This window comes from Sorex araneus, chromosome 7 (genome assembly GCF_027595985.1).
Source record: "Sorex araneus isolate mSorAra2 chromosome 7, mSorAra2.pri, whole genome shotgun sequence".
Taxonomy (NCBI): domain Eukaryota; kingdom Metazoa; phylum Chordata; class Mammalia; order Eulipotyphla; family Soricidae; genus Sorex; species Sorex araneus.
The window spans coordinates 38,495,312-38,566,431 of record NC_073308.1 but is presented as its reverse complement, the minus strand read 5'-3'; the positions used below and the strand labels follow the sequence as shown (position 1 = coordinate 38,566,431).

The 71,120-nt window shown below is 46.9% G+C and overlaps 1 protein-coding gene across 1 annotated transcript; it reads left to right on the top strand.

The window, feature by feature from the left end:
- Positions 1 to 11,887: 11,887 nt before the first annotated feature.
- On the top strand, positions 11,888 to 68,427 carry MAPKAPK2 (MAPK activated protein kinase 2). Its single transcript, XM_055144513.1, has 10 exons — positions 11,888 to 12,532; positions 62,743 to 62,882; positions 63,048 to 63,112; positions 63,374 to 63,453; positions 64,127 to 64,253; positions 64,877 to 64,952; positions 65,341 to 65,465; positions 65,814 to 65,899; positions 65,994 to 66,074; positions 66,743 to 68,427. The coding sequence occupies exons 1-10, from the start codon at positions 12,227 to 12,229 to the stop codon at positions 66,884 to 66,886; spliced, it is 1,230 nt and encodes a 409-aa protein (XP_055000488.1). The 5' UTR covers positions 11,888 to 12,226; the 3' UTR covers positions 66,887 to 68,427.
- Positions 68,428 to 71,120: the final 2,693 nt, after the last annotated feature.

The window sequence follows — 71,120 nt, the reverse complement described above, 5'->3', positions numbered from 1 at the left end:
GGATCTCATTCCCCTGACCCTGAAAGAGCCCCTAGTGGAACATCGTTGGGAGGGCCAAGTCGAGACAGACTTCTAAGATCTCAGGGAAAGGACGAAATGAGATGTTACTGAGCCCACTCGAGAAATCGATGATTAACGGGATTTTGTGATTCGTGATGTTAACATGGTGAGCGCTTAGGATAATATCAAGAGCACAGAAAGCCAGCAATAAAAGGAAATGATTACCATGGCTTTTGTCGTTCTCTCTATGCCTTCCACCAGCCTGCGTTAGAGCCATCTAATAAGTCATTAGACATGGATGCAAAGTTGGAAAAGTACAAATGTCCTCAGAGGCTTTACTCTCTCCCCAGCTTTCTCTGTGTAGGCAAAGTCGAGTGGTGTCACACGGACTGTCGTGGTTTCTCAACCCTATTTCCTCCTACTTCTACGTACATGTTCTTTCTTTCCCCAACATTGTAGGAAGACAGGCACCTGTTGTCTCTGCCCAGGGAGGTCTGAGTCTGCCAGGCCCTTCGCAGGGAAGTACAGAGCACCCGGAAGTCTGCTGGTCCGATCACAGTTCTCCCTGCCAGGCCTGGGCTCCTCTACACAGGGGAAGCTGGAAAAAGGCCACTAGGCTCTGTAAGAGCTTCGTTTCTTCATGATAAACAAGAGCCAAATTCCTAGGGAGTGACGCAGTTGGAGCTCTGTGGCCTAGGCAGATGGCATTACACCACAACTTGAAGCAATGTCTCTGCAGGGCCCTGACTGGTCTGGGGAGGACTCTGTTGGCGATTCTTCCAGTCGATCTCTTGTCTGTGTGACTGGAACTCTGGCTCTGCAGACACCGTGGCAATCCTGGAAGGGGCATCCTGCCTCACACTCACAAGTGGGGACACCCACTGTCGTCTCTTCTATTTCAGGTTTGCCTTCCCTCTTTTCAAGAATTTAATTAATTAACTAATTATTATTATCTTGGCTTTGGGGGGATCACATCACACCCAGCAATGGTCAGGGGTTACTTCTGGCTCTGCACTCAGGAATTACTCCTGGCAGTGCTCAGGGGACCGTATGGGAGGCCGGGGATCAAACCTGGGTTGTCCGCGTGCAAGGCAAATGCACGCTGTACTGCCTGCTGGACTATAGCTCCATCCGTCTTTGCCCTCCTCTTCCCTACTCAGGGACCCAGCTCTCATCTGAGCTATCACCGACTCCCTAGGCCTCCATGAGCACTTAGGCACTCCGTCTTCTATGCCAGGAGAAGCTTCAAACTCCTTAGGGGATACCCTCATCCTCTGACTCTCTTTGGGTGGTGTCATCTGGCTTTCCTCATTGTGACTCCTGAGTTTAGGATTGGATGTTCCAGGATTCGGACCAAACATCGTCGCTAGCCTCAGTGGCAGGGTAGACTGGCCCAAATTCCCCAACAAGGGAAGTTGGGGTAGGGAACAGAGTGCCTGCGGGTTAGGGTGTGAGGGGACATTGAACTAGAATTTATTCTGAGCTTTTTTATTTTTAGAAATTATTTTGTCTTTTTAATATAAATTGCTCTTGTTTTTTTTCTGGGTGAGGATGGAGGTGCTGAGGGTTTGGGTCACACCCAGAGGTGCTTAGGGCTTACTCCTAGCTCTATGCTGGGGTCATTCCTGGTGAAGCTTGGGGGACCGTATGGGGTATTGGGGACCAAATCCAGGTCAGCTATAAGCAAAGCAAGTGCCTTACCCACTGTACTATTTCTCTGCCCTGTATCTGTTTCCGGTGCACACCTGGTGGTACTTAAGGGGTACTACTGGCTCAGTATTGAGAAAAGGAAAATATTTCCTATTGAAGGGTATAAAGAAGGGCTGAGTGTAATGGTCCTATGGGAGTAGGCTGGGCTGCTGCCCTTCTGCAGAGATGCCAGGCCTGGACCACAATCTCCCTTCAGAAATGGGAGGATCATATCCCTTCCTTGGAAACACCGATGGGGCAGGTTATTTGTGCAGCTGGTTGGCTGTATCGGGGAGTCAAATGAGAGGGTGTCTTGGAGACTTATACAAAGAAACTAAGGATACCTCATGCAAAGTATGCACTTCAGCATTTTGAGTCATCTCCTAGTCATATATATATGTACATATACATATACACACACACATATATATATATACATATATATGCGGCCGACCCAGAACGATTCCTCCGTCCCTCTCAGAGAGCCCGGCAAGCTACCGAGAGTATCCCACCCACACAGCAGAGCCTGGCAAGCTACCTGTGGCATATTCAATATGTCAAAAACAGTAACAACAAGTCTCACAATGGAGACGTTACTTGTGCCTGCTCGAGCAAATCGATGAACAACGGGATGACAGTGCTACAGTGCTATATGTATGAAAAAATATGGCCGTGCCAGAGATTTTGCCCAGGGCCTCATATATATGCAAGAAAAACCTCTGCTGTTGAGTTATGTCCCCACCCCAATACATTTGTTTCTGAAAAATCAATATTATTTTTGGGTCAAGGGAAGTGGCTCAGGGGCAGAGCACCTGTCTTTTTGTTTTGTTTTGTTTTGTTTCGGGGACACACCCAGCCCTGCTCAGGGGTTACTCCTAGGTCTGCACTCAGGAATTTCTCCTGGTGGTGCTCAGGGGATCACATGGAATGCTGGGAGTTGCAAGGCAAGCACCGTATCCGCTGTACTCTCAGTCTGCAGCCAGAGGCCCTGCCTTTCTAGAGATGAGGTGACAGCCTCATTCCCCGGCACCACTCTGCACCTTTGGGAGCAGTCCTGGTGGCACATGCAATTGTGATCCCTGGCAACAAAACAAGAGTGCGATCTCTGCACTGAAACTAACTGTGTGACAGCACCGAAAGCCCCACTCCCCACCCCCCTGCACGAGCAGAGTCACCAAATGTGTGGCCCTGGCAGCCAAGTGTGCGAGTCCTCTACATAACTACAATGACAACGGGATGGATAGTGGCAAACAAAACTCATGTCTCTTCCTTGAAGATTGTACTAGAGGTGACACAGGGACAGTTAGTCGTGGGTTGTGGGCAGTGTGGGGTTGGGGGAATGCAGTAACTTTGTACATCAGCGCCCTAAATGTCAACACTGCTGTAACTAGGTTCCTAAACCACAATAAAGACCAAAACCAAAGGTCTCTTTTTGTTTTAAATTCTCAGAATATAGAACTTGGAGAATATGTGGGAGTTAGCACACCATTTTCGTGTATATTTCCAGTGAATCCCTATTGCCCCAAATCCAAAATCTGTGTGGAATTTCTACTCCTTAAATCTGTCTCTTGTCTAACATCTCCAGCCCTTCTCACGCCCCTTATGTCCCTATGCTCATGCTTGACCACCTGCTCTTTCTTAATAGCTTTTGCCCTCTCTTCCCGTAGCTCAGCATTCTGTGGCTTTTCTTCTCTGCCTGTAGAATTCCTCCTATCTTTAAGTACCTGGATCAAATGTCATCCCTTCTGTGAAGACTTACTGGATGAATCTCTTCCATTTATGAACCCTGAAACACAGATCCAAACCCTTTCAATGCCATCATGCCTGTGAGCATTGCTGTTGCCAAAAACAAAACAGAAATTTAGAAAATTGCAAGTTTAACTAATATGTGGAAAATTTGGAATTTTATACTTTTGGGTGATGATGTAAAAAAGATGCAGCTGCAACAGAAAACACTGTCAATTTTTAAACACACTAAATTATAATACACACATATGTATACATACAAACAAATTAAATTATCTATATCTATATATACAGATATCCAAATCGACTGAAATCAGGGACCAAAACAGGTATTTGTATAGGATGGAAACAACCCAAGTGTTCACTGGGGATAAACCAAATGCAATGAGAAAGGTAAAAAGATAGAATGAGAGAGGAAGAAAGGAAGGAAGGATTCAAACCCCAGGGCCCTTAAAAAGGAAGGAAATTCTGGCGTACATTGTAACATAGTTCAAAGTTGAAGACATGATGCCAAGTAAAGGAGCCTGTTAGCAGAGGACAAGTGCTATGTGGCTCTTCTTAGTCGAAGCAACATGAGTATGTGGGATACTGACCTCTTTTTCTTCAGTTTCCCATACTGAGCTGAAGTTTCTACTTTAGCATCCTGTATTTCTAATTAGTGCCATTTATTTTCCCTTTGGACCCCTGTCAGGTCTGTTGCTGTGCAGGGGCTGTTTCAGTTCCTTTTAGGTACTTCCTACTTTCTCTTTTTGTTCCTATTCCTCTCCTTTGCTCCATTTCCTCCCGGTTGTGCTGTTAAACTGTCGAAGGATGCAGTGCCCAGAAGGGCATTGGGGGGTGGAGGAGCAGAGCTTTTCTTCCCTCTGGGGTAGTCATGTCCTCAGGTCATCTTGGTCAACAAAATTCTGGCTCGGTTTTGTTTGTGGGATTGACAGTTAATATATACCCCATTTTATCTGTATATAGCGCATATTCCAGTGTCTTTAGAGGATTCTAACTCATCTAGAGTGTATTATCGAAAATTTCCTAAGAAACCCTCTTGTTTACTGCCCTCTGCCACTGGCGTACTCGACATGCCCAAAACAGTAACAACAATAGTCCTCATTCCCCTGACCCTGAAAAAGCCCCTAATATGCCATCGGGCTACACTAGCATGCGACAGGGAGATGTCATTTGCGCCCACTCGAGCAAATCGATGAATCAATGAACATCGGGGTGACAGTGACAGTGACAGTGACAGGACTTTTTACTCTATTTTTTTTTTTCCTTTTGGGTCACACCTGGCCATGCACAGGAGTTACTCCTGGCTCTGCATTCAGGAATTACTCCTAGTGGTGCTCAGGGGACCATTTGGGATGCTGGGGATCAAACCCGGGTCGGCTGTGTGCAGGGTAAACACCCTACCCCCTGTACTACCATTCCAGCCCTGTATTTTTTACTCTTTTTATGAAGACAGTGTGCAGAAAATTTAGAGAGTTGCCCTGGATTCATGGTTTATCCTATAATATAGTTTTATTATACAAGCTAACATAGATTTATACTTTATAACAAATTAGTCCAAGATTGAGGGAAATTAAGGTGGGAGATTTAAAAGTTGCCTAAAATGGAAATTATAACCCGTACCTTTGTCAGCCCATTCCTTCCCAGAAATAGAGATTATATTTCTAAAAGTAAGAAACATATATGAATATATCTGCTCAGGATTTAGATTAAGGCCATAAGGGGCTGCAGGGATAGCACATTAGGAAGCATAGCTTCTGCCCAAGAGGGTTAGGGTTCAATCCCCAGCATCTCAAGTGGTCCCCAGAGCGCCACCAGGAATGACTCCTGAAGGCAGAACCAGGAGTAAGTCCTGATCACCGCTGGGTGTGGCTCCAAACCGAACCAAAATAAAACAAGGCATATACCCCACCAGGGTTGTGTAATAGTTGGGATGAACTCAGTTGTGAGTGGCAAAAATTTAGAACATCAGTTACTGTAATATGAAACATACCTATTTCTCCTTTTTAAGCAGTGAAGAGAAAAGGAAAAAGAGAAAGGAAAGGGGTTTAGGGCTGATGTACAGGAACTGCCTCCTTCTATGCTTTTGTCCTGCACCCTCCACTTCATGATCCAAGATGACTTCTCAAGGGGCAGCCATGAGATTTTCATTCTGGTCAAGAGAAAGGAGGAAAAAGGAACGGAACTGACTTTTGCCCTCCAACTACTTCCATTTCCAAGTCATCGGCTACAACTTAATCTCATGAGCACAAACATATAATAGAGGCTGGGGGGGTGTAATTTTTATTCTAAAAGTCACAAATTTAGCTAAATGTTGGAGGTTCTTTCCAACACAAAAAGGGGAAAGTGACTACTGGACCCTCCTCCCTCCACCCCGCCCCATGTACATGCTCCAAACTAGTAATATCTATCATAGATCTTTATGAATTTTAAATAAGATGACCAGGTAGAGGGTCGATCATTGGTCATCATCATCACTTAGGGGATACTGTAAGTGATGTGGGGGATGCTTTGAAACAATGACATGAGATTTCCTTATTTTAAGATGATCTGGGGCTGGCTCCATAGCACAGCCGGTAGGGTGTTTTCCTTGCACTTGGCAGACCCAGGTTTGATTCCTCCATCCCTCTTGGAGAGCCTGGCAAGCTACCGAGAATATCCCGCCCGCATGGCAGAGCCTGGCAAGCTACACGTGGCGTATTCGATATGCCAAAAGCAGAAACAAGAAGTCTCACAGTGGAGACATTACTGGTGCCTGCTTGAGCAAATTGACGAGCAATGGGATGACCGTGATACAGTGATACAGAGAAGATGATCTGGCTGATAAATTCTCTCCCTTTCTTTCTTTTGCTTTTGTCATGCAAGGCAGGTGAGGCAAGTGTTCTGCCCATTCAGCTACAGCTCTGCCTTCTACCTCTCTTACCAGACATTATGAGCTTCATCTTTTATGATTACAAGAAAAGGGAACACTACATTTTACTTTTCTTTTTTTTTGAGTCGCACCTGGCGATGCACAGGGATTACTCCTGGCTGTGCACTCAGGAACCACCCCTGGCGGTGCTCAGGGGACCATAGGGATGCTGGGATTCAAACCCGGGTAGGCCGAGTGCAAGGCAAACGCCATACCCGCTGTGCTATCACTCCAGCCCCTACATTTTACTTTTTTTTTTTTAATTTTTTTTGCTTTTTTGGGTCACACCCAGCAATGCTCAGGGGTTACTCCTGGCTCTGCACTCAGGAATTACTCCTGGCGGTGCTTGGGGGACCATATGGGATGCTGGGAATCAAACCTGGGTCGGCCTCGTGCAAGGAAAACACCCTGCCCGCTGTATTATCGCTCCAGCCCCAAAGGAACACTACATTTCAATATATCCTTAGGAAATAAAACTATATAGAAAGAAAACAAAGAAATAATGAAATAGCATTCAAGGTAATAGTATCTTGGGCAGGGGAAAGCAGATGCATTGGGAGTGAGTAGAGGAAGCAGTGAGATGTATTTATCAAAATAACATAAATAACAAAATAACATAAGTAACAACATCACCGTCACTGTCATCCCGTTGCTCATCGATTTGCTCGAGTGGGCACCAGTAACGTCTCCATTGTAAGACTTACTGTTACTGTTTTTGGCATATTGAATACGCCATGGGTAGCTTGATACTCTCGGTAGCTTGCCAGGCTCTCTGAGAGTCTCGGAGGAATCAAACCCAGGTCAGCCTCGTGCAAGGCGAACGCTCTACCTGCTGTGCTATCACTCCAGCCACAAGTAACAAAATAATATAAATAAAATGTCCTGGTTTTTATTTTGGGTAGTGGACTGACAAGCACTTAACACATTATTTAAAAGAACTAATAACTAAGTACAAGTAGAAATAAACCAATGAATGAACTGATGAAGAAAGTTGTCATAAACCAAGGATTATGATTAATCAAATTCTGGTATTCAAGGTCTTTAAATGATCTTATTTTTGTACAATATTGTAATTGTTTGATATGTTTGCTTCCAGGTCAAGAGTCAACAACAATAGTATTTTCTATTTGCATATACTACAAATTTTGACATGTTTTTATACATCTATAAAAACTGTGTAGTTCTTTAAAAATGATCAAGAGCTTGTTATACAAAAAGAACATTGGTTTAGTGTTGCATGGGGAAAGATTTTGTTTTATCCTTGCAGTAATTCTAGAAGATAGGCAGAACAGATATTATCAGTACTATTTTATTCTAGATGAGAAAGAAGGAACTGAGGAAAAAGGGCTTTCTCGGTTAGAATTCGAGTAAGGATAGGATTCAGCTGTGGGTGACAAAAAACGAGGCCATTAGTTGCTGTATCAAGAAGAATGTATTTCCTCTTCAACTGCGTAGCCTTTCTTCGTATTGAGAAGGTGACAAAAATAGTATAATAAAGTCTACTTTCAAGGCTGATTGAACACTGAGATAATGTACATGAAAACTCTTCATAAATGTTGCTATTATGAAATAGTAAATATTAAAATTATAAAAATACTAGCATTATTGAAGTATTAGCAACTGTCTCAGAAATGATGCCAAGCCAATAAAACCCCCGGTTACATGGGTCTACAGGCTGAAAATTCTGGGGCATTCTTGGGAGGGGGGGTGGGCCAAGCCCCTCTCCTGCCCCTGCCCCGGAAGCCACCGCTACACCCACAGCCTCCAGCATATAAAGGGCCCAGCTTCACAGCTTCAGGACTGATCTCGAGAGGTGCCACGCCAAAGAGTCCTCCTGGTTCTACAGCTCCCAGAGGCACAGCATATACATCATCACTGTCATCACTGTCATCCCATTGCTCGTCAATTTGTTCGGGCGGGCACCAGCAACATCTCTCATTGTGAGACTTATTGTTATTGTTTTTCGAATATCGAATATGCCACAGGGTAGCTTGCCAGGCTCTGCCGTGCGGACGCAATACTCTCGGTAGCTTGCCACCTTCAAATTCCACAAAGTGGCAGCTCAGTAGTAGCACAGCAAATTAGATGGGGAAGCAGCTCAGTTAGCTCAGTAAGCACAAGCCGTAATACAGAAGTCTCATTAAGCAATTGGGAAGTAAAGCCTTAGACAATGATTTTACTAGCACCGTTGTGAGAGATAACTGTAACACTGTCATCCCACTGTTCATTGATTTGCTTGAGTGGGCACCAGTAGCGTCTCCATTGTGAGACTTGTTGTTACTGGTTTTGGCATATCGAATATGCCACGGGGTAGCTAGCCAGGCTCTGCTGTGCGGGCGGGATACTCTCGGTAGCTTGCCGGGCTCTCTGAGAGGGACGGAGGAACTGAACCAGGTCGGCCTCGTGCAAGGCAAACGCCCTACCCGCTGTGCTATACAAATTTTCTTTTCCTGAACTATTTATGGATAATTCCATTTGCCATTTTGTTGTAACATGCAATATAAAATAAATTCTTTTGTGCCTGCTAAGCTAGAGGCACGCTTAGGTGATGAGTGGGAAACTGGGAGCAATGGTGGAGGGAAGGTCATACTGATGTTGAAGGTGGGACTGGTGTTGGAACACTGAACACCATAAACAACTGTATTATAAACCACAGTGTTTACATATGGTTAGAAAAAAAATTAGCATTATTGAGGATCGCTGGCTTGTTCCTCTGCTCTGTGCTCCCTGTCTGGGGATCTGTCCCTGATACCAGAGCTGCCTTTCTAGCTAGTAGGGGCTCTTGGAAGAAACCCAATTACCTAAGAATGACAACACAACTGAAACCCGGGTTGGGATTCTTCCTGGAGTTTTGTGGGCTGATTAAACCGGAGGGGCACACAAAACTCAAGGGCATAGACACAATTCATAGAAACTATGTCTATAAATCATATAAACAGCATTATCCTGCACACTCACAAATATATGAACACAAACACATGAAAGTAAAAGACATGAAATAAATGCTTACTAGATGAATAGTATCACTGTATCACTGTCACCCTGTTGATCATTGATTTGCTCAAGTGGGCCCAGTAACGTCTTCATTCATCCTAGCCCTGAGATTTTAGCAGCCTCTCTTTACTCGTCTTTCCCAATGGTCCCGCATTAGAGGCTCTTCAGGGTCAGGGGAATGAGACCCATCATTGTTACTGTATTTGGCATATGAATATGCCATGGGGAGCTTGCCAGGCTCTCCCCCGTGTGGGCAGGAAAAGTCTTGGTAGCTTGTCAGGTTCTCTCGAGTATAGGAAGGCTATCAGATGTCTGGGAGCTTGGTTTTATAGACTTTGGATGTTGGCTGTTGATGGGATTACATGCACGGGGGCGGGGGGGGGGTGGTGGGCAGTTTCTGGGTGTGACCGCCTAGCTACTGGAAAATGGGGAATCTGGGTGGAAGAAATCCAGTCCCAATCCGAGCAGCCTTGGAGATCTCGGGACCGGGTCCCGCACATCTGGGTTCCTCTGCCAGTTCCTCCATGCATGAGGCTCATCCGAACGTGTGGGGAGGGGCCTTAAGCATGGCAGTGGCTGGGTTCCCGAGGTCTTCAACTGCCGAATAGTATGATGAATAGTAACAGGCATGAGATAAATGCATAATAGATGAGAAGCTACCAATAGATGGGCTAACTGATGGAGCAGCAGGCAAGAGAGTCAATGTGGAAATCAAAGCTCAGGGTGAAGCTGCAGCTGGCAGGCCTCGTGGAGGAAAACAGACCAACCTAGAGCTCTGAGCCACAGTGTCAGAGTTCCCTTTAGCTGAGGAAGAGTAAGTGACCGGAGCTTTCTGTGTTTGTGTTCTTGTTCATCTCTTAGTCCAGTGGGCAATAAGCGTTTGTTTGGGGAGGTGAGAGCAATACCATAGAATGGGTAAGGTGAAGGGGTTTTACCAACACAAGACCCTAAGGCAGGCTTTTTTTTTTGTCTTTAAAGACTCAGGGGACTCAGGGAGCACTGTCTACCCCATTTTAGTGCAGGAGGAAGCTCTGGCTACTGCTCAGAGAGGGGGATCCCTGGTTTTCAGCCATCAGACCCATCTATGTCCGAAATAAACTTTGTTCAGAAAAGGGGGAATATTTTGCATTAGAGGAATCATTTCTCTCCTTCACCTGTAGAGTGACCCTGACTGGCCCAAGAAGAGACTGTCCAGGAGTGGCTCCTACCCTTCCCTCTATCCTCAGGATGTTCCCTTCTTGCTTTCTGAGCTAAGTCTCTTAACAGGTAGGCTCGGGAGTTATCAGGGTGTGGCCATAGGTGAAGCCCTCATGCTAATTAGGCTTTATTAGTAATTAGATTTTTGTCTGCCCTCTCCAGTTTTCGGTTCTGTTTTGTTTTTGGGCCACACCTGTCAATGCACAGGGGTTACCTCTGGCTCTGCACTCGTGAAACACTCCTGGCAGTGCTCAGGGGACCCTATGGGATGCTAGAGATTGAACTTGGGTGGGCGACGTGGAAGACAAACACCCTAGCCCTTGTACTTGTACCCCTTGACTGGCAGCTTCCTGTTTGTCTAATTTCTCCTCTAGGCAGAGAAAGAGGAGGCAAGCAAGAATGGAGTGGGTAATTCCCAAACCAAATCAGGATATGCATATAACCCCCCTGGAAGTTTAAATTTAGAACTTACTGAACCCCTCTTACTTGATTTGGGTTAAGTTAGATCCTTGCTATTTTCCTTCCTTAGAGACATGGGGTTAACCTGTATCAGAGTTCGACTTCAGAACTACTTACTTTTCCATGTGGCTTGGGTTCAGAGACTCAGTTTTCCACGTCAGAAATCAGCCTATTCTTCAGACCACCTCCTTTATTGCATAGTCTCATCTAATTCTCTTGACAACCCTGTGAAAAGATAATGCTATCCTTCCACTTGAGAGGTGCAATCCATCTTCTTCAAATCCTGCGGCCATTTCAAACCAATTTACACAACAAATTGTTCAAAGGTATAGTTACTATTTGTTCACAGTTACGTAAGAAGTTATACATCATTTCTAGAAAACAGCACATTCATGAGAAAAATGCAAAATTCCGAGGAGGATGTTCAAGAAAATGTCTCACACTGCCGCACACCTGTTTCGTGGATCAAAGAAGCCTGAATCGCCAGCCCACACCCGAGCTCTCCGTAGTACTAAAAATACTTTTTAACCATCCCTCTCAGTGTTCCAAAATAGACGACCCCCACCGCAGCCCCCTCGTATTCGCTGCTGCAGTTTGAAAAAAAAGAGCCAAACAACTGGATAAAAGTGGACTTTCCAGTGAACCACATCGCGTGACCCTAGACTTCTCCGTCCCCAGTCGCCTGCCCGGGCCGCCCACTCCCGGCCCCGACTCCCAGCCCCCAACCCCCAGGTCCCGTCGAGACCGCCCTCTGTCCACGCTCCAGGTGCCGAACGTCCTCCCCTTTAAGGCAAGCCCCGCCCCCCGCCCCCACGCCCCGCCCCCTCCGCCAAGCCCGGCCTCCTCCGACCCTCCCCTTTAAGGACCGGCCCCGGACGCAGACGAGGCTGTGACGCGGCCGCCGGCCCGGGGCTGGGTACTTTGTCGCGAGGCCGCTTCCCCCCGGCCGGGCCCCCGCCGTCCCGCGTTCCACCGAGTGGCCGGCCCCCGGGGGGGGGCGGGGAGTCGGAGAGAGAGGGAGGGAGCGGGGCCGGTGGGCGCGTGCGGCGCGCGGCGGGACCCACGGAGCCCTGCGACCCGGGGAGCCTGGAGCCGGGCGGGGGCGGGGGAGCCGGCTCCAGCCCGGAGCAAACTTCGCCGCCGGGCGGGGGGCGGCAGGGACCCCGTCCGGAGCCGGAGGAGGGGGCGGCCGCGGGCCCTCCCGCCTCTGCCCCCACGCCTCCCGGCACCATGCTGTCCAACTCCCAAGGCCAGACCCCGCCGGTGCTGTTTCCCAGCCCGGCGCCGCCGCCGCCGCCGCCGCCGCCGCAGCAGCCCCCCGCCCCGGCGCAGCCCCCCGCCCCGGCGCAGCCGCCGCCGCCGCAGCCGCCGCCGCCGCCGCAGTTCCCCCAGTTCCACGTCAAGTCGAGCCTGCAGATCAAGAAGAACGCCATCATCGACGACTACAAGGTCACCACTCAGGTCCTCGGGCTGGGCATCAACGGCAAAGTTTTGCAGATCTTCAACAAGAGGACCCAGGAGAAATTCGCCCTAAAAGTAGGTTGGCGGGGGGCTCCCTGGGAAGGGGGTGGCCCGGCCGGGGCGGTCTCGGGGGCGGGGGGGGCGGAGGGGGACTTTCCAGCGGCGGCGGCGGGGCGCCGGGGCTCTCGGCGGGGCCGCGCGGAGGAGTGGCCGCGGCGGCACGGCCGGGCCTGGCGCGCGCTGCCAAGTGCGCGGCGGGGAGGTCAGGTCCGCGCCGCCCGCGCCCGCCGGCCGGGTTTCCGGTCACCTCCAGGGGGACGCCGCGGGGGACGCGTGGGGCTCGGCCGTGTCGGGGCTCCGCGCGGGACCCTGCGGAGTCGCGGGACCCTTCTGCCCCATCGTGCGCCCCAGGAAGTGATTTTCCGGGCTCTCGGCCCCTCCATCCTCCCCCCTCCTCCCCGCTTTCCGCGGGCACAAAAGGGCCCATTACTCATTGAGCTGGTTGGTCGGCGGGGTTTGGAGAAGTCGGGTCTCGGAGGTTTATTTAGCCGCAGCCCTTATTTGGGAGCCGGAATGTGTGATTTCATTTCCCTGGGCCGCGCCGACCCGGCAGGCGCGCGGCCGGGGATGCCGCCCCGGGGACGCCGCCCCCCGCCCCGGCGCGCGGGAGGTGCTCGCACTCCCGGCCCCCGGGCCAGGTCCCCCCGCCTGCCTCCGGGGCCCGCGGGGCTCCAGATGGGCGAGCAGCAGGCCGTGGCACGGTGTCTGCCCGCAGTTCCCATAGCTCCATTGATCGTGTGGACCCGGCTTGGCTCCTGGCTGGTGTCGCACATCGGAGGAGGACCCCAGGCAGGAGGAGGAGGAGGAGCGTGGTCCCCCGGACAGGGGAAATCCAGCCTCCTCCTCCTCTATCTTTTTCTTTCTTTCTTTCTTTTTTTTTAAAGGGGACTTGCAAGGGGGAGAACAAAGACATTTAAGTGAGAGCACCTACTTCAGAAGTTAGACAGAAAGGACTGGGAGGTCCGGTTAAATGGGTGGGCCGTCCCAGTGCTGTCGTGAGATAGCCCATCGGGGTCGCCGTCTGAATCGAGAGGGGTTCAGATCAGACTGCATCTCTAAAGGTAACTAACCCATCTCAAAGCCAGCATGAATCTCTCTTGGTCATCTTAATGACTGGAGGAGGAAAATACTTTCTGTGTTACCTTTTTTCCCTTGACTATTAATAAAAAAGATTAATATGTGCTCTACGATGGAACTGCTAGAATACATAATTAGACATTAAGAATTATTTCCAGGTGTTTGGGGGTTGGTGTCAGACATGCATGATTTTCATTTATTAAAGGGTCTCAAAAATCATTTCATTGCTGCTTTTAGACTCCCCTTTGGAGAGTCTTCAGCAAGCTCCAGACATGGTCAGCTTTCTTCAGATTTCTACCAGCAGCTGTTGTGGAGGGCTTTTGGTGGTGGTCGTGGTGTAGCGATGGGTGGCTGAAGGAGGAATTTCTTGTTATGCTGAAGACTTTACTGTTTGTGCCTTCTTAGATCATTCTCTGCGTCCTCGTACCTGGAGGCGGGCATGGGGAGTAGGTGACCATGACTGACCGTGGGGAGTGAAAAGTAGAGTGCTTGATCAGTTCCCATCTAGTGTTGAGGGAACGACAGGAGTTTTCTGTGTCTTCTGAGACACCATCTGCCTTAACTCATCCAACTATTTAGGGACACTGGCAGCTCATTCTTTCACATAGTTGGAGTATTGTCTAAGAACTTCAGAACAAAAGTACCTAACTTGTGCTCCTAGTTCTTTGTAGTCTGTACATAAATCTGCTCCTGGGTGGCAATTCAGGATTCTCTTGTAATTAATAGTATAATTTTCTCAATTGGATGCTTTCAAGAGGAAGAAAAAAATCCAGTAATATTTTAAAATCTCACTCAAAGTCTAATCCTTCTGCGAAAGGTAAAAGTAGGTGAAGAATAAAATCAGTGTTTGTTTTGACAGGCAGCCTGCTCCCAGATCTTTGGTTGACTCACTGTTAAATTGTAGATTTCCCACACATCTTTGTGTAAAAACTTAATAACAGAGGAAGAGAAAAGGAGTGAGGCATTCAGAGACTGACAGCAGTGTCAACAGCACTTCCATAGCCCAGTACTGGTTAAGATATAATTATATCGTACAGGTTCAAAGAATCCTGCTCCAGAGATACACACCAAAGAGATTTCTAGATCTCGAATCTTGAATAACTCAACTGTAGTTGCCAAGCAGTGAAGTGCTTTTTCAAAACCAGGAGTGTTTTGATTATAAAGCAAATAGGAGGATGTTGGACAGGAAGGATCGCCCCCCCGGGAAGGCCCCAGAACAGGGGGGAGACCTGTATTTCGCCTTGTGTCAGGCGGTCTGGGGATGGGGCCAGAGAATTGCAGGAGTGAGTGCGGCGGGACCTCCATCTGCTGCTTTGCTCTGGGAGTTGATGGGAGGGGGTGTCAAGAGGCCTCGCCCCCTGTCTGTGGTTTGGTGACTGAGCTCGATTCAAGAAGATCAGTGTTTTAAAACATAGTCCCCCTCATGCTGCTCCTCTTCTGCCACAGCCTCAGAGCGCTTGTTTATTGCTTGGTTGGTGCCGTGTCCTTGCTTCCTCATCTCTCCTGGTTGCTTTAGTGAAGTTCTGAATCATATTTGTGCTACAGCCAGAGTGGAAAGGGGCATTGGAGGTCATCTCATCAAACCCCCTCACTTTGCAGTTGAAAAGAATTCAAGGTCCAGAGCAAGGGAGTAGAAAAGGGAGCCTGACCCCTGGTTAAGCCTTTTCTGCTCTGAAGCTTCAGTGATGTTGGTTGTCTGGGACCTGCTGGAGCTCGTGGCTGGAGGAGCCTCTCTCTCCCGCAGGCCCTCCTGGGTGTCAGGGAGGGTGGGGGTGAGTATTGCCCCCCGCAAGCAGTAGGCCCTGACACTGGAGGACTGTTCATAAACCAAGTTAGCATCTCCATGAGTATTGAATCTGTGGTACCAAGCCTTTCCGTCCTCCCATCCCCTTCTTTGGTTTTCCTCCTGGGCCCACACCCAGTGACAATGAGGGGTCACTGCTGTTTGTGCTGGGGTGACCTGAACACCTCTGCGGCCTCTCTAGCTCCTCCTCCCCTTTTTAGCGAGTGCTTGATAGAATTTTATTTATTGTTCTTTTACAGAACATAGAATTCTATGAACTATCTCTTTGGTAAGGATGCCTTGACCCAGCACATTTGTGTAGGAATTGATCGTTTTCTACATGGGGTTCCTGAGTTGCTTCCTGCTTCACTGTCATAGTGACTCTTAGGCACATATTAACAAACGTAATTAAAGCCAGCACTAGTCTCCCTTCTGCTGTGTGCCGATTAGTTGATGTGTATTATTGATTTACAAAATACAGAATGTTGTCCTGATTTGTCCTAGCTCTCATTACTTTTCTGTTACCTGCATTAGGAAAAACAAGGTTTTGTGGCTTCTCTTCCTTTCCGTTTTCCAGCAGTCTGTGTCATTGTCACTGTGATGTGGCTTCCTGTGGTGCTCCTTCTCGTTTGCTTTTGGACCACACCTAGTAGTGCTTAGGGGCTGCCCATCGCTTTTGCTCAGGGGTTATTTCCCACAGTGATGACACACTAGGTGTTACCAGGGATCAAACTTGGATGTCCCTCATGTAGCGCTTATGTTCCAGCCCTTGGAGCACTCCCTAGTCCCACCTTTGGTATTTTTGTCAGGGAGACAGTGGGGGCCTCTCATGGTTAGTCTAGACACAGGGAGATGCTGGAATTCCACATCCCACAGTACCGGCATCCTCCAGCACAGTTCATGCTGTGTACCTGTTGGAGAGCAGATAGGAGGTGTGCCTGGGAGAGGAAGAATGTCCTCGGCTGGGATTTGCTGGGTAGAATAACAAGGAAAGATTGCCAAACAAGTGTTTGCCCAGGGTAGTTGCAGGGAGCTAGTGGTTTACTAAATATCTGAACATCTGCTTAGTTGTATGGAGGGAATACGGAAATAAAATGGCCTTAAAATTTGGTGGGTTACGATACCAATTTGGAGAAGGCAGAGTTAACAAAACAGGGCTGCAGTTGTCCAATATGGTAGCCAGTACTTATACATGTTATTGAAGTTTTTTAAATTAAGCTAAGTTATGACCTTGAAGGCATTGTTCTAAGTGGAATAAGTTGAACAGATAACACAGAGTGAATCTCATGTATGCTTGGCATTTAAAGCAGTAGCAGCACAGGGCCAGAGAGATCATACAGGGGGGAAGTGGCTAACCTTGCCTGTGGCCGCTGAGATTAAACTTGTTGGTATTGCAGGACCCTCCAGCACTGCTGGGAGTAACACCTGAGCCCAGAGGTGGGAGTGGCCTCCAAGCATTGGGTGTGACCTAATGGCCTCTCCCCCCACCCCCAAATAAAGCAGTAATGACAGTAATAAAACCAAACTCATAAAAAAGGTATCACAGTTTGTAGTTGTCAGAGGTAGAGGTGGCGGGGGTGGATTGGGAGGAAAGTGGTTTAAATAATTTTGTTTATAAAATAATTAAGACGTAGCAATGTAATGTGCAGCCCGATGAATGCAGTTAGCACTGCTGTGTGATGTAGAGTAAATCACCGATGAAAGTAAATCCTGAATGTTCTCGTCACAGGGAGAGAGTTTCTCCTTTTTTCCCTTTTGCTCTGTGTGTGCGACAGGGAGTGTTGATGGAACTATTAAAGTAAGCATCTAACAATATATGTAAATCAAACCATCATGCCCTACTACTCCAATGTGCTCAGCTCATGTGTTAGAAAACAGGCTTAAAAACCATTTGCTAGTCACATTTCAGGTGATCAAGAACCACATGTGTCTGATGGCGACTGACTAGAACAGTGCAGAAGAGCTCTGCCGTCACCGTGGAAAGTTTTACTGGACTTTCCGGGTAGGAGTTAAGCTGTGTGACTGGGAATAGAGGTGCTTTGAAGGAGAGAAGACAGGGCCGGTATTGCTGAGGACGCTGGGCCTCTGAGGAGTGAGCATCTCTGCAGGAGGCAAAGTGAGGTTCAGTCTGCCCCCCCCCCCCCCCAGCTGAACAAGCTGGGAGCAGGGCTTGGTCCGGAGCGAGTGGGCTGGTCGCTCAGAATCCGTCCTCATCCAGCTTCCTTGTCAGAGCAGGTCTTAAGGCCTCTGAGGGGTGTGAAGAAAAAGCTCATGCTAGAAAGCTCAAATAAGAAACATTGGGCCTTGGTGTTGAGAGGGAGGAAGGGCAGGTTTCCTTTTCCGGAGACCCCGTTCCTCAATATGTGCCGCAGTAGGGGTCTTGGCACCTCCTGAAGGTTCGCATCCACCGAGGCAGGAGCAAAGCTGGATGGGCTCATGGTCCTTTTTCACTTGTGAATTCTGGGCTTGAAAATAATTTGTGGCTAAGATCTGATACCCGTGGATGCTAGAAGCAAGGGGGTGGGCTAAGGAAGCCGACCCAGGGCCTTGGGACGCATATTGGTGGGTGGTTAGGAAATGAAGGGGCCCCTTTTGTGAGGCTGAAACTATGCCTAAGCTAAGGATGTTTTGATTGCTTGGGATCTGAGGAGTTGGACCACCATCAGTTTGTCAGTTTGAATTTGGCCCCCTGGGGCTGGACATGGAACCTGAATCTCACCTCTGCGAGGTCTGTACTCTACCACTGAATCATATCCCTGGCCTTATCAATTGATGGTTTTATTGAAGAAGCAGGCTCCAGGGATTCAGGAAAGGGCCTTGATGAGGCAAACATATCCCTGGCTAACTGCTGGGGTTGGGGGAGGGGCCAGAGCTCCTTCACTGGCATAGCCTGCAAGTATGGAATCTTCACCAGGACAGCAGTGGCAGGGATTATCAATGTGTGGGTCTTCCCATAGTTCCTAGGGTGGCCCTTCTGTCTTCAGCCCCGGGACTCTCCTGACTCCTTCTCTGCGTCAGGTCCTTCCAAGGGTCATGTGGAGTCTTTTCCCGCTGCTTCTCCTACTGAGTCTTTCCAGTACTTACGTGTTCTGGAGAGGGCAGGGTGGGCAGGCAGAGTCGTATGTGAAGGGGCCATAGTTTCTCTTGGTAATGATTTAATCCCCTTGCTAGAGGGACTCACACCTCACAGCACCTTAAAGCTGATGTCATTCCTGCTTATCTTTCTTTTCTCCCCATACCTGGCAAGGCTGAGGCTGATCAGTCCGGGAGTCTCAGCAACATGCCCAAGGTTGTAACTGGTGTTGTCATCAGAGTCATTTCTTGGGACCTTTTTCCCTGGGGGGGTTCCTTCTTGTCTGGATTTTTTAAATTATTAGGCATAATTGTATTGACTATACAAAACTAGCTCCATGAACTGGTCACTGGGGTCTTTCTATGTAGGCTGCCTTGTAGACAGCCTACACAGAAATAGTCTACATACTTTACCACTTTAGCCAGTGGTAAAGAGCAGGGACCACATGATGGGAGTGTTATGTACCAGGCATGTGATCAAATTCTTTTTTTGCTTCTGGTTTTTTTTTTTTTTTTTGCTTTTGTATTTGTGCCACTCCTGGCTCTCTGGCTCAGGGATCACTTCTGAGGGTCTCAGGGGACCATAGAGGGTGTTGGGGTTCAAACCCAGGTCGACCATGTACAAGGCAAACACCCTACCTGTCGTACTATTCCGGTCCCTCTGATTTTTAAAAAGTAAATTTTACTGACTTACCACTAATGGGTTTGAAATTCAAGTCAGAGTATATACATTTTCTAGTTTTTATGGGGAAGACTGATGTTATATTTTATTGTTTCTTGTGCCACACCTGGTGGTGCTTTTCCGGTGGTGTTTGAGGTGGACTGTGTGTTGCAGGGACTGAGCCTGCCTGCAGAAAGGGCACTAGGTTTTGAATTTATTTCCCCAGCCTATGTGAGTTTCCTTGTTGAGTTTTTGGTCACTCCTGGCTTTATGCTTGGGGTTTGTTCCTGATAGTACTTAGGGGACCATATGATGCCAGGAATCAAACCTGGGCCTTCTGTATATAAAACATGTGTTTAGATCATTGAACTCTCTAGTCTCCTATAATTTGTATTTTAAAGTAGTAAATAAGGGGCTGGAGCAATAGCACAGCAGGTAGGGTGTTTGCCTTGCACGTGGCCAACCCGGGTTCGATTCCCAGCATCCCATATGGTCCCTTGAGCACTGCCAGAGGTAATTCCTGAGTACAGAGCCAGGAGTAACCCCTGTGCATAGCCGGGTGTGACCCAAAAAGGAAAATAAATAATAAATAAATAAAAAGTAATAAGTAAATTTTAAAGTAATTGAAAATAAATATTTAGAGAAAAATCCTGTTGCTGTGGATTATATGTTGTATTAGGAAGAAAAAAGATTATCTTTTTGTGTCATTGAGACGGTTGGTAGAACTTTCCAGGCCTCAGTGCACACATTGGTGGGTCAGGCTAACAGTGGCCTCTTGTGCACCTTCAGTGTGGGGTAGGAAGGCTGTGTAGGAGAGAGGAGCTGGCAGACTGAGTAGCCTGCTGACTTGCTCGGTGTCTAACCATTAGCAGTGCCTGGGCCAATATGGATGCCCTTTTGATAGGCTTAATGCGAGACTCCAGGGCCGCCTGTGCAGTTAATGAATGATCATCACTGACCAGCTGCTCCTTTGCTTGTGTTGACACTTGGAGAGTGTTCCAGCTAATGTCTCAGCAGAGGGGTTGGGCTGTGTAAACCAGGGTTGTGTTTATCTGTTTTTTTTTTTTTTTTCCCTGAAGCCAGTATCTAGGTGATGTGGTGGCTCAGGTTAGAGGTAGGGAATTCTGTATTTTTGCCATCTGAAACTACTTTTCCATTTGAAGTCACGGGTCCAAGTGTGGCTGTTGTTTGTTGCACTTGGCATGGGAGGGCAGGCTGAGTCTTGCACACTGTTCATTTGTCAGGCTTTTAATGGTGTGTGCCTGGGTCTACCCAATTGGGTGCCTCTTAGTAAGAAATGAAAGACAGTTGGGCTAGGGACTGTCTGAGATGAGATTGAAGACTGATTCTCAGAGCTGATGGGGGAGTTAGGATTCATATCCAGGTACCACCTTTTTTTTTTTTTTTTGCTTTTTGTAGGACCTGCTCCATCACTTCACCTCGCTCTGGGGGTGCACACGTGTGCCTGCCTTCCTTCCTTCCTTCCTTCCTTCCTTCCTTCCTTCCTTCCTTCCTTCCTTCCTTCCTTCCTTCCTTCCTTCCTTCCTTCCTTTCTTCCTTCCTTCCTCCCTCTCTTCCAGCCGACTTGGGTTCGATTCCTTCCTCCCTCTCGGAGAGCTCAGCAAGCTACCAAGAGTATCCCACCCACACGACAGAGCCTGGCAAGCTACCCATGGCGTATTCAACATGCCAAAACCAGTAACAAGTCTCACAGTGGAGATGTTACTGGTGCCCGCTCTAGCAAATTGATGAACAACTGGATGACAGTGCTACAGTGCTTTTTGGGTCAGCTCCAGTGATACTCAGGGGTTACTCCTGGCTCTGCACTCAGGAATCACTCCTGGTGGTGCTCCGGGGACCATATGAGATGCCAGGGATTGAACCTGGGTCGGCCGCATATGGGGCACACGCCCTACCCGCTGTACTACTGTCGCTCTGGCCCCCAGATACCACTTCATGTCAACAAAATGGCTCATGTCTCTGAGGAGGGAAAGAGTGGGGAATGTCTCTTTTTCTCCCTTCTCCTTCTTGAGACAGAAGCACTGCTGTTAGCCCGGGGCTTTGAACTGTAGGGTCATAGGTAGTAGGCCACCAGATTTGGTAGGAGGAGAAAGAGACACTGTGTAAAGGGAGATAGGATTAGGCTCACTAAATCTTCTGGTACTTTGGAGTTTGGGGGTGGGGATGGTTGTCTTTATTTTGATTTTTTTTTGATTGCTGTCTGGGCTGTGGTAGGGGCCGAGAAGGTGTAGCTGATTTTCCCTTCCAGGACCATTTACAAGTTATTTCTTTAGGACCCTGAGCTATCCATATGAATGGACAACTTACTCTGGAGCCACTTCTCTAGGTATCTCCATGACCGGTCTGGGAGGCGAGTGTGGTACCCATAGTAGAAGCTTTGCAGCCACCTTTGGTTTTTTTCAGCTGGTACTCTCTGGGCTTCTTGGATCTGGATGCCTGCGTTCTCCAGCTCTGGGAACTTCTCAGCAATGATATCTTCAACTGTTAACTACTTCACTGGGGTTGCTTCCCTGCCCTTCTGGTACTTGGATGATTCTTATGTTGTTCCTTCTGAATTCATCCCCGAGGTCTCTAATTTGCGCTTGAGCTATTTTGAGGTCTTTTTCCATTGTATGTTGTTGCCTGTATGCTTTCTGCAGTTTACCTTTAAGCTCACTGATTCTGTCTTTGGCTGTTGTCATTCTACTGTTGAGGGCACCCACTGAGTTCTTAATTTCATGTACTGAATTCTTTTTTAGTGACACTTTTGTTTGTAGCTTTCTTATTTCTGCTCTTATTTCTTCCTGTATTTAATTGGCTGTCCCTTCCACTGTTTCTTTCATATCCTCCTTTAATTTATTGGAGGTCTGTTCCACCATTTCTTTGAGCTCATTGAACATCCTCAACAGTTCATTGCTGAATTCTTTACTGGGTATTCCCTGTTGAGGCTTCTGGGCTCTTTTCTTCATCCACTCCTCGTGGTGGGGATCTGCGCTCTTTCTTCATGTGGCTTTAATAGTGTGCAGGTGGATCCCTCCAGTTCACTATCCGTGTCCCCCTCTCGCTGTGGGGGAGGGGCTGTGTTGGTGCTGGTCCAGGATTAGAGTTCTGCTTCTCGCACACTTCTGAAACTGCAAGGGTCCCCTCTGGCCTAGGTGCTCATGTGGGCACCTTAGCCGAGGAGAGGTTCCAGTTCCCTGTCCACCTTTGACTTTTGTTTCAGAGAAGGGGGGACCCTGGGAGCTCTGTGTTTCTGGATGTTTCTTTATGTTTCAGAAACAGTGCCTTTCTGTTTCTGTTTTTGGGCCACATCTGGTGGTGCTTAGGGCTTACTCCTGCCTCTCTGGTTAGGAGTCACTCCTGGTGGTGCTTGGGGTCCCAGTGTGCTGCTGGAGAAATGTGGTCCTGGGTCAGCCGCGCACAGTGCCAGTGCTTTATCCCGCGGAGTATCTCTGGGCCCTATCCATACTGTTTTGAGACTCCCAGTCCACGCTGGGCATTTGCTAGGCTTCCTGCCCAGGGCCCAGCACCGTTACTTAGCTCCTCTGTTACAGCAGCTAAAAATAAACTCGCCTTTGCTGCTGTCTCCCTGTTACAGCCAGGCCCAGAGGCCCTGAGATTTACCCCAGATCTTTCTGATCTTCTGAACTACTTTTCTTCCTGCACTCATTTTCTCCCCACTTGCTGCCTTATCTTCTAGCCTGAGCTTGGTAGGTGCTTTGTGGTTAACTTACTCTTCTGCGTTCCAGGAGTAAGCTGTGGTTAGATGCTTCTGGGGTGCCAAGTTGAGGTGTGGGGAGGGCTCAGACAGGGAAGAGCCTGAGCTCACCCCCAGCTCTGGCTGCCCTCCTGTTCCGCCTGCAGCAGGCATCCCTGCTGGAGGGGCCGGGCGGGTAGGAGCGCCCTGCAGGAGGCCTGGCCTCACTCTGACTGTCCCGTGACCGAGCATGCTACCCTGGGACTTGCTAAAGCTCTGTTCTCTACCTCTGCAGATTGGGGCTTCAGATTACCACATTCAGAAGTGTGACCTCATCTCCTTGGTTTCCAAGAATAACTGTCCTCCTTCCTGAGCTAGGCCATGGCTCCTCGGGCCCTTGCAACTCCGCTGTCTGCAGAATGTCACAGAGAGTTTGGGTACCCTCTTCCTCTTGACTCCGAGGGACAAAGTGCTGTCTTTTGGGGTGGGGGGTGGGCAGGGCGGGGGGCCCATTTTTGATGGTGCTCAGAACTTACTCCTAGCTTTGCACTCACACCTGGGTTGACTGTGTGTGAGGCAAGCACCGTCCCTACCTGCTGCTTTCTCTCACTCCGGCAGGCTGTCCTTTGCGATGTCTCTTCCCCTGCTCTCCGTGAGTCCCGGAGACCTGCTTAGCCAGTGGACACTGCACTTGCATTTCCTTTAAGTTGCACTTGGGCATCTCTTTTATGGTTTGTCATAGGTGTTGGAATTGATTATATATAGGAGGGCTTTATAGGATTAGGCTTTATTTGGGCGAAGAGTATGTTGGAGAGGGTGATAGAAGTCAGATGAGGAATTCTGTCTCCTTCTAAGTCCTTCTGTACCCTGACCAAGTCTTTTCCTTTTCCCATCTCCCTCCATGGAGCCCCATTCTGTAGAGATCTCTCCATTGACCCTTGCAGGCGGAGCTGGGTGTACGTTGTTACTAAGAGTTTATTTTTAGCTTTGACCCAAGGAGTCCTTGGAGTGGCACTGCCCCTCAGCCTTGCTTCTCTGCTGCTGGAACCTTTTGGGAAAGTCTAAGGATTCTCAAGGCTAGGCTTCATTGCAGTTGGGCTAGGGAACAGACATCTTCCCATGAAGGCTTGCAGTTTGTGCCCAGGCTGTGTGTGGGGGGTGGCTTGTGCCATGAGCCTGGAACTTGAACATCCTTGGAGTGCAGTGGACTGGTGACAACGTGTACCTGTAGCTGAAAGCAGTCTAGTTGCTTGTCTGTGCTGGTGCCTTTCTTGTGCCTCTTTCCAAGGTGGGAGGCACCAGGGTAGAAGGAGCCCTTAGAGTAACCTGCTTTGGCAGCTCTGTAGTTGATGGAGAATGAGTTCTTGTTGGGCTGAAGGCCAGACTCACATCCCTTCCACTGGAGCCTGCGTAATGTTCTCAGTAACTTGAGATCCTGTGTCCCATTCCCTGGGATGGCTTAAATCACCTCTGCTGCTCAGGATGCACAAGAGGACATGAGTGTTCTTTGCAGTGTCTTAGCTTCTGATTTGTGGACTTATTTTGACTTTGCCTTAGGTTTTTATTTGTGGACTGCACCAGTGGTGCTTAGAGGCTTCTTCTGGCTCCTTGGGAGATTGCTCATGCTGGTTCTGGGAACCTGACCTGGGACGTGGTGTGCGTGTGCAAAGCATCTGTCTTTGCACCGCCTTCTTGCCACCTTCACTGAGACTTTGAAAAATACATATATTTTTGGGTTTGAGGTGTAATTAGACAAGAAAGAACTTGACAGTTGTATATATGTGTGTCGTGTGTTGTGTGTTTTGTTGTGTTTATCGGGTGGTTGTGGGGCAGTTGAACTTGTGGATGACTCTGAGAACCCTCAGTCCTGGAATGAAGATCTTGTCCCTTCAGTTCTTGGAACTCTGTGGAGAATTAGTCTGCCTAGTGCCCAGTTCTGGTTTTGTAGCATCCCAGCTTAGGCCCCTCTGTGGGCACGGTTCCCTTTGCCTGCAGAATGCAGGAAGTAGACAGATGCTCCTCACTTTGACCGTCTGCTTTGCCTGACTGTGCGCTGTGTCCAGGCCGTGCCTCCCGCATCCAGCCTTTCGCAGCAGTGTCTCTTCCGCTCATCTGCATCGTCCTTGTTCCCCGGTGCCTTGGTATCTCCTTAGTCTTGTACACATGCTGGAACTCTTGTGAAGCCTGCCATGCCAGCACTGTCCCCTTCACCTTTCATTTCGTGTTTAAAATGTATTTCTCCATGTGTAAGATGCTCTTCTAGGTAAGTTCCCGAACAACCCACACCTTAATTATATATTATTTCAATAAAGTCATGACTATAAGATCTTTTTTAAAAAATACAGAGTATTGTGTATCTGTTTAATCAAGATGTATGTTAGCATTGAGTATCTGATTGATAAAGGTGAGGCAACTGAACAGAAGTAGGTGCTATCTACAAAGATAGAAGGTGCCTGGTGCTAATCTTAGTGCAGGTGTGGGAGAAGGCAGAATTGGCCAGGGCGCTCTGAGGTGAGCCTGGGTATAGGTAATGAAGACTTGGATGTGTCTGTCCCTGCTTGCCCTCCTGTTCTGCTTCTAAGTCCTTTTCTGAGTAGTCCTCTGGCCATTTCTTCCTTCACCACCTTCAAATCGGCTGACTTAAGGTGGCACCTTCTATTTCTGTTCATGGGAGTTCTCATTCTTCTCAGGGCCCTGGCCACAGTTTCCCACTGATGACTCTTCCCTCCTCCTCCCTGCTTTCTGCTATTTCTCTATGGAGATGGCTCTGTTGCCCTTTGGAGAACTTTAATATAGGAGGGAAGATGTGCAGCCAGCCAGTTCTACTCTTGGTGTTATCTACACGGTGACTCGTACACTGCAGACCCGCAGGTGTCATCCAGTTTACCTGCTGGCCTCGCCCTTATGCTGAGGGACCTGCATTAAGTCCCAGGGAACCTGGTGGGGTTGCTTAACACCAAGCTACAGATTTATGGGGGAAACAACTGGACAAGTTGATGAGGGACCCAGCTCCAAATCCTGCCTGTGTCTTCAGCAAATCCTGGAACTTCTCTGTGCCTCAGTTTCTTTTTTTGTAAATCAAAGAGAGCAGACTTTGTCTCCAAGGATCCCTGTGTGGAGCGGCCTTCTTCAGTACTGTTGCTGTGGCCCCATTGCTGGGGGAAGGGGCCGGGAGCAATCCTCTTGCCTCACTTATGCAGTTTCCTTTCCTTCCACCTTCTTTTCTCCGTCGTGTTCATTCAACTATTCAGCCAGTGTTTATAAACATTTATTCTTCTCTGTGCCTGCCTCCTGTCTTCCTGCTGACTAGCCATCAGGAAACCCAGATGGCAGGATTAGTCTAGAATGAGTGATGTAGTCAGGGTCATCCCAGGAGTTTCGAATCCCTTTAATACACTTTAATACATTCGCTGTGAAATGGGAGGAATTTCGAATAGTGAGGGTTGATACTTTTGTGGCCAAAGGGGAGGGCACAACTGGTGTACTTAAAGGCTTTTCCTGGGGCATTTGCTCAGGGGACCGTGTGGTGCTGGGGTCAAACTCTGGGCTCCTGCACACAAAGCATGCACTTCCGCTCTTGAAGTGCAACTCTCCGCCCAAGGAAGGGGAGTTTTTTTCCATAGCAGTTTAGACTAGACCATGTTTTCCTAAGCAGGATTTGCCTTTGGGTTTCTTTTATTCCCCTGAGATCCAAAGCGATTCAGTAAAATGAGTTTGCACTGTCAGTGTTGACTCTTTCAGCCTCCTAAGGATTTCAGAAGGGCAGATGACTTTGATCCACTTAACAGTTTTGTCTTCTGTCTGATTCAGATCACTGCTGAAAGTGTAACCACACACTAAGGTTCCCCATGTCAGTAACAAGTTTTTTTTTTTTCTTTTTGGGTCACACCCGGCGATGCACAGGGGTTACTCCTGGCTCTGCACTCAAGAATTACTCCTGGCGGTGCTCAGGGGACCATATAGGATGCTGGGAATCGAACTCGGGTCGGCCGCATGCAAGGCAAATGCCCTACCCGCTGTGCCATTGCTCCAGCCCCAGTAACAAGTTTTTATTGAGCAGATTTTGTGTAGCCGACTTGGGGTTAGATATTTCATTTTTGTTAAGCCTAAGGCAAAGTAAAAACCCCTGTTTTACAGAAAATGAAATATGTTCAGAAAAAATTGTCAATAATTACTTATGAACATCTACGAAGGGCTCAATAATTTATTTTTTTTTTTTGGGGGGGTTGTTTTTTGGCCACACCTGCTGATGGTCAGGGGTTATTCCTGGCTCTCCATTCAGGAATAACTCCTGGTGGTGCTCAGAGAACCATATGGGGTGCTGAGGATTGGTCCCCAATTGACCACGTGCAAGGCAACGCTTACCTGCTATACTGTCTCTTCAGCCCCAGTGTTGTTTTTAGGCTTTTAAAATACTGGTGTACAGAAAGGAAAAGAAGTCCTGTCTACCGCAAAGCTTGTGTTTAGAAAACAAAATAGAATTGAATGTTACAGCCTGTCAGATTATCTTTGGTACACAGGGAGCATACAAGCCTGGGAAATGTAGGATGAGGGGAGGAAAGGAAGAAACGGAGTGAAAGAAACAGGAGAGAAGGAGTGGGAGAGAGGAGAGAGAAAGAGGAGAGAAAAGTAAGATTTGGCATTGGGTAAGTGCAGAGCCCTGAGGCTATTAATGTTGAGAGTAACTTGGTGGTGGCTAACCCAGGTTCGACTCCTCTGTCCCTCTCACTGGCTGAGTCCAAGCTACCAAGAGTATCCCGTCCGCACGGCAGAGCCTGGCAAGCTACCCGTGGCGTATTCAGTATGCCAAAAACAGTAACTACAAGTCTCACAATGGAGAAGTTATTGGTGCCTGCTCGAGCAAATCGATGAACAACGGGACTACAGTGCTACTAGTTTTTCTTAAGCCTTGGTTACCATAATGAACTTAGTTGACATACCGTTTTATATTTGATCATTAAATATTTGTGTATTATTTGCTTTTAGTCAATTGCTATGATAAGATGCAGATTCTGCCGTTAGAAACTTGCAAGAAGTCAAGAGGAGAAATGTGCATGTACAAAAGGAATGAAAAAAACACCGTCCGGTCTGGATTGGGCTCATTCATACACCTTCCCCTTTGACACTCTGACAGAGGCAGTGCCTCTCAGGTCGAAGTTAAGCCTAGGTGTGTGATTCCTGGCTCCAGACATGAAGAAAGAGGGTGACTTGCAAGGGAGACGAGGCGTGCGCTCCTCAGGTGGGAGGGGACTGGGAGGGGCCCTTGGCCTGGCAGGGGTAGAGGACACTTCTCACATTGTTGTAGGACAGATAGAAGCTGGACCAGTGGAGGATTCTAAAGAGAAGTGGGATGAATGCTCACATCTTGTATTTTGGCTGAGACGATGTGTTGGTGTCTTTCCAGTGATGAGTCCCGTATAGCAAATGCTCAAGTGTTGTTGAGTGACCAGAGCAGTGTGTTTTGCCTGGGGGCCCTGTGTGGGCTCCTGTACTCCAAGAGGGCCATAGGTGAAAATGATATAAACAGGTGGCTATAGCACAAATCTTGGGGACCAACTAGTTGGACAGCGAATGGACGGAGCCCTAGGAAGGGGACAGTGTCAGAAGGGGATCTTGATTGGAAAAGATTGAGAAACTCGGACTAGATCCTAGCGCCAAGGAAGAGGGAACATTGAAAGAGAAAGGGTTGGGTTAAAGGGGTAACTTTTAACCAGGTATTAACCCCACCCACGGGTTGGGTTGCAGAGGTAAACCCCTTGTTGGAGCCCTGCAGGACATCTCTTGCGTGAAAGACATGCCAGCCTCCCACACGGCGGGAAGGATCCACGGGTACTGGGAGGCTCTCTGCCCTCGAGCTCTTGGTGTCTTTGCTTCTCTCTTCTCAGGAGCTGAGTTGACACAAGTCGGGCCTGGGACTCACGGGCTGTTGGTGCACATAGGAAAGTGAAGCAATGGCCTGCTCTGTTTTTCCTGAGCACGTGCTGTGACAAAGGAAGTTGCAACATGTTTTTAATAGAGCAAGAAGCAAAAGAACACACATCTTCCAGTAAACTTCATGCAGTGTCTCCTCTTTGTTGGAGGCTCTCCTCTTCTTCCCCCCACTTGTTTTTCTTTTGTAGTTTTCCTCCCCTCCTTAGCCCCATCCCTCCATTCCAGCGTCCCTCTTCTCTCTGGGCCTGTCTCTACTGTGGGTTTGCTTTCTCCAAAGAGGGAAGGGGTTTGTGGCTTGACTGAGGGAGCATTGAGAAAGCACTTTGTCCGTTGCCTTCTTGGGCCAGATGGGACAAATGCTGTCTGCTTGCCTGGGAATGTCACCTGGTGGCCTCTCTTGCCAGTAATAGCTGTTTAAATGTGACGGGTGCTTGCTGGCACCCACTTGACCTCTCACTGCATTGTAGGTCTGCACTTACTGAGGCAGTGTTTGTAGTGTGTGTGTGTGTTAAGGCACTTGCTGGGAAGAGCAGCCCCAGGTGTGGGAGGCGGAAATCAAGGCTGAAGGACCACACTTTTGAATAGGAAGTCCTTGTTTTAAATTGGGCTTTCGTGAGGCCTCGGAGCAGGAATAATGTTGCATTTGGAAGTGTTCAGATGATTTATATTTCTGATGAAAAGAATTCAGGTCTGGAAAATTTGTAGAATCGTGTGTGTGTGTGTGTGTGTGTGTTTGTGTGTGTGTGTGTGTGTGTGTGTGTGTGAAATTAGATTTCTGTATCCCAGCATCGTCAAAAAAATTTTCTAGTCTGAGTCATCTTTTGAGAATACGTATTTAACTAGGGGCTGTTTGAAGTTACTCCCTGGCGGTAAGCTCCGTCTGCGTGGACGGGGTGACGCTGTGGTGCTCGTGCTTCTTGTACCAGAGCGTTCTCGGGGAGAGAAGGGCCAAGTCCTCAGGAGTGGGAGTCTGTGTTTAGGCTCTTAGTGCTTGTTGGCGGTATGGCATACACGGAGGTCCTCCTTTCCTGCTGTTTTCTCTGAATTTTATTTCCCTGCTTTCAGGTCTCTAGACGACGGGGCTCCTGAGAGGTACTGGCGGAAAGAGGGCAGAGAATGTGCTTCTTTGCTTGGGGCTCAGATGAATGTGTACGCCCGTGTGCACAGGAAATTGCTCTGATCAGCTCGGGAGGCTCTAGCCATCTGTGTCTTTGTACGTTACTTAAATGGAAAGAATTAAATTAAAATTAAAAGTAAGGGCTGGAGAGGTTGTACGGTGGATAGTATATTATCTACATTTGCCTCACCTGCTGTTGACCAGGGTTCAATCCCCAGCATCCCGTGGAAGTCCTCAGAGCCCTGCCAGGAGCAATTCCTGAGTGCAGAGCCGGGAGTAAGCCTGAGCTTCACCGGATGCAACAACCTCTTCCATCCACACACACACACACACACACACACACACACACACACTAAAAAATTTTGTAAATGAGTTTTTTTGAAGTTCTGACAACATTTTGAGTATTTGGTAGTCTCCTTAGTCTCGTGTCACTGACTGTGCAGGTAAAAAAATTCCATCTTCGCAGGACATTCTTTTAGACAATGCCGAACTCTGAGGTAATTGTTCTAAGGCGTGGCAAAGATTTGTCTGAGCTGGAAGGGATTTATGGAAGAGCACATCAGAGATTTTGAAAGAGAAAGTAATAGTTAAGAAGGGCTTAAATACTACTTAAAAACATTTTTGTTTTTACTCTGTCTAAGACTACAGGAGTAATATTCAGGAACGTGTGTTTTTATCGAATCAATGTCTAGGTTTAGCAACCAACTGATAGTCAGCCCAACTTAAATTTTTTCAGTGATAGGTGGTAGAGGGCTTTTCGAAAGTAAATTCACCATTGTTTAAGTTCTATATTTATGAGTCTAAAATTTGGTTTCCTGAACTTGTAGTGTTTCTTGTGCTTTTCGCATTTTCAGCTGTTGTAGATGTAACTACTTTCTGGTTTCTGCTGATACTTGAGCACAGCTGTGGTGTTCTCCCTTATCACTCCAAATGCCACTGGCACATTTTCAGGGTGCCCAGAGTACTATGGGCTCCAGAAGTGCAGAGGTATGACTCCATTCCCAGCATCTTGGCTGGGAGACTGCAGAAAAGTCTTTGAGTCAGTGTCCCTGACAAAGGAGAGTTTCAGCTGGGCCAGGAAGGAGATAGCTCACAGGGCCGAGTCCCTCACATCCTCTGAGCACCTGGAGTCACCCTGAGCATTGTCGGGAGTGATGCTCTGAACAAGGAGCTGGGGATAGCTCTGGGCACTACAGGGTGGCCCTACCCCACCCCTAAATAAAAACCAGATAGAAAGACAGTGAAATAGTTTATGGGCTGTGTACACCCGTATTTCTGTTTGTGGCTTCACAGGAGAGTTCCTGTTTCTCTGTACTTGCTTTTCGAGGCCACTGGTCTGGTTTTCTTCAGTGACATCTACTCAGCCAATCTGTTCCCAGTCAGATATGACCACAAACATCACTTCTGTTTAGGGACTTTCAGTGGCTTCCCCTTGCCTCCAGCTTGACAGTTAACCCCCAATCATGGTATTTAAGCAGGTCAGTTTTGACGTCCATCCCCACCTTTAGTGCCCCCTAGCCTCTCCGAGACCATGTCTTCCACTCCACTGTGTGTTCTTTCTTATACTTGTGTATGTGGCTTCTCTTGGGCCTTCCGTTAATTCTGTTACAATCTTGAGAGAATTTTTTTTGCCCCTGGTGACCCAGATTTCACCGCCCCGTTCCAGGCAGAACTCCCTGTGCTAGCAGCAGTTCATTCTGGTGTGTGACTGCCCCGTGGTAGAGCAGCAGTCACTCCTGCCCAAGGCTGAGCCGCTTTAGGACAAGACTTTCTCTTGGCTTGTTCCGAATTTCCTTGCAAGCGTGGTGCCTGGCACTTAACCGGAGCGCAGGGCCCACAGAAACAGGTTCCTTTCCTCCTGCTTGTGAACCTGTCAGAGGAGCACCCTGTTCATACCCAGGGTGGCTTCAGGGCTCATTAGTTCCAGGGAGAAAAGTGTTCTTCGGCTGCTGAAATTTAACAAGCAGTGTTTGGAGACTTGGCTGCCTCACAGGCAAAACTGGTGTTTAAACAATAAAAGTTTTAAAATCAAGAATTAAATTGTCAGCTTTGGGAGCAGCTGCAGCTAAACACAAGCCCGCCCAGTAGAGATGAATGGAATAATTAGAGCCAAATACTTCTGTCTAGTCTTTAGAGTACATAGAAGGAAAATGTCCTTGGGGGGGGGGTGGTAGCTTTCTGGGGTGCAGTGCCTGGAAAATGGGGGTGATCCATTAGAAATAGTTGTCAGTGGCCACTGTGCCCCTCTCCCCATTTCAGTCGATTAGACTAGTTTTGCCAAATAATCAGAGAGAAATTTGTGAAAATGGTGTAGGAATCAACTTTCAGCTTTTTCCTAAGATGATAAAGGGCTCATTTGGGGGCCTCTCAAGTGTTATTGGGGGCTCAGGGTCCCTCCCAGTGACACTCAGCTGACTGACTGGGACATTTCAGTGCCCCAGCCCGGCAGTGCAGTGCCGCTGAGGTTTCGCAGCCCTGGTGAGGTCTCGAAGCCCAGGTTCTGTCAGTGCGTGGGACGGGGATGAGGCGTTGTGTGGTACCAGGTAGAACTTGGCTTCCTGCAACCACTGACCCATCTCCTTACCCCAAAGCACACTTGTATTTAATGATAGAGACGGTTCAGTACTACTTGGTGGTCCCTCATGTTCTTCTCATGCTACTACGGTGGAGTGGAAGAGCTGACATTGGGGCCTCCTCACTCCCTGGGTTGGAACCAGAGTGTGAGGAATTCCCCAGCCTTTTGATGGTGCCTAGATACTAACACAGCCACAATCCCCATCTCCCGAAGGTGTTCTAAGAAATATGCATGCCAGGGACAGTTGTTCAGAGGCTTCCTGTGGAGGCGAGGGGCACTTGAGCACTCTGCTATGGGGGAGGGGACGGGAAGGGTGCACCTGCCCTAAGAAGTCAGCATGTGACACCTTTCAGGGCCAGATTATTGTGGGTGAAGCAGCATGCCAGCTTCCCCAGGAAAACCAGAGGAGCTGTTGGGTCATTCTACAAACTCGCCCAAAGCCCGTGACCTCTGTCTCCCCAGCCCAGAGTCAGGGTTACAGAAGTTGTACTCCCGTCCTGGGCAAGCTTGGTTGCCCTTCCTGATTTCTCTGCTGACTTCCACTGGTGGCCTCGCACTGACCACCTGGTGTGTGTCGGGTGTGCTTGCCCATTTGCCCTTATATCCAAATGCAAAACAATTGGGAAGTCTGGGGAGACTTGGTAAGAGAATGAGACCAGTTTGTTCATCTGGGGGTCAAACCCTTACCCTCACAGATAGCTCAGGGGGGCTGAAAACATCATTTGCACGAGGAGTCTTGGTTTTAATTCCCGCACCTCATTCCCAGCGCCACTGGCTGTGGACCCCACGTTTAAACAGTGAAAACAACACAGAAATACTCTGCCCCAAACAAAGCCCCTTATCTTAGGAAATGTGGACACGAATGCCCAGCGCGCCGAGAGCATGTGAGCGCCACCTCTTCTGTTTGTTTGTTCATCTCTCGTCAGAAGGTTGTTGAGTGGGAGACGCATAAGCAAGAGTGTCTTACACACTCTACAGGGGAAGAGAGAGATTAGGTGAGCTTGGAGGGGAGAGCCACCTATTTCCCAAGCGTGAGGCCATCTTGAAATGTGTTGGTGGGATGCCAGTCCCGAGACGCGCTGTGGCGAAATAATCCAGGGAGGTTACTCTTAGTATGCTTCCGGGGTTATTTAAAGCTGGTGTCTGGAAAGGTGCAGTGAAATCATCTGTTCAACTCTGAGTGAACCGAGTGCTTCTGGCACTTCCAGGCCTGTTTCGCTTTGTTTCCCGCCTTCCCGCCCTAGGGCTTTACTCCTGGCTCTGCTGAGGGGTCACTCCTGGTGGTGCTGGGAGACCCTGTGCTGTGCCAGAAACTGAACCTGGGGGTCTGGCTGCGTGCAAGGCCAACACCCTACCGCTGGTTCTCTCTCCAGCCCTAGAGGACTCTTCATCACTTACTGACAGTTGAGTGCAGTAGGATTCCCTGATCTCAGAACTGACCAGTGTTCCAGAGAAGAATTTACCTGGTTTGAGAAATGTGAGATGGGGGAGGGGAGGAGGGGGAGAGGGAGGGGAAGAGGGAGGGAGAGGAAGGGAGAGAGGAAGTAGGAGAGAGAGAGGTAGAGGGAGAGAGAGAGGGAGGGAGAGAGAGGGGGAGAGAAAGAGAGAGAGAGAGGGAGAGAGAGAGAGAGTTTGTGGAGTGCCTCTTCATTTCAGCAGTAACAAAGAGGAAAGGGTAATAATAAAAGTGTGTATGGTGCTAGGGGTGTGGTACAAAAGAGCACTCGGCAGGTGGCCTTGGTTGGAGTTGGCCCCATCCACATCCCTGCCGGCTTTGTACTGTGGAGAAGCCTTTTGTCCTGGCTTGAACATGTGACTAGCAGCTACATCTGTCATGCTTGGGAAGTGGCAGTTTTGGGGGGAGGGGCGAAGCAGCCGTGAGCAGACATCCCTGACTGCGGCCCTCCCCGGCTGCCTGGAGCTCCTCAGGGCCCAGAGAGGGAGGGGTTGGAATCAGGGGGCAAGGAGTCAGGGGGCAGCTGCTTGCTAATCCTGGAAGTGGAGGAGAGCAAGATTTAGCTCCTTCATTCTTGTCAGATGTGCGACATTGTTTTGAATCTTCAGATGGCAACCAGGAAGAAGCAGGTGGGCTAGATATTTCTCTTCCGTCTCCGTGTCCGAAAGGGAAACTGGAGATCGGATTTGGGGGGGGCAAAGCATTTGGATCTCCATTATTTACCCAGGAGAGCTGAGAGAAAAAGACATTTTGCCTTAAGTTTAAGAAAGGGATGGGGAGAGAGAGAGGAGGGTTGGGGCACTTGTCTAGCCACAGAGCTTACTTTGATCCCTGGCACCACAAGGTCCCCCAAGCACTGCCGGGGAGGTCTGGGCAGTGCCTGCACTGGGACTGCTGGGCACGCCACCAGCCTGGCTGTGCAGACCAGAGGTGGCCAGAGGTGGCCGGGAGTGCTTGGTTCTCTTCATTGATGTCCCGAGAAAAGCCTGGGTGGCCCTGTGGGCTCTTCTGGATCCAGTGCAGCCAGGGAATTCCCAAGCCCCCTGTAGGTCTCCACGCCCTCGTGGTTTTGCTAGGAGGCCGTTGTTAATGGCAATGTGGTAATCAGTTACTCCTCCTGGAAGAGATTATGCACTGCCATTGTGGGGTACTTCAGACAGGCCTAGGATTTTCTGCTGTGTTTCTATGTATGTTTCTGTGTATTTACATTTTTTGGACCTTCCCAGAGGTGGGGGACTTAGTCTGCCCCAAGAACCTCCATCTGTGCTTCCTTCCTGCTTTTTGTCATCCTTAGAGGCACAGAGTTGCTGCCACGGAGCGGAGCCTGTCTCTCTGGTTGTGATCTGTGTCGAGGGAAAAAGATCTGAGGAGGTGCCCCGTCCCTTGAAGAGGAAGGTGGACAGTCTTGACTTGGACGGTAGTTAGGACTCTACTAACTAGTGCCCGCAGGGCTAGTATATGCAGCCTCCCTGAAGAGATCCATTTCCCGACCTGTAAATTTGCTGCATCCCCCAACCAGGGAGCCCTAGCCAGGAATTTGTATAATTGTTGAGGACTGGTTTGGGGGGGAGGAGGGGGGAGGTTATGTTGTTTTTCAGGCTGGGGAGGCCTGCGGAGTAGGACAAACTGGGGATACATCATCTTTGCTGGCTGGGAATGTCTTCAGGTCTCTAGAGACTCAGTAAATTGGTTATTCTAGAAGTTCTTTTTTACTCCAGATGGGGTTATGTTTACTCTGAAAACGCTCACGTGCTCTCCAGCTTTAGTAAGGAGTCTCTGTTACCTTCTGCCTCCTCAAGAGGGCAGGGTGGCGGCTGAGGCCGCTCCAGCCACTTTCTTTCATTTCTCCTCGTTCTTACTTCATCTGTGGATCTCGCAGATGTTTGTGGCTCTTGTCCTGTAGTGTAGGCATGGAGTAGTGGAGGGAGGACATGGCGGTGCGTGCCTCCACTTCCTTTTTCTGCAGGTCCTAACCTCTGGGGTTGCCATTTCCTGTTACTGACCCACCCATAGCTCTGGCACCCCTGGCCCTAGACAGCAGCACCTGTTGTGCTCCAGCCCTCCCCTGCCGGATGGCCGAGATTCCCACAGGCTCCTCTTTCTGAGCCTTGACCCTGAGCAGTCTGCCCCTCTCCCATTAAGGAAGCCATAGAGGGAATTCCTGCCCAAAGGTGGTTTTTGATTTGTGAAGCGATGTTTTCCTTCTTTCTTTTTTAAAAAAATCATTCCAGTGAATTCATTTTAATTTTATTTTAATTTAGTCACTGTGAAGTTACAAAGTTATTCATGATTGGGTTTCAGCATACCCTGTTTCACCAATGTCACCTTCCCTCTACCAGTTAACCACCTCCCCCACCCGTTTGCCTCCCACCCATCGAGGAGCGCATATATATATATATATATGTATATATATATATATGCTTGTGGAAGGCTGTGGTATACATGTATGTGTGTGTATTCTCTCAAATACACATACACATAGATGTGTGTATGTGTATGTATACATATATGTACATCTGTATACATCTATGTGTATGTGTATACATATATATACACACATCTATGTGTATTTATGTGTTTCTGCATATACGTCTATTTATATCTGTTCCTGCCCTGTGTTACGCAGCACTGTTGCTGATAGGGTTTCATTCCTAACACTTTACCACCTTTCAGCACTGCTTCCTCCTCTGTTGGCTGCTCCCCTCTATACCACAGTCCTTACCTCCTTGCTATCCTGTCCCCCAGCCACCCTCAAGTAGCATGTTTCCTACAGAATACCAGTTCTCCTGTTCTTTTTCCCATTGTCTTTGGGCATTTGTTTTTTCACCACTATGTTCCTTTTAATCCTACGTGGGAGAGAGGTCATTCTGTATCCCTCTCTCTCCCTCTGACTGACTTCACTTAGCATGATAATTCTCCACATGCCTCCATGTAGCAAGAAATTGCATGATTTTGTCTTTTCTTATAGCCAAGTGATATCTTTTCTTACGACTGAGTAATATTCCATTGTATGTATGTCCCATAGTTTCTTTATTCAATTATCTGCTCTTTTTTTTTTTTTGAGGGGGGTGACACCTGGCTATGCACAGAGATTTGTTCCTGGCTCTGCACTCAGAAATTACTCCTGGCGGTGCTCAGGGGATCATGTGGGATGCTGGGAATTGAACCTGGGTTGTCTGAGTGAAAGGCAAATGCCCTACCCGCTGTGCTGTTGCTCTAGCCCCAGTTATCTGTTCTTAAACATTTGTGTCTTTTCCAGATTTTGGCTATTGTGGATAATACTGCAAGGAACACAGGAATGCAAATGTCTTTTCTTCATTTTCTTTTGGTTTCTGGGGGTATATTCCAAGAATGGAATTGCTGAGTCAAATGGAAGCTCAGTTCTGAGACATTTTTAGGGATGTCCATATTGTTTTCCAGAAAGGCTGAGCCAGTTGACATTCCCACCAGCAGTGAATGAGTATTCCTTTCTCCCCATATCCACACAGCACTGATTGTGCTTGATTTTTTTATTTTCATGCTTGAGGTAGTGGTTTTTGATTTGATAACTCATCCATAAACTCTCCTCTTTCAGATGTACCATCCGAAACATAAGATTCATGCTAAAAATGTGGTTCATGAAGTTCTACCTGTATTGTGATTTTTAACAGATGATTTTATATACAGAAGAAAGCTATTTAATTAACTAAACAAACTTTTATTTTGCGGGGGGGGGGGGTAGAGGGAGGGTAAATCACATCCATCAGTGATCTGGAGGTGGTGAGGTGCAGGGATTGAACTCTCCTCTACTGACTGAGAAACCCGCCCTGTTGAGCTATTGTCCCAGGCCCAAAGCTAAACATTTTAAGGATTGTTTACCTAGGAAGATACAATCTTATCAAGGAATTTGGGATGGGGAAAAAAACAAACACAAGATGGATCTTAGATTTTACAGAGTAGGTGACAGCATAAGTGACTTGTCTGTAGGTACCCAACAAGATTACAGTAGAACTGGCACTAGAAGCAGAGTAGTTAGCATTTATTTTTTTTTCCCTTTTGTCACTTGATAAAACTCCAGGATGTGGATGTGTGTTGGGGGGAAGAGAGCCACAGAATATACCATGTAATAGAAAATACCATATTTTATGTGCAGTCAAAAATCTCCATGTTAGGGGGCTGGAACGATAGCACAGCGGGTAGTGCATTTGCCTTGCACGCGGCCGACCCGGGTTCGAATCCCAGCATCCCATATGGTCCCCTGAGCACCGCCAGGAGTAATTCCTGAGTGTAGAACCATGAGTAACCCCTGTGCATTGCCCCGGGTGTGACCCAAAAAAAGCAAAAAAAAAAAAAAAAAATCTCCATGTTATTGAAGGGAGGCTAGTCACATAGAGAAACTTAAAAGAATTTGAAACTTCCAAGTAACAGTAATTTTTTTTTCCACCACAAAACATCTTTAATTCACTTGGCTTTCATAATATTCAGTGTCCCAGAAACCTACTGTATGTTAGGTGCAGAGTGCTCCTGCTCCTTTTTAAAAAATCATTTTTTAAGTTATATTTTTCAATTTTACATAGAAACACCGTGAGATACCCAGTTACATAGATACACAGAGTTGTTCATGATTGAGTTACCTACTTTTAGCACTCAGTTCTTGTCCAGAGTAATTATTTCCAAAGTCAGTGTCATAGTTGTCCCTTCTCTCTCCTGACTTCCCATCTCTTTCTCCCCCGACTGTGGCTAGCTTCCAGCCGTAGACAGCAATCCTGCTGGCCCTTAAACTTATGTGTTTTTTAAAAGTGCCCCTCTTAGAAGCAGACTGATGGGAGACAGGCAACGCGGGGAGGGGGGAAAAACTGGTGGAGGGAAGTGGGCACTGTTGAAGGGTTTGGTGTTGAAACACTATTCTTGAATGAATCATGAATGACTTTGTGATTTTACCATGGCTAAATGCCAATAAACAAATATTTAGTGAATATTCACATAATTAATTTTTTTCAGAAGGAATAAGACATGGTTCCAGTGCCCAGTAGACCACAAAGTTTCTATGGGCAGGATGAGGAATTGTGTGTGTGTGTGTGTGTGTGTGTGTGTGTGTGTGTGTGTGTGTGGTTTTATTAAAAATTTTTGTTTTAGTTACTATGAAATTACAGTTACTCTGATTGGGCTTCAGGCTACAGTGACAGTGTTTCCCCATGGAACTCTTCACCAGTGTCCACATCCCTCCACCGGTGGCCCCCCCATTTGCCCATTTGCCTCACCCTCGCTGGTCTGCCTCCAAAAGTATATATCATCTTTTTAACAAGGAGAAAGCTCTTCACACTGGAGGAAACTTACCATTTCCACATAAGCTTAAGGGAAACTGCAAAAGAACCAAACGTGTAATCATCTCAGGATATCTAAATGGGAAGAATCTAGTCTTGGAAGAATCAAGTCTTTAGTCTTGATGCCCTTGTATTTGGGACTCTGCAGTTGTGATCCTACAACCATTGCCCCCAATCTTTGGGCTCTGAAGAGAAGGAGGCAGGAATACCTCACTTTTGGGCAGCATATATTCCATATATTCCGTAAGTTCCCACTAGGCTCCAAGCTCTAGACTCTCTAAACACATGGGGATTAAGTGCAGTCTAGTCAAGGAAACCCAAGGAAAAAGAAACTGCATCAACTTACTTGTTAGTAATACATCCCTTTGAGGGTCTTATGGCCTTTGTCTCAACATCCAAATAATGGTTTTCTTGAAATACTGGTTTTGTTTTGTCCTAGGTTTTGTTTCCTCCCCTAATTTAAAATTATAAAGGTGCTTCCCTCAGATGTGGTGTTTGTGGTGTTACTGTTTTAGCTAATTAAGGTTCTTCACACACACAGACACATACACACACACAGACACAGACACACACACAGACACACACACACACACACACACACACACACACACACACACACACACACCCCAATTGAATAGACTTGCTCTTTGATTAGAATTGGAGTTTAGGGTAGCGGTTTCTATTGTTTGCATTTGTGGCTGTATGACCTTGTGGAAAGGTCCATCAAGATATGTCAGGTGCTCTCATAACTTTCCTGATTATAAAACTGGGAAAAAATATAAAGAAGCCAAAGTCAATCTTAATGTTACAAGCTAGAGATAATGACTGAAGTTTTTTTTTTTTCAACAGTTTTATTTAATACATTTTATGGTGATTTTCTTAATATTTACCTGGCTTGGAACTTTATGAATCTGTAGGTAGATGTTTTTCATCAGTGTGGGGATTTTTAAAAAATCAGCTACCGGTTTTTAAAAAAAATTATTTTACTCTAGACTGTGATTTAAAAAGTTACTCAGAGTTGAGTGTCAGACACAGTGTTCCAGCACTGATCCCAGTATCTCCACCACTGTTCCCAGGTTCCCGCGACTCCCCTACCCCCAGCCTGCCGTCTTGACAGACCCCTTTTCAGGCATCTTTTTAAGTTTGATTGTTAAAAGTTTGGGTCTCATGACTATTGTACTGAGTGCTATTGTATTGTAATGAGTAATGGTGTGTGTATGTCCTTTTGAATGAATTTTTCCCCCCTGTGGATCAGTACCCAACAGTGTATTTTTTAGGTCATGGCAGAGCATTTTGACTATATTTTTCTCAGTGTACTTTTTAGATTACAGTCTGAATTAAAGGTCTTTGTGCACATTGAGTTGATTTTTGTTTAATGTGTGAGATATGGATCAAGCTTTAATTTCTTACATGTTGTTATACATTTCTCCTAATACCATTTGTTGAAGAGGCTGTCTTTATTCCATTTCATGCTCTCCGCTCCTTTTTCAAAAATTAGTTGACCATATAAATGGGCGTTTTCCCCTGGATATTCTGTTCTGGTCAATTGGTCAGAGAGTCTGTCCTTAGTCCAGTACCACACCGTTTTCATCACTATAGTTTTATAGTATAGTTAAAAGTTAGGTAATGAGGTGCCTCCCAATTTCTTATTTTTCAGTATGGTTTTGGTTATCTAGGATCTTTTATGATTCCACAAAAGCTTTATTATGTACTGTTCTAAGTCATTGAAGAATGTCATCTGAATTTGGATAGGAATTACGTTGAATCTATATAGCAGTCTAGGTAAGATGGTTATTTTGACAATATTGATTCTTTTTTTTTTCTGTAAACATTTTTTTATTTATAAAAAATATTTTATTGAATCACCGTGGGAAAAAAAATTACAAAGCTTTCAGGTTTAAGTCACAGTCAAATACTGATTAAACCCTCATCCCTTCACCAGTGCACATGCTCCACCACCAAGAACCCCAATACACCCCCCTCCCACCCCACCCCCCACCTAAGTAGCTAATGATATTCCCTTTATTCTCTATATACTTTGAGTACATTCCATATTTCCATACAGAACTCACTATTATTGTTTGGAAATTTTCCCCAACAGTCAGACCTGCTGAATAGGCATCATCTAATAATTTCTCTTCATTGCTGAGAGTGAAGACTCTGAGTCTGTGCGGCCGCTATCACATCCGCGCGGTTTTGGGTTTCTAATATTTTAGCTCAGTTCACAGTCAAAATGTATGGCTGCAAGAAGCCGCTCTGGTACCAAAATGGGTTAGGAGACCTCAGGATCACAGTCTTTAGGAGCGGAGGGTCTGTTTCTCGCGCCGCAGCTCCGGATCATATCTGGGCAGAAGGCGTGGCAGTAACCCCCCCGCCCCCCAGGACCACCTACAGGCTACGTCACTAAAGAAAGTCCTAACTCCGGGTTGAGGGGTCTTAGAGGGTGGCTCTCGCCACGTGGATGCTGCCGCCATTTTCGCTCAGAAAAACGGGGCAGAGAGGGAAAATCCCTCCCCGGGACAATATTGATTCTTCTGGTTCAAGAACATAGAATTTTTCTTCCATTTCCTGGTGTCTTCCTCAATTTCTTTCTTAAATATTTTAAAGCTTTCATGGATCTCATGCCTCTCTTTTGATTCCAAGGTACTTGAAGTTTTTGGATACGCTTCTAAGTGGGATAGACTCTGATCTCTTTCTCCTCTGATTCACTATTTGTATTCAGGAACACAACCGATTTTTGTGAATTGACTTTGTAGCTGGCCACTTTGCTGTTTCCAGGAGTTTATTGCTTATTGTTTCTAGGAGGTTTTTTTATGGACTCTTTAGTGTCTTCAGTATATATAATCATGTCATCTGCAAATAGAGATAATATGACTTCCTCTTTTCTAATTTGGATCTTGTTGATTTCCTTTTCTTGCTTGATTGCTGTTGCTAGGACTTCTAATTCAATGTTGAATAAGAGTGATGATGGTAGACATCCTTGACTTGTACCTGATCTCAGCAGGAATGCTTTCAGTTATTAACCACTAAGAATAATATTGACTGTGAGCTTTTTATAGATAGCCATTACTATCTTGAAGTACCTTTCATCCCTATTTCATTGAGGGGTTTTAATCATGAATGGGTATTGAATCTTGTCAGAAGCTTTCTCAGCATTGATTGATATGATCATATGGTTTTTATCTTTCCTTTTACTGACATGGTGTATTGTGTTAATTATTTTCATATATTGAACCATCCTTTCATGCCTGGCATGAATCCCAACTAATCAAGCTGCATGATTTTTTTTTTTTAATGTTAACTGCTATTACTTCTACATGATGTTTGTTTTCCTATCTCTCATCTTCTCTGATGTTATTTACATGTTATTTACATATATTTATTAACCTTCTTACAGCAGCCCCAATATCTCTTACCTTTTCCTGTGTATTTTTTACCCTTTTGTCTTACATCTCATTCTGTTTTATTTTATTAAACTTTTTTTTTTTAAATTTTAGTGAATCACCACGAGATACAGTTATAGACTTACAAGTTTTTGGGATAGAACAGAAAAACCTTGCATGCGGCCAACCTGGGTACAATTCTTCCGTCCCTCTCGGAGAGCCCGGCAAGCTACTGAGAGTATCTCGCCCGCATGGCAGAGCCTGGCAAGCTACCCGTGGCGTATTCGATATGCCAAAAACAGTAACAACAAGTCTCACAATGGAGATGTAACTGGTGCCCGCTCGAGCAAATTGATGAACAACGGGACGACAGTGCTACAGTGCAGTGCGTGTTTCAATCAAACAATGTTCGAGTAGCCATCCCTCCACCAGTACCCTTTCTCCACCACCAATGTTCCCAGTGTCCCTCCCGCCACCCCCACCTCTTCCCTACCCCCGCCTCTGTAACAGACACATTCCCTCTTTCTCTCTCCTTTTGGGTTAACACCCAAAAGGATTTGCAATACAGGCACAAGCAGCCATCATGCTTGGTCCATAGCCTAGTCTCAGCACAGATCTACCATCCCGAGAGATCCATCCAACCATCACTTACTTAGTGGTGTCTTCTCTCTTCCATCTGCCTTTTCCCCCCAGCACATGAGATCAGCTTCCAAGCTGTGGGGAGATCCTCCTGGCCCTTATTTCTACTATCCTTAGGTGTTTTTCTCCTATTACATTTATATTCCACAAATGGGTGCAGTCATTCTGTGTCTGTTCCTCTCTTTCTGACTCATTTCATTTAGCATGATTCTCTCCATGTTGATCCACTTATATACAAATTTCATGGTTTCATCTTTTCTGACAGCTGCATAGTATTACATTGTGTAGCTATACCAAAGTTTCTTTAACCAGTCATCTGTTCTCAGGCACTCAGGTTTTTTCCGGATTCGGGCTTTGTAAATAGTGCTGCAATAAACATACAGTGTGTTTTCAAAATAATCACTTCACTATGGTTTTTTTCTTTCCTGTCCTACTGTTCTTCAGTCTCATGTATGTGGGATTGTGCCATTATTGTTAAGGGAAGTGTGAGTGTATAGAAGTCTTGATTTGTCAGCCCCTTCTTTTTCTTTCTCCCTTCCCCGGTGATTGGATCTGTTGAGTAATTAGGCGTCCATACTGTGATCTCATTCCACTAGGTTGGGGCAATGATGGTGAGAAAATGTTATTAATTCCAATTGAAGATTTAATTTCCTCTGTCACTATATATGGTAATATTCATAGAGGCTGTTTAGGCCAGAAGCTGTGTTCTGACTTCCTCTGTCTTCATTTTTTTTCTCCTTTTTTTTTTGCAGGCGTGGGTGAAGTAGAAATTGGGATACACCTGGTGGTGCTCATGGCTGTTCTGGCTCTGTGCCCCAGTTGTTTGAACTGGAGTTGGTGATACATAAGGCTCCTTAGCCCTCTTTGTTTCTCTTGGCAATTGTCCAAAAATAATTCATACTTGAATATCTCAAAGATCATGGTCCCCCCCCCCTTCCTGCCACTATGAGTTTATTGTAAAGGCAAAAAGTTTAGTGTATCATAGGGGGAGATGTCTTGTTCCTTATTGTAAGCCATAGCTGTAAACTTACTCTGATATACCCACTGCCCATTTAATTGGAAGTATATATTGCAGCACTTCTGTGCCAAGCTCTGTACTAGACCTAATGGATGCAAAGAAAAATGGAGTAAACCTGTGAATGGAACTGGAAGGGAGACTTCACAGGAGGCAAGGCTGTGGTCATCTGTAAGTCATCTCAATTGCCCAGGATTTTGTGTGTCAAAACCTTCTTTGTAGTGGGAAAAAGATTCATGAGATTGGAGTCTGGATTAGGTTTGAATCTTGGCTCCGTCCCTTTCTAGCCTGTATTCTTGGCATTTTTCCCCACAGGCTTGGTTGCCCCACCTCTGGCTGTACTCAGTTAGAAGGCTTTAATGTAGCACCCTCTTCCTGTGTGTTTATAAAGTGTACCTGACTCTTGGTTTTGGGAAAATGAAAATTTCTCTTTCTCTTTCTTCCCCCTACTACTCTTTCCTTTTGTCTGAGGACCTTGTCGTTGGCTTACTGGGGGCAGCACACATGCTTCATTGTGGTGCGTGCACATTTCAGCTGTGCTTGCCAGGGGTGTTGCATTAGGGTGTTGCATATTCGTTCACCTGGCTGCAGTGCTTGCCAGGGGCTGCAGTTGTAGTTGTAATGGTGTCTAGACTGGTTGTAGTGCTCTCCACGGGTTGCTTTAGTGCTCACATATGTGCTTGTCACAACTGTATTTCCTACCATGTCACCTGCAGATTGTTCAGTTGTGATACCTGCGAACGGTACCTGCAAACCTTTCACTTGGGATACTTGGAAATCTTTCAGTCCGGGAGTCATCCTCCTTGTGCTGCTCACACGTTCCTGATATAGCCAGAAGTTGCTTGTGGTACAGATTAAAATGGCAGAGCTGCCAGGATTGCTTTCTGGCGCATGTGGCAATGCCACAGCTTGAACTCATAGCCTATTCTTGCAAGACAGGTTCTCTCTGAGCCGCTCCCCTAGTCCCCTCATCTTACTCTTCAAAGTAAGAATCACCTGCTGGAAGAAACAGCAACTGTGTCCTCAATCTTTCTGTTTCCTAAGACCCAGACTGGTTGCCACTCCTGCTCTGTGCAACATTCTTTCTGTGTAAGGCAAAGCAGTTAGCAGTGGTAGCTGGGGAACTCAGTTCTTTATCACGTTCTGGTATATCGCCCAGGAGGATGCTAGGTCTTTACACTAACCAGGTTCCCCTCATCCTCAGGGGTACAGAAGATTGTTCCTACTGTGGCAGCATGGGTTGCTATCTGCCACTACCCTTTCCAGGAGTAAGGTTGACTTGCTTCTGGAATCCATGCGTCAATTGTCTCAGTACAGGAGTCAAAAATGAGGTATATTGCACCTTTGAGCCTAAACCCCTTGAGGTGAGAAGAAATACATACAGATGGTAAGGATCCAGGCAGCACAGAAGTAAGGGCAAGAGAGTCAACTAGGGAGAGCGAGTGTCTGCATCCTTTTACAGTCACTGCAAAAATCAACACTAAAATTAGAGTGATCACAGAAATGTACCTGAAACCCTTCCAGAAGAAGGTCCCCCTGACAGTCTGGAGGTGAAAGGACTATCTCACCCAGCAAGAAATCCCATTGTGGAGCAGCAAGCAAGTGGAAGAGATCTCAGAGGAGTAGAAGAAGTATTTGGGAAGAAGATGCCAAATACTCTTGTGTTTCAGTGCTAACACCTTATTCTCAAAGACACCAGAGTGGGAGCAAGAAATGAAGGATAGGGACAGCGTTGAGAGTCACCGAAGGTGCCATTAGGGTGAACTCCTGCACCTTGCTGTTGGATACCTATTCAGTTTCTCTCCGTCACAGCTCCTGAGGGCAAATTCCTGAGGTATGAGCTTTACCTGCTCGAAATAATAACTGAACTAATGGGGATGGGGTAAAGGCTGAGAGTCATTGAACCCTACCAGACAGACATACATCGCCCCTTCCAGTCTGTTTTTGACGGCTAGCATGCAGATAGCACCCCTGTAGTCAAGAGTCACTTAGCATTGGAGTCTCCATTTCTTGCTGTGTAATAAATAAAAGGAGGCTCTACCCACCTTTCAAGACTGCCTTCCACATAGTTTTTCAGCCATGCCCAAGGTCTGTGTGGGGGATTGTCCAGTTGGGGGATTGTCAGGCCCCGGTGTCTGTCAAATTCTGGTTGCTACTCACACACTTACAATCGTGGTACACCAGTGTCCTCAAGCACTCATGAGTTTAAACTTCTGGTCCCTGCTACATAGTCCTCTAGGACTTGGTGTTTAAGTGGTTCTAGGACTCCATGTATCTCAGGTTGTCCCCCAGTCCTGTTTGAACTTGGCACAAAGTGACCACTGAGCACATGTGACTGTACACTCCAGGTTTCCGTACAGTGGTACCTGGGTACTGATAATTTGAGCCCTGGGATGCCCACAGTCTTGTTTATAATCGGTTCATGAATAGGGCCAGGGGTATGACTCAGTGGTAGAGTACTAGTCCTGGATTCAATTCATGGCACTGTAACAGCAACACAAAATAAAGTGACCACAGCTGTCCCAGACACTGTGAACTCAAACCACCAGTGGCTGACTACGTCTACCAGGATTTGGTGTACAGGTGTCCCTAGGCACACCCAAATTTGAATATTTGATTGCTTTTCAAACTTGGTGCCACACATGGGCCGTGCCAAGTACTCGCAGCTTAGCACCACAGAGACTGTCCAAACTCACTTGACCTTGGCACTATAATTGCTGCTGAATGCTGGCGAATGCAGATCCCTGGTAGTTATGAGGGTCTGCTTGGTGCTGCAGGTGCTCTGGAGCATTCATAAATTCAGACTTAGAGTTGCCATCTACAGGTGTATTATTTTGACATCACAGCCACTGCTGAACACTGTTAGTTGTGAACCAGGGCCTCCCTTCAGCTCCATTCTGCCTTGGTTACTGCTGTAGGGCACTGACCACAGATTCCCAGGCATCATACAGACCCGCACCAAATCAGAGCCACAATTACTGCCTGGAATTTGTGATCATGAACCCTAGATCATCACCAATGCGTGTGTGAGCAATGAAGCGTTGCTTCTAGCTCTCATAGCACCAGGCATAATGACATGGAAGGATTTACTTGCACTTACGCGTAAAGACAAGAGCTTGAGAAGAACAAACCTAAAGCAGATTAGGGCCTTCTAAGCTCTATAATTAAGACTTCAAAGCAATGGTCGTGATTAATGATGCTCACAGAGAAAGTAGGAGAAAAATCCAAATCACTGTGTTACGGTAGCTGAACCAAAAAACAGGCAGAGTGTCACTCTATGGCAGAGGGACATATGCCACTGATTGAATCAAGAGGACTCAGTAGGTACACGGGGCTGGAGCGATACAGAGGGTTGGTGTTTGCCTTGCATGCAGCCAAGCTGGGTTTGATCCTCAGCACCTCATATACTTCCCTTGAGTCGGTTTCCCCCCGCCCCCCCCCCCCCGCCGCTCCCTCCACCCCCACCCCCACCCCCACCCCAAGCACTGCCAAGTGATCCCTGACCACAGAGTAAGGAGAAAGAAACACTGCCAAAACAGAATCTTAGAGAAAAATGTAATAAATTCTTTTACATCAATAATTGTATTACAGGTCACTGGCCTGTATTACAGGTCAAGGATCAGACTGGATGGATTAGGAAACAAAACACAAACTTCTTTTTACCAGAGACTCACTTGAGTTCCAATGATTAACATAATTGAACGTAAAAGGTTGGAAAACAATCGCATAGGCAAATGGTGGCCTGAAATAAACAGGGTTGACCAGACTTTAACAAAATAGATGTCAAGCTAAAAATGGTAATTTGAGAGAGATGATGTGTTAAAGGATCAGTACACCAAGAAGACTTCACAGACTAACAAATGTGCACCAAATGATAGGGCATCAAAATACATAAACTAGAAACCAGCCCGAAGGGAGACTCTTCAACAACACAATAGTAGTGAGAGACACCTACTCTCACTATTCGATAGATCAACAAGATAGAAAGCAACAGCAGCCTTAAACTAGGAAATTACAACAGTAATACAAAATCCCACCCCTACCAAGAGATCAGGTCCAAATGGATTTACTTATGAATTCTACCGAACTTTCAAAGATGACCTAACTTTTTAAGAAAATTGAACAGGAATTCTCCAAACTGTTTCTGTGAGGCCAACACTACCCTAATGCCACTAATCCAGACTGTTTCTATGAGGCCAACATTACCCTAATGCCATTAGCAGAGATATAATAGAAGAAAAATCACCATATCACTGTCATCTCGTTGCTCACCAATTAGCTCTCTCGGGCACTAGTAATGTCTCCATTGTGAGACTTGTTGTCAGTGTTTTTGGCATATCAAATACGCCATGGGCAGCTTGCCAGGCTCTGCTGTGCAGGTAAGATACTCTCGGTAGCTTGCTGAGCTCTCCAAGAGGCACGGAGGAATCGAACCTGGGTTAGCCACATACAAGGCAAATGCCCTATTTGCTGTGCTATCGCTCCAGCCCCATAGAAAAATAAAACTATAAATTATAAAACTATAAATTAATAATCCTGATGAACATAGATGCACAGATCACAAACAAAATCTTAATGTGTCAAATTTGACAATATATTGAAAGGATCATGCATCATGTCCAAGTAGGACTTATTCTAGGGAAGCAGGGATGATTCATTATATGCAAATCAGTTAATGTAACACACCACATTAACATAAATATCAACGATATCAGTAAACATAAACTTTTGACATTGTTTATGATAAAAACTGTCAAAATAATGGGAATAGCCCACACTACACTAAAGACCATACGTAGCAAGCCCATTTTTACATCATACGTCATACATATTGTTCCATGGTTATAAATTGAAAGCAATACCTAAGAGATTAGGCACAAGACTAAGATGTCTCCTTTTAGCATTATTAGTCATTCTGAAGTCCTGTCCACTTCAGTTAGTCAAGAAAAAGGAGTGAAAGGATCCAAATTAGAATAGAAGACTTTAGACTCTATTGCCACTATTTGCTTATGACAAGAAAATACCAGATGCAACCAACAAAGCCATTAGAAACAGTAAAGTACATTGAGTTGGCAGCTACAAAGTCAACACCAAAGAAAAATTGTATATCTAAGTCTAAAAAAGAACTAGAAGGAAAAAAGAAAGCAATCCCATTACTGTTGTATCAAAAAGAATCAAGTACCTAGAAATCAACAGAGACAAAGACCTTATACAATGACTCAGTGGTTTAAAAGAAAAAAGAACGAAAGAAAACTGAATCATCATTAAAACGAAGACATAAGGAAATGTTCGCGAATTAAAAGAATTGACATTGTTAAATTAACATTGGTAAATGATCACCTGGTCAAAGCATTATATAGATTTGATGCATTTGCAGGTTTGATCTGTATCTTAATTTCAAAGATTCATCAAGGACATAGAACAGAATTACTCAGATTTATATGGACCTATAAAAGCCCCAGAATAGCCAAAGCAATACTGAGAACAAGAACAATGGTTGAGTTCCCTGGCTTTATTCTGTAAATTTATAATAATTAAAACAGTGTGATATTTAATGAAAGCAGACACTCACGCCAGTGGAACAGAGCTGAGAACTGAGAAGTAAACCCTCAGCTATCTGGACAGTGTAGTTTAGAGCAGAGGAGCCCAGAGGATAAAATGGAGAAAGTAAAAGTGTCTTCAGCAAATGATGATGGGCGAACTAGATAGCTGTATGCAGAAGAGTGAAGTTGGACCTCTGTCACACACCATGCACAAAAGTTACTCGAATGGATTAAAGATTTAGATCTCAAACTGGAACTCATTAAATACAGTGAAGGAAACACTTCATGGTGTTGGCTTCTGTGTTGTTTTTGGTAATTCCACTCCTTTCACAAGGAAAATAAAAGCAAGAGTAAACAAATGGGAATAAAAAGCTGAACTTTTTTGTTTCCTTGAACAAAAAAGCTATTCTAGTGAACAGAAGAAAAAATATATACACTGTACAGTTTACAATCATAAATAGCCAACATATATACAATGCTCATAAAAATTAGCAACCGAAAATCAACTCCATTAATAAATGGGAAAATTTAATAGTTCTCCAAATAAGTAAGGCAACAGATGGCCAATAAGCCCCTCTCCCACATGCACTTTATCACGATTATCAGGGAAATAAAAAACAATACAAATTATATTAAAAAATTGGGAGCCAGAGAGATAGATCAATGGATAGAGTCCATGCTTTGTGCACTGGAGGCCCAGTTCTGTCCCTACACCTCATGCTGCCCAGGCACTGTTAGGAGCAATGCCCAAAGCATCAGAAATAACTTCTGATCATTGTTGGCTGTGATTTTAAAAATAAAGTGATGAATGAGAAGTGATGCTGGTAGTGGTGTTGGGGGCTTAGAGAGAAATAGGGAATTCATTGTGGTTCAGCCTCTTTGAAAAATAGTGTTGTGGTTTCTCAAAGAGTTAAAAATAGGGACCCTGGAGAAAACTCCAGCTCATGCCTAATATGTATGAGGCCTTGAGTTTGATCCTCATATGGCTTGAACTCTATTCCCCAAAGTATCGGTGACCCCTCTGCACTGCTGGACCCCTAAGGACTCTTGAGCATTGCACAGCCAGACTAAACATTTCTGGGCATACCAGGGGTTCTCTATACGTTGCCTGGTGTAGTTCCTGTGAAAAATTAAAAAGGGCTGGAGAGATAGTGCAGTGGGTAAGACTCTGCCCTCTTCTCATCCTTGGCACCCCATATGGACTTTCTGATCCCTGGCGGGAGTGCATGACCTGGTCTAAAAGCACTGTCAGTTGTGACGCCAAAACAAATTCACCTTACAGTATCTTCTTAGGGAGACAGTTATGGACACGACTTTCCCCCTTGCACCAGCCTGCACCACTGGCAATCGCCAATCACGAGCGAATTCCAAGTGAGCAGCCTCTGGTTCACACAGGTATGGCAGCCGCCCTTCCTGGCAGAGCAGCCTGAAAGCTGCCTTTGAGCCCAGGCATGTGGACGACAGCGTGCAATTAAAATTTGTAGAGCTAACAAGCTGTTTGCCTCTTTAAAAAATAGCATGCTAATTATAACTCAACCTAGAATAAAGCTATTAAAAGGAAAATTATGTTGCCTGTGATCCTATCTTTCAAATGTAATTACTATTAATGTTTTACTGAGTGTGGTGTATTTCTTGTTGTCTGTGTAGACATATACATAAATATATAAACACCAGTACACAAGGGCTCATAACTTGGATTTTTGCTGATTATCAGATACTTTCTGATAAATTTAAAGAAACTATAGCTTTGGATTTGTGCTGAAAGAAGGTAATGTATCCTAGTAGCAGTGGTGGTGATGGTAACTAAAAATCCCAGTGTACTTAGAAATTCAATTCCCACAACATGCTCTTCTGGAACACCGTCATTGATGAGTGTAGATCGTGCAGATATACTTATTTAAAAAAGAAAAGTCGAGTGTAGCATGTAGCGCAGTGGCTTAGAAAAAAAAGGGTTTTTTTTTTTTTTTTAAAGCAAGGTTTGAGTCCAGTCCTAGCAGCCTCGCATATGCTGAGCACAGCCTGAGCCACTGTCAAGATTCCTGATACCACAGGAGGTTTCTGGCTAAACTGCAGCGAGGTGTGTAAGTAAACAGGGGTGAGTCTCCCACAAGCACTTCTGCAGCTTGAAAAAGATGTGTGAGCACTACAAACCATGAGGTGTGACTCTAGCAAGCATGTTTATGAGCAGTGCAGTGACCTCCCGTGAGCAGTTCCAGAATTTTCACATGCCCATGAGCTAGAGTATGACTCCTGTGTGACTTTCAGCAACTACCCTGGCTGACTCCGAGCATCGCAACCTCGTGTGCGACCCCTAGAGGTCACACAACTAAATGTGTGAAGACCACATCTGTGACACAGGGTGATTGCAACATCAGTGAAAGGAAAGGGCTCTAAACAGCAGTATCTTGCTTATTGCTAAGAAATTAGCTTTGTTAGCCATTTTTAGTTAAGGTAAGTATTGGTGGCCCAGGAAAATGCTCAATGGGCTGGAGCACAGGCTTGGCTTGCAAGGATCCTGGATTTGAGCCTCCCCGCTGTGTGGTTTCCTGAGCCCCGACCAGGAGTGACCCTCAAGAAAAGCCAAAAAAAGAGCCCCAAACTTAAACAAAACAAAAAATAGCGAGAGATGTATATGTTCTTAAAGTTTTATCTGTGATAGGTACCTTAGCATAAAACTCTAAAAGAAACTTCCAGGTTTTCAGTTGGGACAAAAGTACCTTCTTAGCACTCCAGTTTGGCTGTCGGTTTGTGCGGTATTGGGCAGCTTTTTCCTTTTGTCTCATCAGGTGTAGAAAAGGGACTTTGGGAAATGGTGAGAATGGGATTCATGTCCTAGCCCGGCCACAGATTGCTGAAAGGCCTGAAACTAATTGACTTAGTTTCTCCTAGCCTGATCTTTGTCATTTATAAAACAAGTGTCCTATTGGGAGTACTTAGTGCCCAGTTAACATCAGGTTTGCTCAGAAGCAGGGCTCCCTATCTCTCTTCCCCTCCGCCTTTGGCCGCCTACTCCGTGTTGCGGTTGCTAGGACTCACCCACAGGGTGCGGGCTTTTGCTCTGACCTGCTGGGGATGCAGTGTAAGAAAGACATGTAGAGCCTGAATCACTGATGCTTTGCATCACTCTTGGCACGGAGTCAGTCGAGAAGGGATGGCTTTCTCGCACTCACCTGCCCAGTTCAGGTGGTGCAGAGAGGGCAAAGGAGAGCCAAGGACAAGGGCACGAGGGTACGAAGGGCATTCCAGTTTTTTTGGCCCCCATCCACCTTCTGCTGGTAGGTGAATAACTCCTTAACTGAGATGGGTTTGGATGGCTTCCCAGCTGCCCACCTCAGTCACATTCTAACACTTGGCGTTGAGGGTGGTGAAGGGAAGAAGAATTGCCAACACAAATGTGGTGCTTATATATGTGTGTGTATGTGTGTGTGTGTGTGTGTGTGTGTGTGTGTATATATATACACACATATATATATCGATTTGCTTAAGCGGGCACCAGTAATATCTCTATTGTGAGACTTGTTGTTACCGTTTTTGGTGTATCGAATACACCACGGGTAGCTTGCCAGGCTCTGCCGTGCGGGCGGGATACTCTCGGTAGCTTGCCGGGCTCTCCGAGAGGGACGGAGGAATTGAACCCAGGTTAGCTGCATGCAAGGCAAATGCCCTACCTGCTGTGCTATCGATACTAGTGTTATTAATAATTTACATAAGGTACTTGTCTCAACTCAATTTTAATACAGTCACCTATAAGTAGGTACTGTTGTTTTCCTATTTAACTGAAAAGATACAGCCTTTTCCAGTTTACATACCTAGAAGGGCCTGTTCCTTCCCTGTCCTTTCCGTCTATCAACCTTGCTGGTGAACGGCTCCTCAGACCCTCGGTTTTATTTCCTTTTTTTCTGCTGATTTTGTTCATCTTAGAACGTTAATTATTCCTGGATCTTCATGTTACCACATAATAAAAGATTTGGTGGAGACAGAGAAGAGAAATTGTGAATAACCAGAATTGGGTGTCCCTGTCATTAAAGACAGATATTTTGGGAAGGTTTCCACATTTCCCTCATTGTCGCTGTCATCCTAGATTCTTTCCCGGGTGTTGGGTGCTCTTCTCCCAGGTCCTTATCGCACCTGCTAGGTGGACTTGTCAGTTGCACTCAGTTTAGCACATGCAACAATTAATCTCTTCGGTAGCACCAGAGAATTTCAACATAATTGTAGATTGCTGTGGTGGGGGTGGGGGCTGAGTCTGCACGGTATCTGTTCTAGTCTTAACATGAACTTAAAATAGTTCCAAATCCTTATGTAAGGGCCTATGGGAAGACTTTTTAAAAAATAAAAACATATGACTTACAAAGTTATTCATAGTTGGGGTTTTTAAAAATCAATCACTGTGAGCTGTGCAGTTAGAAAGTTGTTCATGAGTGTCAGTCATACAGTGTTCCAGAACCCATCCCTTCACCAGAGCGTATTTTCTGCCACCAGTGTCTACAGTTTCCCTTCTGCCTGCCCTCCTCTGCCCCATTCCTGCAGCCTGCCTTAGTGGCAGACACTTTTCTTCCCTCCCCCTCTCCCTCTCCCTCTCCCTCTCCCTCTCCCTCTCCCTCTCCCTCTCCCTCTCCCTCCCCCTCCCCCTCCCCTCTCCCTCTCCCCCTTCCTTCCTTCCTTCCTTCCTTCCTTCCTTCCTTCCTTCCTTCCTTCCTTCCTTCCTTCCTTCCTTCCTTCCTTCCTTCCTCCCTCCAGCCCTCCCTCCCTCCCTTTCTTCCTTCCATCTCTCCTGCCCTCCCTCCCATCCTCCCTCCCGCCTCCTTCCTTCCATCCTTCCTTTCTTCCTCCATCCGTCCCTCCATCCTTCTGTGAGATACAGTTACATATAGCTGTTAATGATCAGGTTTCAGTCATGCAAAGTTCTAACACTCATCTTTCACCAGTGTACATTTTCCACCACTAGTGCCCCCAGTTTCCCTCCTGCCACCACTCCTCTTCCCTCCCTTCTGCCCGCCCCCCCAAGCCTGTATCTATGGCAGGCACTTTTCTTCTTTATTTTTGAACATTATGGTTTGACAGATACTGAGAGGTTATCATGTTTATTCCATTGTCGACTTTAGCATGGACTCTAGAGTGATCATTCCGAACTGTCATTGTCCTGGTGGTCCCTTCTCTACCCCAGTTGCCTTTTCCCCAGCACTTGAGGCAGGCTTCCAGCTGTGGACTAATCCTCCTGGCCCTTGTTTCTACTGTCCTTGTGTATTACTTTCATACTACATTTGCTTATATCCCACAAATGAGTGCAGTCATTCTGTGTTTACTCCTCTCCTTCTGACTCATTTTACTCAGCATGATACTCTCCATGCCCATCCACTCATAAGCAAATTTCTAATTACATTTTTCCTAACAGCTGCATAATATTCCATTTTGAAGATGTGCCATAGTTTCTTTAACCAGTTATCTGTCCTCAGGCACCCAGATTTTTTCCAGATTCTGGCTATTGTGAGTAGTGCTGCAGTGAACATAAAAATGCAAATGGCATTTCTGCTGTGTGTTTTTGCAGCTCCCAGAGTATATATATCAGTATTCATATTACTAATAAGGGTTTAATATCCAAGATACATGAGGCACTGGTAAAACTTTACAAGAAAAAAATCATACAACCCCATCAAAAAATGGGGAGAAGAAATGAGCAGAAACTTCCTTAAAGAAGAAATACAAATTGCACGTAAAAAACGCTCTATATTGCCAATAATAGGGGAAATGCAAATCAAAATAACAATGAGATATCATCTCACAGTACAGAGACTGGCACATATCAAAAAGAACAAGAAAAACCATTGCTGGTGTGGGTGCAGGGAAAAAGAGGCTCTCATTCACTGCTGTTATAAATGAGAGTCAAATCTCTGACTGACCCAACCTTTTTGGAAGAAAATATGGAAATTCTTCTTAAATGTTTTGACATATTCATGGTATCTCACCTCTTGTTCATTTCTAGGTACTTAATGTTTTTGGACACTATTTTAAATGAGATAGATTCTTTTATCTCTTTCTCACCTGGTTATTTGTATATAGTAATACAAATGATTTTTGTTTATTGACTTTGCAGCTGGCCACTTTACTGTATTGGTTTATTGTTTCTAGGAGATTTTTTTATGGACTCCTTAGGGTCTTCAATGTAGATCATCATATCATCTGCAAAGAGATATAATTTGAGTTTCTCTTTTTCAGTTTGGACCCCTTGGATTTTCTTTTCTTTCTTTTTTTTTTTCTTTTTTGCTTTTTGGGTCACACCCTGCGATGCTCAGGGGTTACTCCTGGCTTTGCACTCAGGAATTACTCCTGGCAGTGCTTGGGGGACCATATGGGATGCCGGGGATCGAACCCGGGTCGGCCGCGTGCAAGGCAAACGCCCTACCCACTGTGCTATCGCTCCGGCCCCAAGGATTTTCTTTTCTTGTCTGATTGCTGTTGCTAGAACTTCTAATCCAGTATTGAATAGGAATGGAGACAGTGGACATCCTTGCTTTATGCCTCGTCTCAGAAGGAATGCTTTCAGTTATTCACTGATAAGAATAATATTGGCTCTGGGTTCTTTATAGATAGTGGTTACTATCTTGAGGAAGGCTCCTTCCACCCCTATTTTACTGAGGTTTGTTGTTGTTGTTAATCATGAAAGGGTGTTAGATCTTGTCAAAAGCTTTCTTCATCTACTTTTTATCTTTTTATTTGTTGATGTGTATTATGTTAATTTATGTATATTGAGCCATCCTTGAATCCCTGGGATAAATTCCACTTGATCATGGTGTATGATTTTTTTGGTGTTTTGTTGGATTCAGTTTGCTAAGATTTTGTTGAGGATATTTGCATCAGTGTTCATCAAGGACATTGGTCTGAAATTTTCTTTTTTTGTAGTATTTTTGTCAGCTTTGGGTATCAGAGTAAAGTTAACTTGTAGAAGGTATTCTTAAAGATTCCTGTTTCTTCAATATTTTGGAAGAGCTTTAGGATTAATGGTAGTAAGCCTTCTCTGAAGGTTTGATAAAACTCACCTGTAAATATATCTGGGCCAGGACTTTTATTCTTAGATACTGTTTCAATTTCCTTGCTTATGATTAGCTTGTTCAGAGTTTTTACTTCCTCTTCATTCAGTTTTAGTAGATTACATGTTTCTAGGAAACTGTTTATTTCTTCTAGGCTCTCCAGCTTGACAGAGTAGAGTTGTTCATAAAGTGCTCGTGATGTGTTGGATTTTGGGGGGTTCTGTTGTAATTTCTCCCCTTTCGTTTCTGATCCCATTTATTTGAGCGCTTTCTCTTTTTTTCCTCATGAGTCTAGCCAGTGGTTTTTCTATCTTGTTTATTCTTTCCAAGAACTGGCACCTGGTTTCATTGATATATTTTTTTTCTGCATTTCTTTCTTAATTTCTATATCGCTAATTTCTGTTCTGGTTTTTATTATTTCTTTTCTATTAGTCTTTGGGTTCATTTATTGTTTGTTCTTCAGGCATTTAAGGTGTGCATTTTTGTTTTGTTGTTGATTTTATTTTTTACTTATGTAGGCCTGTATTATTATGCCTTCCCCCCTAAGTACTGCTTTTTCCGCTGTGCCCTATAGATTTTGGTGAGTTGTTTCTTCATTATCATTAGTCTCAAGGAGTCTTTATTTCTTCCTTGATTTCTCTTTGATCCAGCTGTTAAGTAGCAGTGTCATTTACGTAGCAGTCACCAGGTATTAGAAGTTCTCTACATCCTTTTTTTTTTTAAGTGGTTAATTTCTATCTCTGTGGCATTGTGGTCTGATGGGATGCTTTGTATGAATCTTCTATTTGTGAATTTATATAAGTTTAACTTACGTCCTAAAATGTGACTTATTCTAGAGAATGTATGTTGCACTAGATAAAACTGTACATTCAGCTTTTTGAAGAAGAAAGACCCAGGGCCCTATATAAATCCATTAGTCCCAGCTCTAGTTCGTCTTTTAGGGCTCTTGTGTCTTTACTGATATCCTGTCTTGTAGGTCTATCCAGTGGTGACAGTGGGGTGTTGAAGTCTTCTCTTACTATTATGTTTCTATCCATGTGTTTACCTAGATTTGTGAGCAAAAGCCTTACAAACGTTGCTGACCCAACATTTGGTGCATATATGTTGATTGGTGTTAGTACATTTTGGTCTATTGTTCCTTGACCAATCCACCAGTCTCTACTTACTTTCTTTAGATTGAATGCAATTTGACCTGATAGAAACACGACTGTCTCAGCTTTGTTTTGTTTTCTGTTATCTTGTATAATTGTTTTGCAGCCTTTAACTCTGAGCCTGTCTCTATCCTGTGATTTTAGATATGCTTCCTGTGAGCAGCAAATGGACAAATTCTGTTTACCGACTCATCCTGCAATTCTGTACCTTTTGATGGGAGAGTTTAGTTCATTGACATTCAGGGGTATTATTGCCATAAAGAGATGTGTTTCCATTTTACTGTGTAGGGTTGTTGCTATTGGCTATTTGGTTTATATAATTTGGTATTTGGCTTATATAAGTGGCCTTTCAGCAGTGCATTCAAGGCCAGTTTGGTTATCACAAATGTTGCCAGCTCATGTTTGTCTGAGAATGTTTTTAATCCCTCCTTCCTATCTAAATGAGAGCATTGCAGGATATGAACATTTTCTTTCCTTCAGCAATTTGAATATGTCATTCCACTCTTTTCTCACCTGTATTATTTCATATAGGAGACCTGTTGTGATTCTTTCATTATTTCCCTTATATTTAAGGTTTTTCTTCACTTTTGCTGCTTTAAAAAGTTCATCTGTCTTCGGTTTTTGCCATTTTAATAACTGTGTGTCTTGGTGTTGTGTTGGAGTCTGTCTTGTTTGGTATTCTTTTGGCCTCTTGAATTGGTGCAGCTGCCTCCCTGCAGAGTGGGGAAGTTCTCCACTATTATCTCTCCCACCACTCATTCTCCCCTTATCCCTTTTTTCTCACCTCTGATATTCCTATAATTCAGAGATTGTTCTTCTTGCTATTACCATTAAGTACCTAACATTTTCTTCCATTCGTTGCTCTTTTCATTTTTTGACTTCCTTATCAATGCTGGCCTGTGTTTTGTCTTTAAGTTCCTCTTGATGGTTCTCCCCCTGTTGTACTGGCTTGCTAGCGTGTTCTTTAGCTCCTTGAATTCCACGTGTATGGAATCTCTCATCCTCAACTCATTCTTCTTTGAGTTGGTTGAATTTCTCACCTAGTGATGGTTTAATTTTGGTGTCAAGTGCTCTCCTAATTTCTGTTGCCTGGGCAGTGTGTGTTGGTTTTAAGGCCTCATTGACCAGGCTCAAGTGTTTTGATGGACTTAGGGGCTTGCTTGGGTTTCTGTCCCTATGTGCGACTGCAGATGTCTTCTTTAGTTTCCCCATTGTTATTTGAATTTTGTGAGTGTTACTGGTGGAAGTTTAGATTTCTCCTGAGAACTGACTTGCTGAGTTGTTTATACCAGACAGCTGCTGCTACTACTACTGATACCTTTATTGTTCAGGTTATTTTCCTTATTATGCGGCACTGAGTATGCCCAGAAAATTGTCGGCTAGTTTCTCAGGTGAGTTAACTGAGATTTAAGGCTGTGTGATTTCTGGGAAATAAGGGTGCCACATCCCACCTGCCCTCATTATAACACATACATGTACTAATGGTTTCACATGGACACACCTGTGCAGTTTTGGATTTGGATGTAAGAAGGCGGTCAATGCTTGGCCTAGGTTGCGGGATACAATGGGCACAGGACAAGGGATGAGGTCCCCAGGCCTGCAGGTGCGTGTCTGCATGGGCTTCAGGGCCAGGAGGGTCACATTCGCACATTCTTGCTGACTTTGCTCATTCTCTGCTCCCCACTGCTGTCTGAGAAAGCTTCGCTCCAGTGAGTCAGCCTGGGGAAGGCCTTGCTTTTATTGCTTGGGATTTTGTTCAGGGATTTCTGATAAACATGTGCCTTATGTCGTTTGTTAGTCTTCATGGGAAATTCTTTGTTTCTCTCCCTATTGTGTACTTAGTTTAATTGAATCCAGTTTTACAGATGAGGAACCCTTGTAGACAGGTAGATTTCCTTGTTTGGTGTACTAGGTGGGTCCTACAGAACAGGGGTTGAGCCAGGTATTCGGGTTGTGCTCTGTTAGTCTGGTCTCTACCAGGTGAAGAATTCTGTGTAAGTCTGGAGTGGAGTCTAAAGCCAGTGTATCTGGTTTGCAAATTCTCTTTTGCCGAATGCCGCACGCTCAGAAAGTGAAACTTGGGTATGTACTCTGAGCTTGGCGTTGTCGAGAGGTATGCACTTGGGTTTGGGCCTTGTGGTGGCCTCAGCACAGCTCTGATTGGTAAGAGCAGCAGCACTCTCACCTCTGTCCAGTGCCCCTGTGTGATGACAATTTTGTTCAAAGCTGGTTTGTAGTGACAAGTGTCTTTCTAATGACAAAACACGCTCACAGTGACTCTAAGAGGAAATGGGCCAGGTAGCTGTTATATTCCTTCTAAGTTAAAAATATGGAACAAGTTCAGAAAGACTGTGACCTCTCCTAGGGCTACTCTAGCCAAGAATCAACAAATTCCAGAATCCTCCAAATGGCTGTGTCCCTGACATCTGCCCTAATAAATTCGACAATGAAATCTTCCTCTCTGTGGCACAGTTTTTATGTGCCTCTAGGGGGCAGTAGAAGACCTTCATAATTGACTGCTCTCTTTGAACTTGTGGGTCTTACAGCATGTTTTCTCTGAATTCCTCCCTTCACACTTCATTCCTCCTCAGTTCCTCCAGCCTGAGTCTCCAAAAATCTTTTCTGCTTGGTCTTGTCATCCAGTATAATATGTGACCCCAAATAGGAGCTCCTAAATGCCTGTATTGGACTGTGTACAAGTAAAATCAACCGGTGCATCCTCCTGTTCTTTGTAGTACATGGGAAAGGAGAAGAAACATCCTGTGATTCCTCCCAGTGAATGAAGTTGGAGATGGCAGAATCAGGACTGGTGCAGTACCCATGGGTGGACACTAGATGGTAGTGTGTCCCCATGCTGCCTTGCTTCCTGCCTGCGCGCTAGTCCTGAATTGCCTAAGCAAAGTCAGTGTGCATTTGGTGGCCTGAAACTGACAAGTCTCCACTTCTCTAAAATCTGTGAGCTACAGTGGAAAGATGCAGGTTTTGTGATCCAGACTGGATTCCACACTAACGCATCACTTCTCTAAGCCTTAGTCTTTTAACAAAGTGACTGCATAAAGTGACAGTTCTTACAGAAAATTCCTGTTTGCCTTACACTGCCTGCTGTGATCTGGTTCCATGCAGCTTTGTAATCTTACCAACTTCCGAGCACACTCGACAGGTCCCTGAGTCATCCTCGCTGTAGCACTCACCTGACTCCCACCCACCCTCACCCCCACATAGCAGGGGCCCACTCTGTGCAACTCCTCAGTCTTTTTTCACCCAGCCCACAAATTTCTATAGCAGTTGGAATGTCTGTTGGACAGGACTCATCTTGGCGTCTCATGGAGACGCTATGTGTGTGAGGGCTTAATTATTAGGCACCTCTGCTGTGCACTTAGCAGACATTTGGTGAGGAGAGTGATAGCTGCTGCTGTTGAGCCACGTGCGAGGCACTTGCAGAATTTTTTTCATTTGATGCTTAAAAATGATCTCTCTCAGCTTTATACTAAGATGTCGCAGGATATTTTTGTCTCAGATTGAAAATTCTACCCAATCAGTTAGGAAGGTTTATTATCTTACGAAGTCGGGGAGGCGGGGGGCGGGGGGGGTGCTGGAGCAGTAGCATAGTGCGGGTGTTTGCCTTGCATGCGGCCGACCTGGGTTCAATTCCCAGTATCCCATTATGGTCCCCCAAGCACCGTCAGGAGTAATTCCTGAGTACAGAGCCAGGAGTAACCTCTGTGCATCGCCAGGTGTAGCCCCAAAAAGAAAATAAATAAAAAAGAAGTCATGGGACTGGAGCGCTAGTAAAGTGGGTAGGGCATTGTCTTGCATATATCCTGCCCAGATTTAATTCCTGTCACCCCATATGGTCCCCTGTGTCCTGAAAGGAGTGATCCCAGAGCACAGAGTCCTGAGAATTGGCTGGCTGTGGTCCCCAAACTATACTAAACTAAAACACAGTAACAGAATCCAGGTAGTTGCCAACTGTATTGCTTCTGTCTCTTGAGGGATGGGTATGTCCTCTTGTACCAACACAAGCCCATGTGCCCAGATGCCATTTTCAGGAGAAACGATATATGTTCTTGTGCTTCCTTTGAGAGGCTTTGCAGCAGATTTCCCAGAGAGTTCTTCCTGGCCAGTGTTGGGAATTGGTATAAAGGGCCCAGAATTCATGAAAGAGACCAATAGAGATTTTGCCCTAAGGCTGGTGAGGCATCCAGCCTCTTTTAAATGCTCTGGTCTTTGGAAAGAGAGGACAGGATCAAGGCTTGGTGAACCAGCTTTTCAAACATAGTAAGAAAAATGGCTGGTTGAATCTCAAGATCACTCGTTGGGGCTGGAGCGTTAGCACAGCGGGTAGGGTGTTTGCCTTCCTTGCACGCGGCCGACCTGGGTTCGATTCCCAGCATCCCATATGGTCCCCTGAGCACCGTCAGGAGTAATTCCTGAGTGCAGAGCCAGGAGTGACCCCTGTGTATCACTGGGTGCAACCCAAAAAAGCAAAAAACAAACAAACAAAAAAATCACTTGTTGTTGAAAGAAGTAAATTGCAGAAGTAGGAAGAACACTGTCTGGGCTTGGTGTGCTGCCAGGGTCTCGAGAAGGGTTATATTTGCAGAGCAGATAGATTGAGAGCTGTAAAATTCAGGACATTCCAAGGAAAATGGCAAGTGGCTGGTAGAGGGGTCAGCAATAGTCGATGTTAATTGATGGAATCAGTGGGAATGTCATTGGCTGGGAAGAGGCCTGTGTGCACAGTGGGCCTTCTTTGCAGTTACACAGTTACTTAGAAACTGGTTTCACTTGCAGATGCTGCAGGATTGCCCCAAGGCCCGCCGCGAGGTGGAGCTGCACTGGCGAGCCTCCCAGTGCCCACACATCGTGCGGATCGTGGACGTCTATGAGAACCTGTATGCAGGCAGGAAATGCCTGCTGATTGTCATGGAATGGTAAGCAGCCCAGCCTGTCTGCCTGCTCCTCCCCGAGCAGGCCCCTCACTCCGAGGACTACCCAGTCCCGGGCCCTGCAGCGTAGAGTGATTACTTCTGGGGGGCAATGAAGACCCGGGGGTGAGGTGTTGTATTCTTCAGATTCTCACTGTGACTTCGTTTCAGTTTGGACGGTGGAGAACTTTTTAGCCGGATCCAGGATAGAGGAGACCAAGCATTCACAGAAAGAGGTAAAAAGGAAGCGTGGGGGTGGGCAAGCAAGGGTTCAGGGGTCCGAGGGGGCCTCTTCATGAAAGGCGTGTGGCCCGCTGCCTCCTCCTGCTCACTGCCAGCGTGAGCGGCGAGCCAGCTCAGCACCTTCTTTCTCACTCAGTTCTGGAGGTGGGTTGGGGGGTGGGAATAGCTGTGAGGGGGATTGGTGTATTGAGTGTTCAAACCTAATGACACAGCGGGGGACTTTCTTTCCCCCTCTACCTTCTCTCTTCTTACAGAAGCGTCAGAAATCATGAAGAGTATTGGCGAGGCCATCCAGTACTTGCATTCTATCAACATTGCTCATCGGGATGTCAAGGTACCAGCTGTTTACTTCCCAGTTCAGCTACGGAGGGCAGTAGTTGGCAGGGTCATGGTGACCCTGGGAAGGTTCCACCGTGTCCTTCATCTTTGCGTTCTGTCTCCGGGGGTAGAGCGGGGCAGGTTGCTGTTGTTTGCCCAGCAGGGCCTGCCCTCCTTGGGCACACTCCCATATCCGGTAGCAAAGCCTTCCTCTTTCTGTTGTTTGTTTTCAATTGGGGGGTGGAGGGGGGTAGAGAGGGAAGTTGTTTCAGCTACACCCGGTGTGCTCAGGGCTTACTCCTCCTGGATTTGCACCCCGGAAACACTCCTGGCATGGGGGACCATATGGAGTGCCAAGGATTGAGCCCAGGCCAGGCGCCTGCAAAGCAAGCACCCTGCTCACTGTACTGTCTCTCCACCCCGAGAGCAGAGCCTCTGGACCTCCTCATGCAGCAAGGGGCTCCTTTGGTTTCTGAGTCCCTGTGAGGTCCTTGTTTTTGTTAGTGTCTTAAGCTCAAACACATTGTAAGCTTCTGGGGGCTGGGAGCTGGTCCCAGGAGCTGGGAGTGCACCATAAGCTGATGCTTCTCAGGTGCACAGGAGACGACATAGACAGGTGGAATGGAAGGCATGGAGGGAGAGCGTGGTACCCTTTTGACTTCTCATAGCCCCTCTGTTTATCTCTGTAGCCTGAGAATCTCTTATACACTTCCAAAAGACCCAACGCCATTCTGAAACTCACTGATTTTGGCTTTGCCAAGGAAACCACCAGCCATAATTCTCTGACCACTCCTTGTTATACTCCATACTATGTGGGTAAGTTCAGAGGACGCCCAGGGGACTTTTCCAGGGCTTTGCTCAGACCCTCTTCTTACAGTTCCCAGGGTGGCTCTGGGAGCTGTAAGAAGGAGGGTTGTTGCCTTTGATCCTTCCTGGTCCCGGTTCTCATGTGACCTGCGTAAAGTTAGTGAGATCTAGGCTGGGATTGAGGCGCTCTCGAACGTTGTCTGCCCGAGTCAGTGTGCAGGATCTTGTGCAGACTTGCATTTATGCTGAGAGAGGAGCCATTATTACTATCGCATTCTCAGTTGAGTGCCGACATAGATTTGGTGCTGGAACCTCCACCAACTGGGCAGAAACTAAACTCCCCAAAAGATGTTTGTCAAATTAAACTGACAACATGGGTCTGAAAGGCTCATGTAGTTCAGGAGTTGTTACCTTTCCTGGTCCTAACTATGTGGTTCCTCTCAGAGGAGCAGTTTCTGCTTTCTTCCCTCCAAGCTGGGGCTGAAGGATCCCCCACTCAACCCAGCTTCAGTTCTGTCACTGTAAGATAAAGGGCTCGGACGGTCACATGTTCCACCAGGAGGCTGGAGTGAAGTGTTCGGAAACAGTGTTTGGCAGCCCAGGCCTACCCACGTTGATTTTTTTGTTTGCAGCTCCTGAAGTGCTGGGCCCAGAGAAGTATGATAAGTCCTGTGACATGTGGTCTTTGGGGGTCATCATGTATATCCTGTGAGTGTGCTGGTGGGGGCAGCTGGGGGGAACTGGGGCTGGGCGGGCTGGGAGGCTGCACCCCTCAGGGTGGGAGCAGAGGCGGAGGCTAGCGTCCCCTTCTCGTGGGTATCCTCTGGGGATCCCCTGCATGCCAGCTTCTCCGAATGCTCAGAGGGCACTAAAGCTTGGTTTGGCGATAGGTTTAAACTAACTAACGGGCAAGAAAGTGTGTGGTAGAGACACTTGATAGCTTGGGTTCCTGTTCTTGCCTTTCATATTGTGCTGGGGTCACCGAGTCCGATTTCTCTGTGATCTAGACAGGAGGCCTGTTGTTCGCCCCGTTCCCGGGCCAGGGCCTATAAATAACTTCAGCTCTGTTCCTCTCTTCCTGCTTCTTCTTGTTCAGGCTATGTGGGTATCCCCCTTTCTATTCCAACCATGGCCTTGCCATCTCTCCGGGCATGAAGACGCGCATTCGGATGGGCCAGTACGAGTTTCCCAATCCAGAATGGTCAGAAGTATCAGAAGAAGGTAAAGAGCTTACATATACACGTATGTGTGTGTGTGTATGTGCATGTGTGTGGGCATGTGTATTATGTGTGTGGGCATCTGTATTGTGTGGGTGTGGCACTGTGGATTTTCAGCCTCGCCCATACCTATTGGCTGAGCTGCCCGAGGCAGGATTATGAGGGGCCGTGAGGGCCTTGGCAGGGCCTGTCCATTGGTTTAGGCATGACGGTCCTCCAGGCCAGCCCTTAGCGAAGATGGACATCTCCCCCTCAGCCCCCTGTCTGGTTTCCCCTGCGAAGCCACTCTGGGAGAGAGTAGGAACCAGAGAGTGGCCCTGAACATGTCTCTGTCCCCTCACCCTGCCAACAGTGAAGATGCTCATCCGGAACCTGCTGAAGACAGAGCCCACTCAGAGGATGACCATCACGGAATTCATGAACCACCCCTGGATCATGGTGAGCCCGGCAGATGGCAGAGACGGGGGCTGTGGGACTGTCGGAAGTCCCTGACTTTGATCTGAAAACTCCTCGCCTCTCTTTCTCTCCGCAGCAATCGACGAAGGTCCCACAGACCCCGCTGCACACCAGTCGGGTCCTGAAGGAGGACAAGGAGCGGTGGGAGGATGTCAAGGTGAGGGGGACCCCCGGCAGAGGCTGCTGGGGCAGGACTCCCTCGTGGGAGTGGTGGTGCTGGCCGGCCGGCTGGGCTCCATGTCCTCCCGGGAGCCTCGGGTGCAGCAGCAGCCACTTCTGTGTCCAGGTTTTGGACCGCAGTTTCCGTGCTCCAGCCTTCAGCTCTATAATCCTCGGCTCCCTGGGATTGGAAATGCCATCGGGTACAGACTCCTCATTTTACATGTAAAGAAACAGGCCCGTGTTCAGTTTCACGCAGCTAGTGACTGGCTAGGGCAAACCAGAACTCAGGTCTCTGGACTCCTTCTCCAGTGCTCTTTTTCTATTTTTTGAATTGTGGAAGAGCTTTGGGTTTGTTTTGTTTTGGGAGCTCAGAGTTTACTTCAGCCTCTGTGCTTAGGGAACCCTTCTGGTAGTGCTCAGGGGCCCGCATGTGGTGCCAGGGCCAGGGATTGAACCTGGGTCAGCCACATGCAAGGCAAGTGCCTTTACCCAGCTGCACTATTTCTCTGGCACACTGAAGGGGTTTGGGAGGCCTGTGCCAGCGCTGCTCGGGCTGAGCTGGCCTAGAGCCTTCCCTCTTGGCCTCTGCCCTCGTCACGCGCATCCTGCCGTGACCTCTGTCTCCTGTCCCTGACTTGTCTCTTGTCTCTTGCCTCCTTCCAGGAGGAGATGACCAGTGCCTTGGCCACGATGCGAGTTGACTACGAGCAGATTAAGATTAAGAAGATAGAAGATGCATCCAACCCCCTGCTTCTGAAAAGGCGGAAGAAAGCTCGCGCTCTGGAGGCGGCAGGCCTCGCCCACTGAGCCGCGCCCGTCCTGCCCTGCGGGGGACAAGCAATAACTCTCAGCCTGAATCTATTTTTTAAAACGAAGAGAAACAACTGCCCACTTCTACCCCCTCTCTTCCTCCGCTGCAAAGAACTTGGGACCCCCCCCAAAGGCTGAATTCCACCTTCGCTTACGAGCACCCAGCTGGGAGGCGGAGAGGCGTGGAGAGAAGGGAGCAAGATGCTCTTGAACCTGTGCTCATTTTGCAATTTCATCAGTAATTTGATTTAGAATTTTTATGAAACTACTTTTGTTCTTTTCCCCACTCCCCCTCTTCTCTGCCAGGCCCCTTTATCTCTGGGTACCTCCAGGGGCTTGGTAAAGAATTGGTGGAAACCGTAGGGAGTGTCCCTGTGCTGTCCTGTCTGCCTTTTCCATTTCTCCACTACAGCCCAAGGTCCCCCCGGGCAGAGACGTTCAGGGAGGTCAGGGCAGTGGGAGACTAGGGCCAGCATGCCTGTCACCCTTTCTCCGGCAGGCGTCCTTGTGCAGAGGAGAGGGTTCGGGCGGGGTGAGTGTGCACGCACATCTGGACTGTGCACCCAGGGGCTTAGAGGGAGGGACGCTGACGTGGCTCAGGAGCCTTTTCCTTCCTCGGGCCTGCTGTGCCTGAGCTGGGCCCGCCAGACAGCCTTGGAGCCTTCCCAGAGTTTGAGCCGGGCCTCTGTGGCCCGTCTCTCGGCTCGCTGGTTCTGGAGTTAGAGGGATTACTTAGGACTTGGTGTCAAAATTGGTGACTTGGACTCGCCAGCCTAGGACCCCTCTCCCCCACTCTCCATTCAGTGTTGGTCATCTGAGGCACCGGTCCACCTACCAAGTGTCCTCTCTACTCCCCCTTTCTGTGGTTATTGATCCACCTTGTTTATTAGCCTTACAATCGTAGCTATTTCTCAGCCCGTGTGGGTGGGCCTGGACAGTTTATAAGTGATGCAAAGCTTTTGCATTTCATAACGTTTCTCCCAGGCTTGGGACAATTGCTGTTTACCCCTGTGTGTAAAGGCAACCTGACCTTTGTGGTTCTTCAGCTGATGTCCATTGTGTGGCCTCGCAAGTGGGTGGGGGAGTCTTTGTACCAAAGATGCCCTAACTCCTGCCTTATAGCCACTTTACCCCCAGCCCAAACAGCTCAGCTTTCTGTGTCTGGGCCAGTGAGGAGGAGGTGGAAGGCCCTTCCCCCATACGAGTTGGGGTGGGGGCTTCTGTGCCAAGGTTCTTTGGGGCAGGGGAATGTAGAAGTCCAGCTTTGATCTCCCTTGAGAGGGGAGGGTGGTGGAGGGGCACCCAGGGTCTTCTCTGGGCAGGGGAAGGGTTTCGGGTGCTGCGGCAGCGTCTTTCTATGCTGATGGTGTGCCCAGCACTCTACTGTTGTAAACTATTGTTGTTTTGTATGAGCAAAGTTGTCTTTACTAAACAAATTTAATAGTTCAAAAGTTTTCTTTCTCTTCTTTCATGGGGCTCATCTGTGCACCCTCCCTCTACCTACTTCCTTCCTGCATATGGAAAACTTGGGTATTGGGGGGCAAGAGTCTGGTGCCCTGGGGATGGAGAGGGGGGGAATGGGGTGGAGGACTTCCTGGGGAAAGGACCCAGCACCTGCTCCCCACCCCAGGGGCCTGCCCAGGACAGGTCTGGTTTAGGAAATACTACTGCTCTCCTTCAGAGCGGGCTGGGGGTGCCAGTGATGGCTGCTTGTTAGCCAGATAGAGAATACGGACCAAACTGCTGCTGCTTTGCTTTTCTTTTTGGGTCACACCAGGTGATGCTCAGGGGTTGCTCCCAGCTCCACACAGGGTTACTCCTGGCACTGCTCAATGGACCGTAATGGGATGCCAGGCATCAGACCGGGGGTGTGGACCGCGTACAGGGCAAATGTCCCACCCACTGTACCATCAGTTTGCTCCGCGCCCCCCCCCCCAAGCTGCTTCGTAACTATTTTTTGGGACCTGTTGTCCTCGGTCTGGGGATACAGCAAACCTAGGATTATGGGGAGAAGGGAGTTGTTGAGCAATTGGTTCAAACCCGGAGAAGTGATCAGGATGGCCAGTTGATACAGTTCCTAAAAGTTCCAGGAGGGGGCAGTAGGGATTAGGCTGAAACCCAGTTAGCGTCTGTATCAGAGCTGGACCGCCTTGAGTACAAGTGATCGTCTCCTCAGCTCATGAGGGAAAAGTGAAAAGTCTGAAGGCCAGAGGGGAGTGTCTAAGACCAGCAAGGAATTGGTAGGAACCCAAAATAGACCTTGACCTCCCTCTGCTGCTTTTCTCCCCGGTCACATGAAAAAATATGTTCTAGGTAATTTCACCTGCATTTTCCATGTCATTCTCAGAGGACAATGAAGAATGGTCTTCCTTTTTTTAATGACTGAGAAAACACAGCTCAGTGGTTTAAACTGGAACTAGGATCCCCCGACCTGGAGTGTTCACTCTCCTCTTGTGGAGAAAGTGCCCCGTCCCCTCCGCCATCAGCGGGGATCGCTCTTCTGCCACTCGCTCTCACGGGCCGAGCTCCCTTGCACTGAGGTGGCTCTTGAAACTACTCATCGCTCCAGAAACTGGGGCCGCAGGAGTCGGCATGAGGCTTTACTTTCAGAGAAGTCCAGCTGTGTCGCCTGCATTGACACGTGCCAGATGAGATGAGAACCCAGGGAAGAGGGATACGGGGTGGAAGGAGGGGAGGGAGTTGTCAGCACCCTGTTAATTTTGAAGACTATATTATATTCCAATTTTCTGTTGCTGTCACAATATAATGTATAACTTAAAAGAACACAAATTTAATCAGGAGTCTGATGTAATCTTACGAGACTAAAAGCAAGGTCTTTTTCTTTTACATACATTGAATCATGGTGTGTTTTCGGTCATAGAGCGTTCCAACACCTGTCCCTCTACCGGTATACATTTCCCACCAACAGTGTTCCCAGTTTCCCTCCTGCCACCGCTCCTCCTCCTCCTCCTCCACCTTCCCCCCCCCCCCAATCAAAGCAAGGTATTAGGACTTCTGGCCTGCCTTGGATCACAGGCCTGGTGTCCCTCAGAACTACACTTTGTTGACTGACCTGTTACTGTCATATCCCTGAACTAGCCAGGAAAAACTTCCACTTAAAAGCACCTAGGTCTTGGGGCTGGAGCAATAGCACAGCGGGTAGGGCGTTTGCCTTGCACGCGGCTGACCTGGGTTCGATTCCCAGCATCCCATATGGATGGTCTCCTGAGCACTGCTAGGGGTGATTCCTGAGTGCAGAGCCAAGAGTAACCCCTGTGCATTGCCAGGTGTGACCCAAAAAGCAAAAAAAAAAAAAAAAAAAGCACCTTAGGTCTTTAGCTTGGTCCTATCCTGAGATTCTAGGATAATTCCCCTTGTTGCAGAAACCCGAGCTGTAGTCCCATCTACAAGGTCCCTTTTTCAGTGTAATATCTTCACGGTCCAGTGATGAGGATGTGGGCATCTGTGAAGCCAGTCCTCTGCTCCAGAGACCTGACTCAGTCTGTACCCCATACTCACCTTGTCTTGCATCCCCTCCCACTGGTCTGCCCTGCTGTGACTAGTGGCCAGTAAGGAGCCGCTCTGGAGTTGGCGTATAGGGAGCGTGGCTGTAGTAGAGCGCACAGAGGGGCCTACTCCGCTCATAGAAGCTTGCCGTGCCTTTCTGGTCTGCCTGCCCTGCTTCCATGCTGGTGCGGGCCTGTTGGTCCCTGTCTCTAGGTGAACCTCCTCTGCCTGATAGATTCCTGGGCGTGGTGTTAATAGGACTTTGGTCCCTAAAGGTGGTGTGCCATGGCCAAGAGGTCTTGAGGAACCCAGCAATGAACAGTGTGCTGGGCTAATTCACTTGGTCTCTCCTAGGTCCTTTATGGAAATTGTGGCAGGTGACGTAGATGAAGTGGGTGGCCTTGAGAGTGGCAGAGTGCTGCCACCTTCCGTTCCATCCACCTCTGTCACCCAGGGACATTTCTGGGAGGATTGGGGCCCGGTCAAGACTGCCACCAGCGCTGGCAGGGCATAGAGACTTGCCCCACTAGGGAACCATCAAGCTGTGGCCAAATTCTACTCGCTTGTGCAATGGGCCCCCACCATTTGGGTTCATGACCTCAGGCTGGAGTGAGGAACTGCTCTTTGCAGGAAAAGAAAGTAAGCGCGGGGCTGGAGCAATAGCGCAGCGGGCAGGGCGTTTGCCTTGCATGTGGCCGACCCAGGTTGGATTCCCAGCATCCCA

Excerpts from the sequence above, each read along its gene's own strand:
- MAPKAPK2 (XM_055144513.1), top strand. The coding sequence starts at position 12,227 with ATGCTGTCCAACTCCCAAGGCCAGACCCCGCCGGTGCTGTTTCCCAGC. Across the intron at positions 65,466-65,813 it reads GTCAGAAGTATCAGAAGAAG|TGAAGATGCTCATCCGGAAC; the intron begins GTAAAGAGCTTA and ends CCCTGCCAACAG. Across the intron at positions 66,075-66,742 it reads AGCGGTGGGAGGATGTCAAG|GAGGAGATGACCAGTGCCTT; the intron begins GTGAGGGGGACC and ends GCCTCCTTCCAG.